The sequence below is a fragment of the Melospiza georgiana genome, chromosome 1 (assembly GCF_028018845.1).
Source record: "Melospiza georgiana isolate bMelGeo1 chromosome 1, bMelGeo1.pri, whole genome shotgun sequence".
Classification (NCBI taxonomy): domain Eukaryota; kingdom Metazoa; phylum Chordata; class Aves; order Passeriformes; family Passerellidae; genus Melospiza; species Melospiza georgiana.
The window spans coordinates 1,702,318-1,772,798 of NC_080430.1; the positions used below are offsets into that span (position 1 = coordinate 1,702,318).

The 70,481-nt window shown below is 45.8% G+C and overlaps 3 protein-coding genes across 5 annotated transcripts; 1 reads left to right on the forward strand and 2 right to left on the reverse strand.

Moving 5' to 3' along the window:
• Nucleotides 1-238: 238 nt before the first annotated feature.
• JMJD4 (jumonji domain containing 4) lies at nucleotides 239-15,361 on the reverse strand. Its single transcript, XM_058029003.1, has 7 exons — nucleotides 15,272-15,361; nucleotides 13,446-13,929; nucleotides 9,368-9,533; nucleotides 6,099-6,224; nucleotides 3,970-4,237; nucleotides 2,201-2,347; nucleotides 239-1,063 (listed from the first exon to the last, which is right to left on the reverse strand). The coding sequence occupies exons 2-7, from the start codon at nucleotides 13,702-13,704 to the stop codon at nucleotides 752-754; spliced, it is 1,278 nt and encodes a 425-aa protein (XP_057884986.1). The 5' UTR covers nucleotides 13,705-13,929; nucleotides 15,272-15,361; the 3' UTR covers nucleotides 239-751.
• A 102-nt stretch (nucleotides 15,362-15,463) lies between these two features.
• SNAP47 (synaptosome associated protein 47) lies at nucleotides 15,464-35,942 on the forward strand. 3 transcript variants are annotated; one of them, XR_009115051.1, is made up of 6 exons: nucleotides 15,464-15,512; nucleotides 22,511-23,063; nucleotides 25,375-25,859; nucleotides 31,885-31,985; nucleotides 33,422-34,638; nucleotides 34,693-35,942. XR_009115051.1 is itself a non-coding variant. In XM_058031656.1 (5 exons), exons 2-5 carry the CDS (start codon nucleotides 22,570-22,572, stop codon nucleotides 33,566-33,568), a joined length of 1,227 nt encoding a protein of 408 aa, XP_057887639.1. In that variant the 5' UTR covers nucleotides 15,464-15,512; nucleotides 22,511-22,569; the 3' UTR covers nucleotides 33,569-35,942. The 3 variants fall into 3 exon arrangements, 2 of the variants coding, with proteins under 2 accessions (XP_057887639.1, XP_057887640.1); XM_058031656.1 differs by having other exon boundaries at nucleotides 33,422-35,942; XM_058031657.1 differs by lacking the exon at nucleotides 15,464-15,512 and adding an exon at nucleotides 22,288-22,337 and having other exon boundaries at nucleotides 33,422-35,942.
• LOC131087940 (cell surface glycoprotein 1-like) lies at nucleotides 30,226-31,856 on the reverse strand. Its single transcript, XM_058031661.1, has 2 exons — nucleotides 31,713-31,856; nucleotides 30,226-31,477 (listed from the first exon to the last, which is right to left on the reverse strand). Exons 1-2 carry the CDS (start codon nucleotides 31,734-31,736, stop codon nucleotides 30,287-30,289), a joined length of 1,215 nt encoding a protein of 404 aa, XP_057887644.1. The 5' UTR covers nucleotides 31,737-31,856; the 3' UTR covers nucleotides 30,226-30,286.
• Nucleotides 35,943-70,481: the final 34,539 nt, after the last annotated feature.

A 70,481-nucleotide genomic window follows, 5' to 3' on the forward strand; every position in this document is an offset into this window, starting at 1 on the left:
ATTCCATGGAATTCACCAGCTGGAATTCCATAAAAAAGGATGGAAAAACTGAGCTGCATCTGGAAGAGGAGAGGTTTTAACAAAGCTGAGCTTAAGCACAGGGAATTTGCTTCATTCCACTTCCAGACTTGATCCAGAGGGAATTTTTGACCTGAGTGATGCTCAGAATCCTAAGGAAGTTTGGCATTTTCCTTTGTCTGGGACTGGTTTTTTCCTAATTCCTCCAAACCACCCAGAACTTTGGGAATGTTCTCCCTCCTTCCATCCTCCCTCCTCCTGCTGGGTAAAGCTCTTGTCCAAGTGCATTTCCTTCTCCAACCCTTTGGAAAAGCTCTTGGAACAGCAGGAATTCAGAGCAGGGCCATGTCTACGGCTGATTCCAGGTGCTGGCTCCTGCTCAGCTTCCATGGAATTCACCAGCTGGAATTCCATAAAAAAGGATGGAAAAGCTGAGCTGTACCTGGAAGAGGAGAGGTTTTAACAAAGCTGAGCTTCAGCACAGGGAATTTGCTTCATTCCACTTCCAGACTTGATCCACAGGGAATTTTTGCCCTGAGTGATGCTCAGAATCCTAAAAAATTTTGGATTTTCCTTTGGCTGGGATGGTTTTTTCCTTAATTCCTGCAAACCACTCAGAACCTTGGGAACGTTCTCCTTCCTACCATTCTTCCTCCTCCCACTGGAACAAACTCTTGTCCAAGTCCATTTCCTCCTCCAAACCCTTTGGAAAAGCTCTTGGAGCAGCAGGAATTCAGAGCAGGGCCGTGTCTATGGCCGACTCCAGGTGCTGGAGCAGAGCCTCTGGAGAAGGGCTCAGCGAGGTCAGGTCCAGCTTGCGGAAATCCTCGTTAGCGCTTAACGAGCTCAGCACCTTCGCCGTCCGCTTGAGGTCGAACACGGCGTGCAGCATCCCCAGGGTGGAAATGGCAGCCTTGGAATTGTTCTGGGATGAGGATTCCTCGTCCAGGCCCTTCTCCAGCACCGAGATCCGGTTCTCCGCGATGACTCTGAGGAAGTTGTAGAACTCCTTGTAGTCGATGCCCGTGCAGGATTTCATGATCAGCTAAAGGGGGAAACGGAGTGAGAGTGGGAATGACAGCAGGGAAAAAATCCCTAACATTGGATTAGACGAAGTTGGGAATTCTTTGGAATCATAAATAATTATGTTTAAGAATTTTTTTCATTGGAATTGCTTCTGGATCCAAAGACACCGAGTTGTTTTTCCCAAATATTCATTTCTGGAAGGAAATCAACCCAAGGAGAAGAAACAGCTTCCAGAAATAAAATGGAATTTTCCTCATCCATAAGGTTTTGGAAGGAATCCCACCCACCCTCTTCCTCATGGAATTTTGGTTGGATTGTGGAGTTTGGTCTTTTGGATTCTTTCCCAGCTCCAGGGATCCAGGGGCAGCCACAGCTTCTCTGGGAATTCTATCCCAGCCAGGAATTCCATCCCTAAATCCCCAATTTTCCAATGGGAAGCCATTCCCTGTGTCCTGTCATTCCAGGTTTATCCCAAATCCCTCTCCAGCTTTTCTGGAGCTGGACTGTTTTTCCCAAATATTAACTGTGGGGATTTTCCCAAATATTCATTTCTGGAAGGAAATCAACCCAAGGAGAGGGAACAGCTTCCAGAAATAAATTTGGAATTTGGTTCATCCAGAAGATTTTGGAAGGAATCCCACCCACCCTCTTCCTCATGGAATTTTGGTTGGATTGTGAAGTTTGATCTTCTGGATCCTTTCCCAGTTCCAGGGATCCAGGGGCAGCCACAGCTTCTCTCTGGAAATTCTATCCCAGCCAGGAATTCCTTCCCTAAATCCCCATTTTTCCAATGGGAAGCCATTCCCTGTGTCCTGTCATTCCAGGTTTATCCCAAATCCCTCTCCAGTTTTTCTGGGGCCCCTTTAGGCTCTGGAAGGGGCTCTGAGGATTTTCCCTTCTCCATGTGAACATTCCCAGCTCTCCTGATCCTGATTTTTTCCACCTTTTCCCAACCAACATTCCAACCTGGACACAGCCAACAACCAGAAGCAATTCCCAAACTTTTACAGGCAGCATTCCCAAACTTTTATAGGGAACATTTCCCAACAAAACAAAGCTGTGCCCCCAACTCCTACTTCCTTAAAACCCAGGGAAATTCTGCTGTGAGAACGCCAAGAATCCCGGAATTCCCGGGTGATCCAGGCCTGGGGGGTACCTGGCACTGGAGGTGCCAGTCGTCCATGGGATCCTTCCATTGGCTGATCTCCCTCTGGACGGCCGCCAGCTCATCCTGCAGGAAGCTCCACATGACGGCCACGTTGCAGCCGTTCACCCAGTTGTGGTTGATGGAGATGGTGTCCTCCTGAGGGGAAAAATTTGGGAAGATCCATGGATAATTAGTAATTAGTCACTGATTAGGTTGTTAGGGATGATAATATGGAATTCGCGGCTCCAAAAATCCTATTCCTGAGCAAGTTGTTATGTCCCTAATTCCCAAAGTGCTGCCACTGACCCAGCTGTGGTTGATGGAGATGGTGTCCTCCTGAGGGAAAAGTTTGGGATAATCCATGGATAATTACCAATTAGTCAATAAATAAGTTATTAGGGATGACAATACAGAATGTGCTGCTCTAAAAACCCGATTCCTTCTTTAGAAACCCAGAATGTCCCTAATTCCCAAAGTGCTGCCACTGACCCAGCTGTGGTTGATGGAAATTGTGTCTTCCTGAGGGAAAAAATTGGGATAATCCATGGATAATTAGTAATTAGACACTTATTGTTTAAGGATGATAATATGGGGTTTGCCACTCCAAAAACCTGCTTCCTTCTTTAGAAACCCAAAATTTCCATAATTCCAAAAATGCGGCCGCTGACCCAGCTGTGGTTGATAGAAATGGTGTCTTCCTGAGGGAAAAATTTGGGATAATCTATGGATAAAAAGTAATTAGATACTAATTAAGTGATTAGGGATGATAATATGGGATTTGCTGCTCCAAAAACCTGATTCCTTCTTTAGAAATCCAAAATGTCCCTAATTCCCAAAATGCTGCCACTGACCCAGCTGTGGTTGATGGAAATTGTGTCTTCCTGAGGTAAAAAATTGGGATAATCCATAGATAATTAGTAATTAGTCTCTAATTAAGTTATTAGGGATGATAATATGGAACGTGCCACTCCAAAAATTCCATTTTAAGGGATCTTAAGGATCATCCCATCCCATGGGCAGGGACACTTCCCATTATCCATGGTGCTGCAAGCTGGAATTTCTCCTTCCTGGGAAAGATTTCCATTGTTTCCTATTCCTTTATCCCGGGATCTTTCTCCTCCTCACCCCAATTCTATGCCATGGAATTCCTGGAATGGTTTGGGTAGGAAAGGACCTTAGGGATCATCCCATTCCCACCATCCCAGAGTGCTCCAAGCTGGAATTCCTCCTTTTTTCATCCTTTTCTCTTCCTTTCCCCTGGGATCTTCCTCCTCTTCCTCACCCCAATTCTCTGCCATGGAATTCCTGGAATGGTTTGGGTGGGAAAGGACGTTAGGGACCATCCCATTCCCACCATCCCAGGGTACTCCAAGCTGGAATTCCTCCTTCCTGGGAAGGATTTCCATTGTCTCCTCTTCCTTTTTCCAGGATCTTCCTCATCCTCCTCCTCTTCCTCTCCTTCTCACCCCAATTCTATTCCACGGAATTCCTGGAATGGTTTGGGTGGGAAAGGACGTTAGGGACCATCCCATTCCCTCCATCCCAGGGTACTCCAAGTCTCATCCAAGCTATCCTTGGACACTTCCAGGGATGAAGCTCCTCTGGGAAAACCATTCCAAACCTCCCAGCATCACCCAGGAGAACGGATCAACCTTTTCCCTGGAAATCCCAATTTCCATCCATCCATCCATCCATCCATCCATCCATCCATCCCAACGAAACCTTTGTGATCCCACTTCCCGCTCCCGGAGCGATTCCCAGTGGATCCACGCCCTCACCAGGTTGTGAACCTGGTGGTGCCACCCGCTGGGGATGAAGACGATCTCCCCGGCCTCCTGGAGAATCTCCAGAGGGGGCTGGCTCTGGCTGTAGCGCGGATAAATCCTCTTGTCCCGAAGATCCGGAGCCGTCACGTCGAAGGGGAGGTTGCCGTGGCGATCCTTCAGGAATTCCTCCTGTCCCGCGGGATACAGCAGCCATTTCTTCCTGCCACACACGTTGGCCGACCAGCTGTAGGAGCGGAAGACGTCGGCGTGGAACGGCGTCCTGGGAAAAAACAGGGATGGGCAGGAAGCAATCCCCAAAAATTCCAGCGTGGATTCGAGGCATTGAGAAGGTGAGGGGCTGATCCCAAAATTCCATGAGGAATTTCAGTTGGATTATGTGGTTTTGGTTATTGAAAGGCTGTTATATGGATGCTGATCCCAAAATTCTTCATGGAATATCAGTTGGATTATGGAGTTTTGGCTATTAAAACGCCACTGAATCCATTTCAATCCCAAAATTCCATGAGGAATTTCAGTTGGATTATGCGGTTTTGGTTATTGAAAGGCTGTTATATGGATGCTAATCCCAAAATTCCTCATGGAATTTTGGTTGGACGATGGGAGTTTTGGTTATTAATAGGGCATGACGTGGATACTGATCCCAAAATTGCTCATGGAATTTTGGTTGGATTATGGACTTTGGCTATTAAAAGGCCAATATATGGATATTGATCCCAAAATTGCTGATGTCATTTCAGTTGGATTATGGGGTTTTGACTATTAGAAGGCCATTATATGGATGCTGATCCCAAAATTTCTCATGAAATTTCAAATGGATTATGGAGTTTTGGCTATTAAAAGGCCACTGTATCCATACTGATCCCAAAATTCCTCATGGAATTTCAGTTGGATTATGGGGTTTTGGTTATTAAAAAGCTACTGCATCCATACCTTTCCCAAAATTCCTCATGGAAATTCGGCTGGATGATGGGAGTTTTGGTTATTAATACGGCATTACGTGGTTACTGATCCCAAAATTCCTCATGGAATTTCAGAAGAATTATGGAGTTTTGGCCATTAAAAGGCCATTATATGGATACTGATCCCAAAATTCCATAAGGAATTTCAGTTGGATTATGGAGTTTTGGCTATTAAAAAGCTACTGTATCCATACCTTTCCCAAAATTTCTCATGGAATTTTGGATGGATTATGGAGTTTTGGCTATTAAGGCTGTTATATGGACGCTGCTTCCAAAATTCTTAATGGAATTTTGATTGGGTTATGGAGTTTTGACCATGAAAAAATCACTGTATCCATACCAATCTCAAAATTCCTCATGGAATTTTGGTTGGATGATGGGAGTTTAGGTTATTAATAGGGCATTATGTGGTTACTGATCCCAAAATTCCTCATGGAAATTCGGCTGCATGATGGGAGTTTTGGTTATTAATAGGGCATTACGTGGTTACTGATCCCAAAGTTCCTCATGGAATTTCAGATGGATGATGGGAGTTTTGGCTATTAAAAATCACTGTATCCATACTGGTCCCAAAATTCCCCATGGAATTTTGGTTGGATAATGGAGTGTTTTAGATCTTCTCTACTTGATGGAGTTTTGGCTGTTAAGGCTATTATATGGATGCTGATCCCAATATTCCTCATGGAATTTCAGTAGGATGATGGGAGTTTTGGTTATTAAAAGGCCATTATATGGATACTGATGCCAAAATTCCTGATGGAATTCTGGCTGGATAACTGAGTATTTTATATCCTTTGTGCTTCTTTTTAATTTATCCTGAAAATCCCCTAAGGACGGGGAATTATGATAAAAAACACCCCAAATTCAGCTTTACAACCAACACTGGGCTGGAATTTTCACCTGGAATTTTCCCCTGGAAAACACTGGAGTTATCCCTGCACATTCCAAGTGGCTGATCCCAAGGGAATTTCTCCTCTAATCTCCCAGATCCTTTTTTTTTTTTTTTCTGTTTTTGTGGGCACAATTTGGGGTTTTCCCTTTTCCCTCCCACCGAGAGCCAACCAGGACACCGGGAAACCTGCCGGCTTATCCTGAGGGATAATGGGATCATTTCCTGGGATATTCAGCTGGAAAAGGAATTTTTTGGGATGAGAGCCTTACCAGGATCCCTTGGGTCCCATGTAGACGAACCTAAAATCATCCACAGCCACGGCATCCCAATATTCATTGAGCCAATCCGAGGAAAAATACACGGGAGTGGTGTAAACATCCTGCTCTGGAAAAGCTCTGGAAAACAAAAACACTTGGAAAAGCAGCCTGGGAAAACAGGATCCCCCAAATGCAGTGGGAAGAGCAAGGTGGATCCCTCAGGATGGAATTCCAGGGGTTTGGGGTGAAAAGGAGTTGAAGGAGCAGTTTATCCCAAATTTTCACTGTCCCAGATTGTTCCAAGCTGGTCTTGGGCACTTCCAGGGATTCAGGGGCAGCCACGGCTTCTGTGGGAATTCCATCCCAGCCCCTCCCCATTCCCACAGGGAAAATTCCTTCCCAAGGTTCTTTTCCAGCTGGAGAAGGAAAGGCAGAGCTGGGGGAAGGCAACTTGAAGGAATGGGAATGTTCCCAGAAAAGGCAATGGCTATGAAAGGATCCCAAATCCAACATGGCCATGGAATAATCCCAACCCAAATCCCACTCCAGGTCTGACTGTAGGAGCTGCTCCAGTCCTATTTTCCATAGGGAGAAAACATGGAATGGTTTGGGTGGGAAGGGACCCTAAGGATCATCCCATTCCATGGCCAAGGACAATTCCCACTGTCCCAGGCAGCTCCAGCCTGGCCTTGGACACTTCCATGGATCCAGGGGCAGCCACAGCTGCTCTGGGAATTCCATCCCAGCCCTTCCCCACCCGCCCAGCCAGCAATTCCTGCCCAAATTGAGTTTAAATGGATCTTGAGCTTGGAATAAAAGCTGGGAATGAGGCTGAGGGAATGACATCAGCCTGGAATATCGGGGATTTGAGGAATTTGGGGCTCTTTTTGGAGCTGGAGGCCAAGGCTTTGGAATCCCTCGGGGAATGTTGGAATATTTTCCCTCCGTGCTGATGCTGAGCTCGTCTGCTTTGCCTCAAAACCCCAAGTGGAACAATTCAAAATCATGGAATTTTTAGGGTTAGATGGGATCCTAAAGAACATCCAGTCCCAGCCCCATGGCGGGGACACTTCCCACTATTCCAGGGTGCTCCAAGTTGGTTTTGGGCAGTTCCAGGGATGGAGCAGCTTCTCTGGGAATTCCATCCCAACCAGGAATTCCTTCATAAATTAAGTGGGAAGCCATTCCCCGGGTCCTGTCATTCCATGCTTGTCCCAAATCCCTCTCCAGCTCTGCTGGACACCCTTTAGGCTCTGAAAGGGGCTCTGAGGGTTCCATGGATCCCTCCCTGCGCGAGGGCGTACGCGGCTCACAGTCCGGCCTAGCTAGAGGGGAAATGGCCGCCGCCTCCGCTGCACCTGAGGCCAGGCCCCCTTGGTGTCGTGGCCTCGGGCTGGGCTGGATCATGGACTGGATTATACACGCTGGATGAGATGGGGAAAGGGAGAGACCATTTGCTGGGGGTTAGCGTTGGTTTATTGAAGGATGGCAGGTACCAACTGTTACGAACAAAAATTCGGTTAATATTTTTTTTTATGAGAAAAAGTTTCAAAAAGGCAGCCAGACCACTGGCCCTGCCCAAGTTCTGTGTGTTTTGTTATTGTAGTCACGGGGGGGTCGTTGAGGCCAATCGCTCCTTTTGTATCAGCAGAGCCTTGCCCGAGGCTGAGTTGTACCTTTCTCATAGTGAAGACACCTGAGAAGGTGGGGGGGTTATGCAAAGTGACTCCAAGACCACACTACAGCATGGTCCCCCACTGTACTGAGAAGACCCCAAAAACAACGAGCCAAATAAGAGTTGAGAGACTGGAGTGATGTCTGGGTGTGAGGAGCAGGGCGCTGGGCCTGCAGAGATGCGGGAAACCTTCATCGTTCCTCACCCTGTCCTCGAGAGCCCCCGGGCCAGGTCTGGGAGGGAGCGAGACCCGGACCGAGGAACCATCTGGCGGGATCAGCAGGCCTTAAAGGCTCCTAAGGGGATCTGATCCCCAGCCCTGCCCCTGGTGGACAGAGCTGTGCCCATCCTCCTCCTCTGAGTCGCCTTGGGACAGACGACGGACGCTGCAGACCCGTCGAGCCGCCCAATCCTGAGCTGATCTCTTTTAATACAGGCATAAAAAAGGAGAAGAAGTCTCCTGGCCCCTGTTTATTTCACCAACGGAGGGAGGGCACCGCCCAGCAAAATGGCCTCGAGCAAGGGGAGAGGCGAGGGTTTAGAGGCAAGGGGCGGAGAAAGGAGGGAAACCCCTCTAGCAAATAGGAAAACATATAGGGAGATGCACAGCATCACTGACATGCAAACATGTCCAATAAAGACAAGGTTAGAGAGGAGCCCCGGGACCCCAGCCAGTTACACCCCCCAAAGGGAAGAAGGTTCTCGAAAGCTGGGAGGAGTGGGGGGTGATTGACTGAGGCAAGGGAGGAGGAAAAGCTTACTTCTATGGTAAAATAAGGGAGGGGAATTACATAACTTGAGCGATTGACAACTGAAGGGGGCAGGGGTGACCACAGTAACATAACTGTCAGGAGAGCTGTGGCGGGAAAACTGGGGAGGGAAGAACCATTTTACAAGGACAAAAGGGGAATGATACATAAAATGGGGGAACACAAGAGAAACTTAAAAACACACTACAACACCTCCCTTCTCCAGAGGAACGTTCCCGGTGCTGGATTGTTGGGAATGAGCCGATGTTGTGGTGTGCTGTAATGTCCTGTTTTAGACTTCCAGGTCATTCCCCCAGGTGTGCCTGTACCTCTCTCCCTTCCCCCTTGCCCCCATGCTGAGTGAGTCCTGTCAATCAGGCTGAACATTCCAGCAAGGCGTCGTGTGGTTGGTCAAGTTCAAAGGATGCCCCTGTGCCCAGAGGTCATTGGCCTGTCTGGGTGTCATCTTCCCCTGAGACCCTGCCCCTCTCACCTGGTTGGTGGCTCACCTGTACCTCCCCTCCCCCTGGCCCTGAGCTAAAAAGGTGATCAGACCATGCGGCCGAGGTTCTGTTGGAGCAGTTGCTCACGTTCAGACCTCTGTAACCATGGAATAAACCTCTGGACATTAAACCCTCCAGCAGAATCCTTCCTTTTTCTCTTCACCATCTCCTGAGGTAAACGGGGTTCCTAACAAGCCTGGACTTGTTCAGTGCCCAGCTGCAATCTACAGCAAGCCAAGGTGTCTCTGGGGTGATACACCGCAGTTGCTGCCTTTGGCCCGGCAGCGAGGGTCAGACCGGCCCAGGCACAATCTAACTGGGAATACTGGGATTCCTATTCCAGTGAGCCCTGACCTGCTCAGGTGCCAGTCCTTGAGGTAGAGGCAGCCCCTTGGGGAGCGGTGGCCATTCCTGATGTATTCCTGCCAATACTGCACGTATTCCTTGAAGGGCAGCTGCTCCTTGGGGTTGGAGTTGTACTCCTTGACGTCGCAGTTGGCAACGGGCACCACGGCTTCTCCTGCAATTGCAAATCCATCGGGGATTTTCCGCGGGAATGAGGAGGATTCATCGAATCATCTCCACCTCAATCTCAGCCCCACGGAATTCCCGGCTTCAAATATTCCAATGGAACCATCCCAATGTTCCAGAACCATCATAACAGGGGAACATGATCCAGGAATTACAAATCCTTGGGGATGAGGAGGATCCATCAAATCACCTCCCTAAAGTTCATCCCCATGGAATTCTGGGCTTCAGATATTCCAATGGAACCATCCCAATGTTCCAGAACCATCATAACAGGGAAAACATGATCCAGGAATTACAAATCCCTCGGGAATTCTCCGCAGGAAAGAAGAGGATTCATCAAATCACTTCCCCCTCAAGCTCATTCCTGCAGAATTCCAAGCTTTAAATATTCCAAAGGAACCGTCCCAATCCCAGAACCATCATTCCAGTGAAACACCATCCAGGAATTACAAATCCTTGGGGATGAGGAGGATCCATCAAATCACCTCCCTAAAGTTCATCCCCATGGAATTCTGGGCTTCAAATATTCCAGAGGACCCATCCCAATGTTCCAGAACCATCATTCCAAGGGAACCTGATCCAGGAATTACAAATCCCTTGGGAATGAGGAGGATCATCACCTCACCATCAAATCACCTCCCTAAAGTTCATCCCCATGGAATTCTGGACTTCAAATATTCCAGAGGAACCATCCCAATATCCCAGAACCATCATTCCAAGAAGAGATGATCCAGGAATTACAAATCCCTTGGGAATGAGGAGGATCATCACCTCACCATCAAATCACCTCCCTAAAGTTCATCCCTGTAGAATTCTGGCCTTCAGATATTCCAAAGGAATCATCCCAATCCCAGAACCATCACTCCAAGCTAACAAAATCCCTCAGGAATTTTCCTTGAGAATGAGGAGGAGTCATCAAATCACTTCCCTCAAACTCATTCCTGCAGAATTCCAGGCCTCAAATATTCCAAAGGAACCATCCCAATGTTCCAGAACCATCATTCCAGGGGAACATGATCCAGGAATTACAAATCCCTTGGGAATGAGGAGGACCCATCAAATCACCTCCCTAAAGTTCATCCCCATGGAATTCTGGGCTTCAGCTATTCCAAAGGAACCATCCCAATCCCAGAACCATCATTCCAAGGGGACATGATCCAGGAATTACAAATCCCTTGGGAATGAGGAGGACCCACCAAATCATCTCCCTAAAGTTCATCCCTGTGGAATTCTGGACTTCAAATATTCCAATGGAACCATCCCAATCCCAGAACCATCATTCCAAGGGGACATGATCCAGGAATTACAAATTCCTCGGGAAAGAGGAGGAACATCACCACACCATCAAATCACCTCCCTAAAGTTCATCCCCATGGAATTCTGGGCTTCAGATATTCCAAAGGAATCATCCCAATCCCAGAACCATCACTCCAAGCTAACAAAATCCAGAAATTACAAATCCCTCAGGAGTTTTCCTCGGGAATGAGGAGGACCCATCAAATCACTTCCCTCAAACTCATTCCTGCAGAATTCCAGGCCTCAAATATTCCAAAGGAACCATCCCAATGTTCCAGAACCATCATTCCAGGGGAACATGATCCAGGAATTACAAATCCCTTGGGAATGAGGAGGATCCATCAAATCACCTCCCTAAAGTTCATCCCCATGGAATTCTGGGCTTCAAATATTCCAAAGGAACCATCCCAATCCCAGAACCATCATTCCAGTGAAACACCATCCAGGAATTACAAATCCTTGGGAATGAGGAGGACCCATCAAATCACCTCCCTAAAGTTCATCCCCATGGAATTCTGGGCTTCAAATATTCCAGAGGAACCATCCCAATGTTCCAGAACCATCATAACAGGGGAACATGATCCAGAAATTACAAATCCATCAGGAATTTTCTCAGGGAATGAGGAGGACTTGTAAAATCACCTCCCTAAAGTTCATCCCTTTGGAATTTTGGGCCTCAAATATTCCAGAAGAATATTCTATAGCACAGAACCATCGTTCCAAACTAACAAAATCCAGAAATTGCAAATCCCTCAGGAATTTTCCTCAGGAATAAGGAGGATCCATCAATCATCTCCAACTCAATCTCATCCCCATGGAATTCCAGGCTTCCAATATTCCAGAGGACCCATCCCAATGTTCCAGAACCATCATTCCAAGGGAACCTGATCCAGAAATTACAAATCCCTTGGGAATGAGGAGGATCCATCAAATCACCTCCCTAAAGCTCATCCCTGTGGAATTCTGGGCAGGGGATGAAATATTCCAGAGGAATATTCTATATCCCAGAACCATCATTCCAGGGAAATACAATCCTGGAATTAAAAATCCCTCAGGAATTTTTCTCAGGATTGAGGAGGACCCATCAAATCATCTCCACCTCAATCTCATCCCCACGGAATTCCAGGCTTCAAATATTCCAAAGGAACCATTCCAGGGAAACACCACCCAAATCCAGAGTTGGTTTATTTGAAGTGACCTGGATTTTCCTGCTCTTTATTCCACAAAATTTCCTGGTTTTTCTTTGCTGTGACGTGAATTTTCCAGTTTTTTCTTTAAAGGGAATTTCCCCTTAGGTGCATTAGGAGGGAGGGATTGATTAAGACTGGAATAATTTAGGATTTGGAATAATTAAATTCTCCAAGATTTTGAATTTATTTAAATAATAAATTATAAACAAAATGGGGAAATACATTTCAGTTTGGAATCTGCAAACCAGAACGTGAAGAAATGGGAAAAAACCATGGATTCATTTTGGGCAAAAGCTTGGGAATTGGGGTTTTTTTAGTGCTTTTATCCTGAAAATTCAATCCAAAAAAGCTGAATTCTTTAGGATTTTGAAAAAACCCCAGGACTTACCAAACTTCTGCTCAAAGTTGGGTTTCCCATGGAAAAAAAAAATCCATGGATTAATTTAGGATAAAAACTTGGAATTTAGGGTTTTTTAGTGTTTTTATCCCTAAAATTCAATCCCATAAAGCTGAATCCTTTAGGATTTGGAATAATTAAATTCTCCAAGAGTTTAAATCTATTTCAGTATAAATTAAAAAATAATTGGGAATGGATATGTGGAGAAAATCCATTTATTAGTTTTGGAAAATCTTGGCATTTTCTGTTTTTTCAGTGCTTTTATCCCTAAAATTCAGTCCTAAAATACTGAATTCTTTAGGATTGGGAAAAAAATCCCAGGACTTACCCAATTTCTGCAAAAGATACTTGAAGTTGGGTTTCCCATGGAAAAAAATCCATGGATTAATTTAGGCTAAAAACTTGGAATTTAGGGTTTTTTTAGTGTTTTTATCCCTAAAATTCAATCCTATAAAGCTGAATCCTTTAGGATTTGGAATAATTAAATTCTCCAAGAGTTTAAATCTATTTAAATATAAATTAAAAAATAATTGGGAATGGATATGTGGAGAAAATCTACATTATTAGTTTAGGAAAATCTTGGCATTTTCTGTTTTTTCAGTGCTTTTATCCCTAAAATTCAGTCCTAAAATACTGAATTCTTTAGGATTGGGAAAAAAATCCCAGGACTTACCCAATTTCTGCAAAAGATACTTGAAGTTGGGTTTCCCATGGAAAAAAATCCATGGATTAATTTAGGATAAAAACTTGGAATTTTGGGGTTTTTTTAGTGTTTTTATCCCTAAAATTCAATCCTATAAAGCTGAGTCCTTCAGGAATTGGAATAGTTAAATTCTCAATTTTTAAATTCATTTAAATATAAATAAAAATAAAATTTGGGAGTGAATAAATGGAAAAAAACCCTATGTATTAGTTCAGGAAAATCTTGGATTTTTGGATTTTTTAGTGCTTTCATCCCTAAAATTCAGTCCTAAAATACTGAATTCTTTAGGATTGGAAAAAAGACCCCAGGACTTACCAAACTTCTGCAGGAGATGCTCAAAGTTGGGTTTCCCATCCCACGTCACCCAATTTTTCCTGCTGCCCCAATCCTCAGTGAACTTGGCTGAGAAAATGCAGGGGTGGTTGGGAATGAGATAATCCCGGAAAAAATCGGAATAAGTGAAGGAATCAACTTTGTCAATAAAATCCACGTGGCCCCCGGGGAGAGCACCCGGAGAAGAATTCCCAAAATCCCGGAAAAAAGCGGTGGAACAGGCAAAGGTTGCTCTGTCCATGCAGGCTGCAAAAAATTCCTGGCCGAGCCAAGGAATTTGGAGAAATAACCCCAAGAAAAAGCCCTGCTAAAAATGGGATTTGAGGATTTAAAAGTGTGGGGAATCATGGGGAGATTGAGGGGGAATGAGTGTTGGGATAATTTGGGTTTTGCATTGTTTTTGGGATAGCTGGGAAATGGATGTTTTTGATGGATGTTTCTTCCTCTTGTCAGAGCTGGTTCTGTCCTAAAAAAGCAAGAAAAGAAAATTTCAGTGGGATATTCCCAAGGAATTGATGAATTGAAGAGGTGGAGGGAAAGAAATTTCTGAAATATTTGGGAATGCTCTGGGATCTTCCCTTTGTTTCCAGGTCTGGCACCTCCCACTTCCCACAGAGCTTCCCCCAAGGATTTGGAGCAAGGATAAAAATAGGGAAAAATGTAAAAGAAACCAAAAAAAAGAGGGAAGAGAAAGTCTGAGCACAGAGGGAATAAAGCAAAGAGGGTGCAGAGATGGGATTTGGGAAACATTGAGGGAAAAGGGGATTTAGGGATCTCCATGAGGAAATTCTTCCCTCACAGAGATCTAAAGGAATATTGAGATTAAGGAATGTCCATGAGGGAATTTTCCCTGAGAAATCTCCAAGGAAGTATTGGAATGATGGGACATCCATGAAGGAATTGCTCCCTCCCAGAGCTCCAAGGGACATGGCAGTGGAATTAAAGGATTTCCATGAGGGAATTCTCCCCTCATGGAGCTCGAAGGGGATATTTGGAATGAAGGGAAATCCATGAGGGAATTTCTCCCTCAGAGATTTCCATGGGAATAACAGGACTAAGGAACATCCATGAGGAAATTTCCCCCTCACACATCTCCAAGGGAATGTCAGAATTATGGGACATCCATGAGGGAATTCCCCCCTCACAGATCTCCAAGAAAATACAAGAATTAAGGGAAATCCATGAGAGAATTCATCCCTCAGGGCACTCCAAGGAAACACTGGGATATCACAGTGGGAATAAAGGATTTCCATGTGGGAATTCCTCCCTTAGAAATCTCCAAGAGAACATCGGGATTAAGTGAAATTCATGAGGGAATTTTCCTTCACAGAGCTCCAAGAGAATATCGAAATGAAGGGAAATCCATGAGGGCATTCCTCGTTTACAGAGCTCCAAGGGACCACTGGGATTAAGGAACATCCATGAGGGAATTCCCCCCTTACAGAGCTCCAAGGGAATATGGGAATTATGGGACATAATGAGAGGAATTCCTCCCTCACACATCTCCGAGGGAATATCAGAATTAAGGGACATCCATGAGGGAATTCCTTCCTCAGGGAACACTCGCTAAGGGAACACCGGGATTAGGGAACCTCCATGAGGGAATTCCCCTCTCAGAGATCTCCATGGGAACATCGGGATTAGGGAACCTCCATGAGGGAATCCCCCCCACGGCCATCCCCAGAGTTAGGGGGAGGACCCGGACACCACAGGGCGTAGCACACGCCATCCCCGCCTCGCCCTCCCGTCCAGCCCGCACCGTCGCTGCCCGCAGGAACCGGGAGTACCCCGAGGGGAGCCACACTCACCCCCGCTCCCCTCGGGGCAGCCCCGCGGCGCGAATGGCGGCGTCGGCAGCGACAATGAAAGCCTATGGCGGGCGCCGCCGGAACCTCTGCGTCGGGCGGGTGGGGGCCGGGGGGGAGGTCAAAAGCGGAGCGCAGCGGCGCGGGGCTCAGCCAATAGGAACGCTCAGATGCGCGAGGCTCAGCCAATGAGAGCGCGCGGAAGGCGCAGGCGCGGAGCGGGGCCGGTGCCGCACTGAGGGAGGTGCGTGGGGAGCTGGGGGGGCTCGGACGGGCCCGGGGGGCTCCAGATGGGGCGGGAGGGGCTGGACGGGGAGCTTGGGGCTGGAAATGGGGCTGGGGGGTCACAAATTGAGGCTTGGGGGGGCTCCGGACAGGGAATGGGGGGGGGCTATGATCCATGGCCGCGGTGCTGTCGGACTGGGACCGGGGGGGTCCGGATGGGGCTGGAGGGACTGAAAATGGCGCCGGAGGGGCTGGTGGTGGGGTTTGAGATTGGGAATGGGGCTTGGGGGTCACAATTGGGGCTTGGGGGGGTCCGGACAGGGAATGCGGGGCTCCGATCCGTGGCCGCGGTGGTGTCGGACGGGGACAGGGAGGTCCGGATGGGGCTGGGGGGGTCTCCAAATGGGGCGGGAGGGGCTGGACGTGGAACTTGGGCCTGGAAATGGGGCTGGGGGGGACACAAATTGGGGCTTGGGGGGTCTCCGATCCATGGCCGCGGTGGTGCCGGACCGGGACAGGGAGGTCTGGATGGGGCTGAAGGGATTGGAAATGGCGCCGGAGGGGCTCCAAATGGGACGGGAGGGGTCGAGGTGGAGTTTGGCGTTGAAAATAGGACTGGGGCGACAAAAATTGAGGGTTGGGGGGACTCTGATCCATGGTCGGTGTTGTCTCGGACCGGGCCCGGGAAGGCTCGAAGTGGGGCGGGGGGAGCTCGAGGTGGAGCTTGGGAATGGGGGTTGGAAATGGGGCTGGGGGCTCACAAATTTGGGCTTAGGGGAGCTCCGAACAGGGAGTGAGGGGGCCGGGGGGGGTCCGGATGCGGCTGAAGGAGCTCGAAGTGAAGCGGGAGGGGGTGGAGGTGGAGTTTGAGGTGGAAAAGGTCCCAAATTTGGGCTTAGGGGGGCTCCGGACCATGGCCGCGGTGGTGCCGGACCGTGAGTGGGGGATGTGGATGGGGCGGGAGAAGCTCGAGATGGAGTTTGGGGTTGGAAATGGGGTGTGGGGGTCACAAATTGGGGCTTGGCAGGGCTGCGGACAGGGATTGGGGGCTCTGATCCGTGGCCGCGGTGGTGTCGGACTGAGGATGTCCGGCTGGGCCTGGGGAGACTCGAAATGCGGCCGGAGGGGCTGGAGATGGAGACGGATTGGAAATGGGGCTGGGGGAGTCACAGCCTGGGGGGGGCTCCACTCCGTGGTCGCGTGGTTTTGGACCAGGAATGTCTGGATGGGGCTGGAGGGACTCGAGGTGGAGTTTGGGGCTGGAGGGGTTCCGATCCACGCTCGGTGTGGTCTCGGACCGGGACCGGGAGTGTCCGGCTGGGCCTGGGGAGACTCAAAATGCGGCGGGAGGGGCTGGAGGTGGAGTTTGGGATTGGAAATGGGGCTGAGGCGTCACAAATTTGGGCTTGGGGGGCTCCGGATGGGCCCGGGGAGACTCGAGGTGGAGCTTGGGGCTGGAAATGGGACTGAGGCGTCAGAAGTTGGGGTCTGGGGGGAAAACTCTGATCTATGGTCGGTGTGGTCTCGGACCGGGACCGGGGAGCCTGGATGTGGCGGGAGGGACTGGAATTGGCACGGAAGGGGCTCCGAATGGAGCGGGAAGGGCTCGAGGTGGAGTTTGGGGTTGGGGATGGGGCTGGGGGGGGCTCAGATCCATGCTCGGTGTGTTGGACCGGGCCTGGCGGATTTTGTGTGGAGATTTGGGGCGCGCTCAAACCGGGGCTGGGGCGGGTTTTGTGTGGGGACTTGGGGCGGGTTTGGTGTCGGTGCTTGGGGCGGGTTTTGTGTGGGGACTTGGGGCGCGTTTGGTGTCGGTGCTTGGGGCGGGTTTGGTGTGGAGATTTGGGGCGCGCTCAAACCGGGGCTGGGGCGGTTTTTGTGTGGGCACTTGGGGCAGTTTTTATGTCGGAACTTGGGGCGGGTTTTGTGTCAGGGCTTGGCGTGGGCTCGAACGGGGCTGGGGCGGTTCCACACCGGGAACCGGGACTTGGAGAGGGGCCCGGGAATGGAGGGGCTCGGGATGGGGCTGGGGAGGCTCCGTGAGGTGGATCCTGGGCTGAGCTGGCACCGAGGGAAGGCTCGAGAGGAGTCGGGATTTGGAGGGGGGATTGATGGACAGGGAAGGGAGCTGGGTGAGGGGATTGGGGGAGATCAGTAAATTCCCGGGTAACTGTAGGAGTGAAGGGGGGTACGACAGTGGGGATGGACAGAGACAGGAGATCTCTGGAGCTCAGTCTTGGAATTTGGGGTTTATTGCACAGGGCCTGGGTGCAGGGCCCTGCTGGGATTTGGGGTTTATTGCACCGGGCCTGGGTGCAGGGCCCTGCTGGGATTTGGGGTTTATTGCACAGGGCCTGGGTGCAGGGCCCTGCTGGGATTTGGGGTTTATTGCACCGGGCCTGGGTGCAGGGCCCTGCTGGGATTTGGGGTTTATTGCACAGGGCCTGGGTGCAGGGCCCTGCTGGGATTTGGGGTTTATTGCACAGGGCCTGGGTGCAGGGCCCTGCTGGGATTTGGGGTTTATTGCAAAGGGCCTGGGTGCAGGGCCCTGCTGGGATTTGGGGTTTATTGCACAGGGCCTGGGTGCAGGGCCCTGCTGGGGGCTGCCAGCCACAGCTCAGAGCAGGACTGAGAGAAGAGAGGGGGAGAGAGGATGAGAGAGTGAGATTTCTATTACAATACAATAAATCTTCTTCTGTGTTGAATATTCTAATTCTCACCAATCTAATACAAGCTATAAATCCTACAGCATTTCCATACAGCCTGTAAGAATCATTACATTGCTGTGCTAAGGTATTTTCTTTGAGCCAGGTCTAATGAGCTCCAGGAGGTCTATAACACACCCAAGGTAGCTCAGCTACCTTTGGAGGCATAAAAAATAAAAATCAGGATGGCTTCTGTTGCAGTGTTGGAAACAAAATGTTTAATAAACGCAAAATAATAAACAGAGAAAACCTGAGCCAGGTGCAAGAGGCTGTTGTGTGATGGTGCTCACAGGGGTCTGAGGGTGAGGGAAGAGACGAGGATCTGACTCCATGTTTCAGAAGGCTGATTTATTATTTTATGATATATATTACATTAAAACTATACTAAAAGAATAGAAGAAAGATTTCATCAGAAGGCTGGTTAAGAATAGAACAGCAAAGAATGATAACAAAGGTTTGTGGCTCGGCTCTCTGTCCGAGCCAGCTGACTGTGATTTGCCATTAATTAGAAACAACCCCATGAGCCCAATCCCAGATGCAGCTGTTGCATTCCACAGCAGCAGATAACCATTGTTTACATTTTGTTCCTGAGGCCTCCCAGCTTCTGAGGAGGAAAAATCCTAAGGAAAGGATTTCTCATAAAACAGGTCTGTGACACATTCCTACATCACCATACTGTGTTACATTTCAAACCCTACAAACTCCTCTTTGGGCCCCTTCTGCCAAGCTGCAGGGTCTGCTCTGCCCCTTGGGCCTGTCTGCAAGCAGAGGGTGTTGTTCCATCAAAGGGGGATCACCTTCCATGGCCACACCATTGTTTTCCAGTTGTTCAGTAACTGAGGGATCTCAAAGCTTTCATTCCAATCTCACTTACAGTTTCCATATTCTCAACATCTTTTGCCAGACAATCATACTGATAATTTTCCTGTTTCATCCTCCCCAGCAGATCTAAACCTGGGAAATGCTGAGCTTCAAATCCTGAGAGCCACAATCAGTAAATGAATTTATAAATCATATCCAGCCACTCTTTTTATAATTGAGACTCAATTCCAGGATTAATAAATCCACAAATTCCAAATTTAGGATTTTCCAAGCTGTGAAGTATCCAGGCCTGACCTCACTCCTTCATTCCCAAGCCTCACTTCTGTTTCCTCACCCCAAGCTGGAATTCCTCCCTCCTGCCAAGGATTCCCATCCCATTCCCAGGAGTTTTCCTCTTCCCCACCCCAATGGAGCAGAGAATTCCAAAGGTTTGGGTTGGGAGGGACCTCAAGGATGATCCCATGAATGGATCCTCCACCATCCCAGGTGGGTCCAAGCTGACCTTGGACACTTCCACCCCGTGGAATTCTCAGCAGAGGGTTTGTTCCATCCAAAGGGGATCACCTTCCATGGCCACACCATTGTTTGCCTGTTGTTCAGTAACTGAGGCATCTCAAACCTTGATTTCATTTCAATCTCACTCACAGTTTCCATATTCTCAACATCTTTTCCCAGACAATCACGTTGATAATTTTTCTGTTTCATGCTCCCCAGCAGATAACGCTGAGCTGTATGAGAGCTGGGCTGGGAACCCTGAGGGAGCTGGGAATGCTCACCCTGAGGAAAAGGAGGAGCAGGGGAACTTTTGGGGTCTGGCTCTGCTCCCAGGGAACAGGGACAGGAGCAGAGGGAGGTTTTGGTTGGATATTGGGAAAATTCCCTCATGTGATTGCCTGGCAAAAGATTTTGAGAATATGGAAACTGTGAGTGAGATTGAAATGAAATCAAGGTTTGAGATGCCTCAGTTAGTGAACAACTGGCAAACAATGGTGTGGCCATTGCAGGTGATCCCCTTTGGATGGAACAAACCCTCTGCTGAGAATTCCACAGGGTGCAAGTGTCCAAGGTCAGCTTGGACCCATCTTGGGATGGTGGAGGATCCATTAATGGGATCATCCTTGAGGTCCCTCCCAACCCAAACCTTTGGAATTCTCTGCTCCGTTGGGGTGGGGAAGAGGAAAACTCCTGGGAATGGGATGGGAATCCTGGGCAGGAGGGAGGAATTCCAGCTTGGGGTGAGGAAACAGAAGTGAGGCTTGGGAATGAAGGAGTGAGGTCAGGCCTGGATACTTCACAGCTTGGAAAATCCTAAATTTGGAATTTGTGGATTTATTAATCCTGGAATTGAGTCTCAATTATAAAAAGAGCGACTGGGTATGATTTATAAACTCATTTACTGATTGTGGCTCTCAGGAGTTTGAAGCTCAGCATTTCCCAGGTTTAGATCTGGGATTAAACCACCCTGTGGAATTCTTGGCTGTTCAGAATGAGAGAATAAAAATAACCAATAAAATGTACAGGAATTTTCTGGCCATCATTCCCAAAAAAAAGCCTGGGAATGAAATGTTGATGGGAACATCACCAGGGATGGGGGGACAGCTCCTCCCCCTAATTAACTAATGAGTAACGCTCCTGGTTAATTGGGTGATCTCAGCAAAGGTGAATCAGCTCCTTTTTATGGAAATAACCACTGGGTGATGTTCAGGGAAAGAATTCCTGCAGAATCCCCGTGACCCTGCTGGATCCCAAATCCTCCTCTCCCTGCTGCTGCTCCAGGCCTGGCTGGGTGTGGAATGCCAGGATCTGTGGCCAAAAATTCAATTATTTCCTAAAAAAGTGTGGATAGCAGGAAAAGACAGATCTGGGAACAAGTTGTGAGGGAATATTTTGGAAGAAGCTGAAGGAATTTCTTGTGGAATCCCTCAGGAGTCTCCTGGATGAAGGATTGTGACATTCCCATTTCCAAACCTGTGGCATTCCCAAGTTTCCAGACCTATTCCTGATTTCACAAAGAATTCAGGAGCAATTTGGGTTTTTATTTTTTATTTTTCTGCCAATCCTGACCTTTTCATGGATGTTAAATCCACATCTCCCTGCTGCTGCTCCAGGCCTTGCTGGGCATGGAATGCCAGGATTTGGGGGCAGATGTGGCCAAAATTCCAATTATTTTCTAAAAAAAGTGTGGATAATAGGAAAAGACAGATCTGGGAACAAGTTGTGAGGGAATATTTTGGGAAGAAGTTGAAGGAATTTCTTGAGGAATCCCTCAGGAGTCTCTTGGATGAAGGACTGTGAATTCCCAAGTTTCCAGACCTATTCCTGATTTTACAAAGAATTCAGAAGCATCTTGGGGTTTTTATGTTTTATTTTTCTGCCAATCCTGACCTTTTCATGGATGTCAAATCCACATCTCCCTGCTGCTGATCCAGGCCTTGCTGTGGATGGAATTTCAGGATTTTGTGGCAAAAAAATCTGATTATATCCTAAAAAAAGAGTGTGGATAATGGGAGAGTCTCCACAGGGAAAGACAGATCTGGGAAGAAGTTGTGAGGGAACATTTTGGAAGAAGTTGAAGGAATTTCTTGTGGAATCCCTCAGGAGTCTCCTGGATGAAGGATTGTGGCATTCCAAAGAGCTGGGATTTAGAAATATGGATGAGCTGGAATTTCTGGATATCCTGGATTTTCCTCAGTGCATGTTGTGGGGGAAGCCGAGATAAGATGGAAAGGGGAATATTCGAGGATATGAATGGAATTCTTGGGGAAATGCATGGCCAGTGATGTTGATGGGCTTTTCCTGAGGAAATTGGAATTTTGGGATATCTGGGATTTTCCTCAGTGCCTGTTGGTCTGTGGGAAGCTGAGATGAGCTGGGAATGGGAATATTCCAGGATATGGATGGAATTATTGGGAAAATGGGGTGACCAGTGATGTTGAAAGCTCTTTCCAGAGGAAATCTGGAATTTTGGGATGTCCTGGATTTCCCTTAGTACTTGTTGGTCTGTGGGAAGCTGAGGATGAGCTGGGAATGAGAATATTCCAGAATATAGATAGAATTATTGGGAACATGGGGTGATCAGTGATGTTGACAAGCCTTTCCAAAGGAAATCTTGAATTTTGGGATATTTGGGATTTTCCTCTGTGCCTCTTGATCAATGGGAAGCTGAGGATGAGCTTGGATGGGAATTTTCCAGGATATGAATGGAGTTCTTGGGAAAATGCATGGCCAGTGATGCTGATGGGCTTTTCCTGAGAAAATCTTGAATTTTGGGATATCTGGGATTTTCCTCAGTACCTGTTGCTCTGTGGTAAACCAAGGTAAGAGGAATGGGAATATTCCAGGATGTGAATGGGATTCTTGGGAAAATGCATGATGGGCTTTTCCAGAGTGAATATTCCTGTGGTTAGAAATGCTTCCCAAATTCCTTGCATACTTAGGATTAATTCCTGTGTGTTTATTCAGGATTCCTGCTTTTCCCCCTGGGTTTCAGTGTCTCCGGCTGGGTTGGAGAGCGTTTCCCTGGGAGAGGCGGCCGGGCAGAGCGAGCTGATGAACGAGGACATCCGGATCCATTCCTGGCCTTGCTCCTACTACCTGGACACCAGCAAGCAATGGATCCCTGGCAAGCTCTCCCTGACTGCCACTTCCATCAGATTCAGGGCTGACAAAACGGGAGAGCTCCTGGTGGATTTCCATCTTTCCGGCATCAGCGAGATCAAGAAGGAATCTTCCCATTTGATCTTCAGCTCCCTCACCGTCCTGGAGAAAGGCACCAAGCACTGGTTCAGCTCGCTGCATCCCAACAGGAATGTGGTGTTCAACATCCTGGAGCATTTCTGGAGGGAGCAGCTGGTGTCCAGCCAGGAGGGGGGAGCGGGAGCGGCCTTGGAGTCCAGCAAGGGCAGGGAATTGACGGGGATGTTGGAGGGATCCCAGAAACGCCTGGAGGACACGGCCAGGGTGCTGCACGCCCAGGGGGAGCAGTTCGACAACATCATGAGGGGACTGCACAAGATCGAGGGGGACATGGATGTGGCTGACAGGTTTGGAATGGGAGCGTTCCCACAGCTGGGAATGGGCTGGTGGGCCTGGGATTCCTGGGGGAGGGCTTTGGGAAATAATGAAACTGTGGATTTTTCATTGGAAGGATGGAGCAGCTCCATGAGGAGAGACTGAGGAAGTTGGGAATGCTCAGCTGGAGAAGGGAAAAATCCAGGGCAGCTCAGAGCAACTTCCAGGGCCTGAAGGGCTCCAGGAGAGCTGGAGAGGGACTGGGGACAGGGAATGGCTCCCAGTGCCAGAGGGCAGGGATGGATGGGAGATTGGGAATTGGGAATTCCTGGCTGGGATGGGATTCCCAGAGCAGCTGTGGCTGCCCCTGGATCCCTGGCAGTGCCCAAGGCCAGGCTGGAGCACCCTGGGGCAGTGGGAATTCCCTGCCCATGGAATGGGATCACCCTTAGGATCCCTTCCAGTCCAAGCCTTTGTGCCCATGGGCTCAGGGAGTGTTGGGAATTCAGCTCTGGGAATTCAGGAGTGCCCCAATCTCCTTCCTCCTGCCCGTGCCCTGCTCCATAGGAATAAAACTGGGATAGGAGCAGGGTTTGCAGTGCCCATCCCTGCTGCCATTCCTGGGAAATCCTGAGCTGTGCTGCTTCCTTCCCGCCTGTTCCTTCCCGCCATTTTTCCCTCATGATCTTTTCCCCCGCTGTTTTTGTTTCCCTCTGTTTCTTCCCTTCCCTTCCCTTCCCTTCCCTTCCCTTCCCTTCCCTTCCCTTCCCTTCCCTTCCCTTCCCTTCCCTTCCCTTCCCTTCCCTTCCCTTCCCTTCCCTTCCCTTCCCTTCCCTTCCCTTCCCTTCCCTTCCCTTCCCTTCCCTTCCCTTCCCTTCCCTTCCCTTCCCTTCCCTTCCCTTCCCTTCCCTTCCCTTCCCACCCCACCCCACCCCACCCCACCCCACCCCACCCCACCCCACCCCACCCCACCCCACCCCACCCCATCCCATCTTCCTGCTCTTTTTTTTCTTTCCCACCCTTTTTCCCTCACCATTTTTTCCCTCACCATTTTTTCCCTCACTGTTTTTGTTTCTCTCTGTTTATTCCTTTCCTGCTCTTCTCCCTCACCATTTTGTCCCTCATGATTTTCCCCCACCATTTTTGTTTCCCTCCCTTTTTTCCTCTCCCGCCCTTTTTCCCTTTCCCACCCTCTTTTCTTCCCTCCCTTTTCCCCCACAGCTTCCCTGGAAATCCTTTGCCTTGATGTTCTAGGAATATCCACAAGCCTTTAAAACACTTCAGATTGAATGGGAAAGAAGCCAAAATTGGGAATTTTGGGTGAGCTTGTGACAGGATTGGAATATCCAATATTCCAACACCCAGGAAAAGCAGGAATTGTCAGGAGTGGGAGCAGCCAGGGCTCCTGGGAATATTTGTGCCAAGTATTTCCTTATCTTGGAACCCTGTGGATAAAATTCCAGCAGGAGTGAGGGGAATGCAGCTCTGGAGCACCAGGAGAGGAGTGGGAAAGGACTCAGAGTGTGGGAAGGGACTTGGAATTCCACAGATTCAAGGGTGGCTGAACATTACCCAGCTTGGAGCTGCAGCAGGGAATTCCAGCGGGGAATTCTCAGTTTTATTGAATTTATAGAGCAGGGAATTCCTGGGAGTATCCCAAGGTTTTAATGGACTTAAAACAGGGAATGAAAATGGGATTAAATTGAGATTTTAAGGATGATTATTGTCAGTTTTCCTTTGAAAAAAAGGAGAATGTTTTCCTTATCCTTGGAGCAGGAGCTGAAGCTGAACAGTTCCAGCTCTGGCTCCCTTCCCTGTTTGCTGGGAATGTTTTCCTTATGGAGCTGCTCCAACACTGATGGGAAGGTGGGGTCTGGACACTTCTGGGAAGTTTCTGCTGGATTTTGGAGCATAAAGCTGGAATTTTTATTGTTTTATCTGGGAATTTGGGTGTGGAGCAAAGGAAGAGGCATCAGGCTGAGGGGGTGAAGAAAAAGGAGCAGGAAAAGCCTTGGAAGTGGTAATGGATGGGTAGGAGTGGGAATATTGAGGAGCAGACACATGGAAATGGGTCTGGAAAAATCCACTTCCATTCCTTCCTTCCCAGCTGGGATTCTGGGAGTTTTTCCAGTGGATTGTTTGGATTGTGAGGAGAAGGTGGGGTCCCAGCTGGAAGGGAATCCAATATTCAATTGAATTCCAATGTTCAGTTTCCTGCATCCTGGGAAATTGTGGATGCGTTTGAGGAGGGATTAAGGAATTTCCGTGTCTGTGGGGATTTTCTTGGAACTGCTGGAATATCCAGAGCTTTTCCCTCTCCCGACCCTCCCTTCCCTCTTCCAGGCTGCTAACAGAGCTGGAATCTCCCTCCTGGTGGCCCTTCAGCACCAAACTCTGGAAATCCCCTGTGGAAGCAAAGCCCAAGGAAACCCCCGCAGCTCCAGATCCCAAAAGCCAGGAGGGAATCCTGCTGCGAATCCCGGTGATCATCACGCACAGGACAGACTCCAGCGCCAAACCCGGCAAACTCACGGTGCTCCCCTCGGGCCTGGAGATCCAGGATTGCAATTCCCAGCTCCTGCACCGCTTCGAGGCGCGGGACGTGGACGACATCTGGGTGCACACTCCCTACGAGATCAGCGTGCGGCAGCGCTTCATCGGCAAACCCGACACCTCCTTCCGGCTCCTGGCCGCGCGCATGCCCGAGGCCATCCCCATCCTGGAGATGCAGTTCAGCAAGAAAATCCAGTTCTTGGAGGATGCTCTCGGCTTTGCCGGAGCCAGGAAGTCCCCTCAGGCGGATCTGGGGACGTCCATGTGGCAGGCAGGTGGGTGCCAGGGGGTTCCAGGCTCCAGAGGTTTTCCAAGGAGTATTCCAGAGGCCGTGGTGAGTGAGTCCGTGATAAACCCAAGGAATAAACTCCAGGGGGCTTCAGAGCCTTTGGCATTGCTGCTTTTCCTGGAGGTAATTCCCAGCTTAACACCCAATAATTAGTATCCAGTACTCAATAACTAATATCCAGTATCCAGTGTGTAATATCCAGTATCCAGTGTTTAATATCCCAAATCCAGTGTTTAATATCCCAAATCCAGTGTTTAATATCCAATATCCCATATCCAGTATCCAGTGTTCAATATCCAATATCCCATATCCAGTATCCAGTGTTCAATATCGAATATCCCATATCCAGTATCCAGTGTTCAATATCCAATATCCCATATCCCGTATCCAGTGTTTAATATCCAATATCCCATATCCAGTATCCAGTGTTCAATATCCAATATCCCATATCCAGCATCCAGTGTTTAATATCCAATATCCCATATCCAGTATCCAGTGTTCAATATCCAATATCCCATATCCAGCATCCAGTGTTCAATATCCAATATCCCATATCCAGTATCCAGTGTTTAATATCAAGTGGATTTATGAGCATCCATCTGGGGATGCCAGGGGGTTCCGGGCTCCAAAGGTTTTTCCAAGGAGCATTCCAGAGGCCATGGTGAGTGAGTCCATGGTAAATCCAAGGGATAAACTCCAGGTGGCTTCAGAGCCTTTGGCACTGCTGCTGCTTTTCCTGGAGTTAATTCCCAGCTAGAAGGGAATAGCCAATAATTAATACCCAATAATTAATACCCAATAATTACTATCCAGTACTCAATAACTAATATCCAGTATCCAGTGTGTAATATCCAGTATCCAGTGTTTAATATCCCAAATCCAGTGTTTAATATCCAATATCCCATATCCAGCATCCAGTGTTCAATATCCAATATCCCATATCCAGTATCCAGTGTTTAATATCCAATATCCCATATCCAGTATCCAGTGTTTAATATCAAGTGGATTTATGAGCATCCATCTGGGGATGCCAGGGGGTTCCGGGCTCCAAAGGTTTTTCCAAGGAGCATTCCAGAGGCCATGGTGAGTGAGTCCATGGTAAATCCAAGGGATAAACTCCAGGTGGCTTCAGAGCCTTTGGCACTGCTGCTGCTTTTCCTGGAGTTAATTCCCAGCTAGAAGGGAATAGCCAATATTCCATAGCCAATAATTAATACCCAATAATTACTATCCAATACTCAATAACTAATATCCAGTATCCAGTGTGTAATATCCAGTATCCAGGGTTTAATATCCCATATCCAGTGTTTAATATCCAATATCCCATATCCAGTATCCAGTGTTTAATATCCAATATCCCATATCCAGTATCCAGTGTTTAATATCCAATATCCCATATCCAGTATCCAGTGTTCAATATCCAATATCCCATATCCAGTATCCAGTGTTCAATATCCAATATCCCATATCCAGTATCCAGTGTTTAATATCAAGTGGATTTGGGAGCATCCATCTGGGGGTGCCAGGGGGTTCCATGCTCCAAAGGTTTTTCCAAGGAATATTCCAGAGGCCATGGTGAGTGAGTCCATGGTAAATCCAAGGGATAAACTCCAGGTGGCTTCAGAGCCTTTGGCACTGCTGCTGCTTTTTCTGGAGTTAATTCCCAGCTAGAAGGGAATATCCAATATTCAGTAGCCAATAATTAACACCCAAGAATTGCTATCCAATACCCAATAATTACTATCCAATAAATAATAACGAGTATTTAATATCCAATATCCCATGTCAAGTAGTCAGTATTCAATATCCAATAGCCAGTATCCAATGTTCCATATCCAATATCCCATATCCAACATCTGATATTCAATACTCAGTATCCCATATCCAGTATTCCATATCCAATATCCAGTATTTAATATCCAATACCCAATAATTAATATCCAATAGCCAGTATCCCGTATCCCATATCCAATAATTACTCTCCAATATCCCATATCCAACATCCAATATTCAATATTCCGTATCCCATATTTAATATCCCATATCCAATATTTCATATCTGGTATTCAGTATTTAATAATGAATATTCCATGTTCTATAGCCAATGTTTAATAACCAGTATTTCATATCCAATATCCAGTATTTAATACCCAATAATTAATATCCAATTATTAATACCCAATATTTAATATCCAATATCCCATATCAAATATCCCGTATCCCATGTCCAATATCCCATATCAAATATACCATATCTGGTATTCAGTATTTAATAATGGATATTCCATGTTCTATACCCAGTGTTTAATATCCCATATCCAATATCCAGTGTTTAATAGCTAATTCTCAATAATTAATATCCAGTCACTAATACCCAGTATTTATTAGCCAATATCTCATATCCAGTAGTAAATATCCAATATTCAGTGTGTAATATCCAATATTCCATAGTCAATGTTTAATATCCCATGTCTGATATTTAATATATCACATCCCATATCCAATATCCCATATAAAATATCCCATATCAAATGTCCCATATCCAGTATCCCATATAAAATATCCCATATCTAGTATCCCAAGTCCAATATCCCATATCCAATTTCCAATATCCAGTATTCCATAGCCAATATTTAATATCCAATATCCCATATCCAATATTTATATTAAACCTTTAATTCCCCTAAATCCTTTCCCCAATTTTCCAGGAATCTTGAGTTAGAACATGGGATAAACCTGATTTTCCCATAGTAACTCCAGGATTTTGATATTAGACATGTCCAGGTATGGGAATTCCAGAAATTTTGGAGTAATTTTAAGAAAACTTTGGAGCCCGAAAATTCCCAACAAGAAATTTGACATTTTTTACTATTAATCCTAAAATTCCAGGATGGTTTTTTAGCCCAGCCTTGGAATTTTCAACAGCTTGGAATTTATTCTTCCAACATCCCTGAATCCTTTTTTTTTTCCTAATTTTTAATCCTAAAAGAGCAAAGAAAAGATGGATCCAGAACCAAAAACAACTGAAAAATTGGGATAAATTCATAAATCCACCAATTTCTGCTTGGAATCCCAGCAGGGAAGGGGAATATCCTGGTTTTGAGGAATATTCCAGCTTGGAAAAGCTGCTGGATTTTTAAGGAAGTAAATTTTGGCCTCTAGAATTTCCTGTTATCCCAAAAAATTCCTCGTTCCTGAGGGAATTCCAGGAAATAATTGGATCTCCAGCCCTTTTCCAGAGGTTTTCCTGCTGTTTTCCAGCTGGATTTTGTTCTCCTTCCCTGGTTAATGTAGAAAACTTTGGGAAGCAGAAGGGAGCTGATAGAAATCCTGATTTTTCCAGTTTGTTTTGTGTTTTCCTTGGATTTGTCACCGTTCCCATTCTGTCACAAGGTGGCGCTCACGGACTGTGTGAGAGCCTTTGGGATTTTTCCATAGAAAACTGATTTTTTTTCCTTTTTTTTTTTTTCTTATTTTTTTCCCTTTTTCTCAAATCAGGAGGGGAAAAAAATAGTTTTTTCTGTTCCCCCGGTCTGTTTTCCAATAGGAAATTAATCCAAAGATTTTTGGCATAAATCACCGTACAGGGCATGGAAATCTTTGGGGAAATTCTGTATTTTCCCTCAAAACTGCCACAAACCCACCTGGATCTTTTGTTTACACCAACCGTGGCCTCAGTTTATGCCTAAATTTATAGAAATTCCAAAAAAAGTCCACTTTGGCTTCATTCCATGTGGAAAAGGAATTTAGGGAATTATTTTTATTTAATACTTACTGGCTAATTTTATTTTAAAAATATTAATCATTAATTAATTTGTTATTATTGAAATAGTGATGATGATGATAATAACAATAACAATAACATCTATTATTATTATTATTATTATTATTATTATTATTATTATTACTTTCTCAATTTTTTTAACCTGCTTTGCAATTTTTTCCAGTGGGTTTTTTTTGGATAAACATTGAAATTTTAGAACAGTTTTAATCCAATTTTATCCCAAAGAATGGCTGAGAATTCCCATGAATCTTCACATTCCAAATGATCCTGTTTTCCAGAGGCTCCCTAAATAAGAAATAAAATTTTAAAAAATAATTATTTAAAAAAGAAAAGAACATAAAAGAACATAAATAACATAAAAATAAATAAAGATAAAGTAACAAAACATAAATAAAAAAGGCTCCCTAAATAAGAAATGAAATTTAAAAAATAATTATTTAAAAAAGAAAATAACATAAAATAACATAAATAACATAAAAATAAAATGAAGATAAAATAACAAACCATAAATAAAATGAAGTAAAATTAAATGAAGAAAAAATAAAAGAGAAAAAATGAAGAGAAAATTTTAAAAAAGGAGAAAACTAAAGAGAAATTGTAGGGAATGCACTTTGAATATTCCCAGAAAATCAGAATTTAATGGGAAAAATTGGATCCTGGGCATTCCCAGATTCCCATGGAGCAAAGCACAGCCCAAGCACTTTGATCCCAGAATTCCAGAACGATCCCGAAGGATTCCACGAGCAGCAGTTCCGTTCTCCCACGCTCCCCTTGGGCATTCCCAGGGATTCCCCAACTCTGGCAATTCCTGAAGCTCCCCCTCCTTTCCAGGCAGGAATTTTTCCCTGATGTGGAATTTCTGCACCGATACAAGCTGGGGATGGTGTGGCTGGACAGTGCTCAGGTGGAAAGGGACCTGGGGGTGCTGGTGACAGTCGATTGAATGTGAGCCAGCAGTGTGCCCAGGTGGCCAAGAGGGCCAATGCCATCCTGGCCAGTATCAGGAATGGAGTGGCCAGCAGGAGCAGGGAGGTCATTCTGCCCCTGTACTCGGCACTGGTGAGGGCACACCTGGAGTATTGCATCCAGTTCTGGGCCCTCAGTTTAGGAGGGACGTTGAGATGCTTGAGCGTGTCCAGAGGAGGGCAACGAGGCTGGTGAGGGGCTTGGAACACAAGCCATGTGAAGAGAGACTGAGGGAGCTGGGGTTGTTCAGCCTGGAGAAAAGGAGACTCAGGGGCGACCTCATCGCTCTCTACAACTTCCTGAAGGTTGGCTGTGCTGAGCTGGGGTCGGTCTCTCCTGAAGGGTGGCCATGGTGAGCTGGGGTCAGTCTCTCCTGAAGGGTGGCCATGGTGAGCTGGGGTCAGTCTCTCCTGAAGGGTGGCCATGGTGAGCTGGGGTCGGTCTCTCCTGAAGGGTGGCCATGGTGAGCTGGGGTCGGTCTCTCCTGAAGGGTGGCCATGCTGAGCTGGGGTCGGTCTCTCCTGAAGGGTGGCCATGGTGAGCTGGGGTCGGTCTCTCCTGAAGGGTGCCTGTGCTGAGCTGGGGTCGGTCTCTCCTGAAGGGTGGCCATGGTGAGCTGGGGTCGGTCTCTCCTGAAGGGTGGCTGTGCTGAGCTGGGGTCGGTCTCTCCTGAAGGGTGGCTGTGCTGAGCTGGGGTCGGTCTCTCCTGAAGGGTGCCTGTGCTGAGCTGGGGTCGGGCTCTCCTGAAGGGTGGCCATGGTGAGCTGGGGTCGGTCTCTCCTGAAGGGTGGCCATGGTGAGCTGGGGTCGGTCTCTCCTGAAGGGTGGCTGTGCTGAGCTGGGGTCGGTCTCTCCTGAAGGGTGCCTGTGCTGAGCTGGGGTCAGTCTCTCCTGAAGGGGTGGCCATGGTGAGCTGGGGTCAGTCTCTCCTGAAGGGTGCCTGTGCTGAGCTGGGGGTCGGTCTCTTTCTCCGGGTGACAGCAGATAGAACAAGAGGACGCAGTCTCAAGCTGCGTCAAGTGAGATGTAAGTTAGAATTAAGAAGGAAATATTTGACAGAAAGAGTGGTCAGATACTGGAATCATTTACCCAGTGAGGTGGTGGAGTCACCATCCCTTGAAGAGTTCAAAAAAAGACTGGATGTGGCACTTGCTGCCATGATCTCGTTGAACAGTTGGAACATGGGCTGGACTTGATGATCTTATAGGTCTCTTCCAGCCTTGAACTTCTGTGATTCTGTGATTCTGTGATTCTCTGGCAGCCACAGGATTCCTGGGGGCCGCGGCGAGTCCCGAAGGGCCGGACAAGGAGCAGGTGCAGCTGCAGAAAGTGTCCCAGGAGGAGGCCAAGGAGCTCCGGCAGGTGAGAATGGGGATGGAATTTGCCAGAATTAATTCCCAGGTTGGGAGAGACCTTCAAGGGCATCGAGTCCAACCCAGCCCCAACAGCTCAACTCAACCCTGGCACCCAGTGCCACATCCAGGCTTTGTTAAACACACCCAGGGATGGGGACTGCACCACCTCCCCGGGCAGCCATTGCAGAACTTTATCACTATGTTATTCTGGTTTTTTAATCATTATTTTAAAATTATATTTATTTTTAAAATTATTTGATTTGATTGTAATTTATGTTTATTTTACTTATATTATTTGTGTTATGTTATTATATTTGTTAAATGTTTTAAATTTTTTATTTTTATTACTTTTAAATTATATTTATTTGATTTTCATTTTTTATTTTCTTTCATTTATAAATTATTAAATTATTAAATGATGTAAAGATTATTTATTATTTATTTAATCTTTATTAATTTGAATTCATTCATTATTCACTTAGTATTTATTTAAATATTTTTATTATTTATTTTTTTAAATTCTTGGATTATTTTAGTTTTTAAAATTTAATTATTTGAATTTTTATTCCTTCTTTTACACTTAATTTCTTTGATTTTATTTCATTTTAATTGATTTCATTTTATTTCTTTCTAATTGGAAAAATATCCTGCCAGAGGGCAGGGCTGGATGGGATATTGGGAATTGGGAATTCCTGGCTGGGATGGAATTCCCCGAGCAGCTGTGGCTGCCCCTGGATCCCTGAAGTGTCCAAGTCCAGGTTGGATCCATGTGGGATGGTGGGAGGTGTCCCTGCGTGGAACTGGATCAGCCTTAAGGTCCTTTCCCACCCAAATTCTGGGATATCAGTCCATGAATTATCCCATTGCTGCTAAGCCCCCAATTTTTGGGATTCTGGGATATCAGTGCATGAATATCCCATTGCTCCCAAGCCCCCAAATTCTGGGATTGTGTGATGTCAGTCCATGAATTATCCCATTTCTCCCAGCCCCCAAATTCTGGGATTCTGCGATGCCATCCATGAATTATCCCATTGCTCCCAAGCCCCAAATTGTGGGATTGTGGGATATCAGTCCATGAATTTTTTTATTACTCCCAGGCCCCCAAATTTTTGGATGTCAGTCCATGAATATCTCATTGCTCTGAAGCCCCAAATTCTGGGATTCTGGGATATCAGTCCATTAATTATCCCATTGCTCCCAAACCCCCAGATTCTGGAATGTCAGTCCATGAATATCCCATTGCTCCCAAGCCCCAAATTCTGGGTGTCAGTCCATGAATTATCCCATTGCTCCCAAGCCCCAAATTCTGGGATTCTGGGATATCAGTCCATGAATATCCCATTGCTCCCAAGTCCCCAAATTCTGGGATTCTGGGATGTCATCCATGAATTTTCCCATTTTTCCGGGGCCCTCACCACGAGCTCTCCGCATTTCCCTCCGCAGATCCTGAAGAAGCTGAAGGGCCTGGCGCTGGAGACGGAGGCGGAGCTGGAGCGGCAGGACGAGGCGCTGGATTCCATCGGCAGCTCCGTGGATCGCGCCACGCTCACCATCGAGCGGCAGAACCGCAGGATGAGGAAGCTGACGTAGCTTCCCGCCGGAGCAGGAGGGTGGGGGAGCCGGGATGTTCAGGACTGGATTTTCCAGAGACGCTTTGGGAAGGGTTTGGGATGAGGTTTGGAAAATGGCGCTGCTGGGGGTGAGCTCCTGAGAGGATTGAAGCGGTTTCCTGGACTTGGATGGTGGTTGGATCTTGGATGAGGTTTGGATTTTGGATGATATTGGATCTTGGATGCAATTGGATCTTGGATGATGGTTGGATCTTGGATGAGGTTTGGGTCTTGGACAGTGTTTGAACATTGAATCACAGTTGGACCTTGGACAGTGTTTGGATTTTGGATGATGGTTGGATCTTGGACCATAGTTGGATCTTGAATGGTTGGATCTTAGATGAAGGTTGGACCTTGGATAATGTTTGGATCTTGGATGAAGTTTGCATGTTGGAGGATGGTTGGATCTTGCATAATGATTGGATCTTGGATGGCTGGATCTTGCACTGTGGTTGGATCTTGGATAATGCTTGGATCTTGGATGGTTGGATCTTGGACCATGATTGGATCTTAGATGATTGGATCTTAGATGAAGGTTGGACCTGGGATAATGTTTGGATCTTGGATAAGGTTTGGATCTTGGACAGTGTTTGGATTTTGGATGATGGTTGGATCTTGGATGGTTGGATCTTAGATGAGGGTTGGATCTTGGATGAAGTTTGGATCTTGGACAGTTTTTGGACCTTGGATCACATTTGGATCTTGGATCACGTTTAGATCTTGTATGAGAGTTGGATCTTGGACAGTGTTTGGATATTGGATGATGGTTGGATCTTGGATGGCAGTTGGATCTTGGATGAGATTTGGATGATGGATGGATCTTGGATGGCTGGATCTGAGATGAGGACCTTGGATCACATTTGGACCTTGGATGAGGTTTGGATCTTGGATGGTTGGATTGTGGATAATGATTGGATTTTGGACCACGGTTGGATCTTAGATGGTTGGATCTTGGATAACCTTTGGATCTTGGATGAGGTTTGCATGTTGGATGGTGGTTGGATCTTGGATCGTGGTTGGATTGTGCATGATGGTGGGATCTTGGATGAGGTTTGGATCTGGGAGAGTGTTTGGATTTTGGATGATGGTTGGACCCTGGATGAGGTTTGGATCTTGGATGAGGTTTGGAAGCTTTTTTTGGGGGGAAAGATCCAAATTTCCATTCGGGATGAAACAGAACTTGTGGGTTCTCCACTGCCAAACCCTGTAAATAGGAAGGGATGTGACAAAAGTGACTTAATTCATTAATTAATTCATCAATTAATTACTGTGCTTTTTCATTTTGCTGCTTTCCAGCCCATGAATTCCCTCTCCAGCTCTTTCCCTAAAAGCCTTTGGAGCTGATCCTGATTTTTAAATTTATTTGCACTCAGCGGTGATGAAACATTTCAAGCCTTTTCCAGAATTCCTAAAACAAAAAAAAGGGAATATTTTCAATTAAAGTCTGAAGTTTACACTTGGCTCTGTTGAGAGCAGAGATTCCCCTCGGAAATTTTTGATATTCTGTAGGAAAAATTCCCATTTCATCAATCCCTGCCTTCTCCAGCTCTTTTACCTCCAAGGAGCTGCCGTTAAATATTTATTTTTAAATTATTTTTTTATTTTAATTTAAGTATTTTTGGTGTCGCTTTCAAACCCGACACTTCCAGTGCAATATTTTTGAACAGTGAAGCTTCAAATCCTTGGATTCCGTGGGAATTTTTCCCTTTTTTTTTTTTTTTTTCCTGTGGGAATTTTTCCCATTTTTTTGGAATCCAGCCTAATTTTGGGAGAAAAAGACACCGAACCATGTTGAGGGTGTTGTTTGCAAGGTTTGTATTTCTTCAGCTTAGTTAGGACTGGAGTAAAATTTATTCCAAGTTTTTCCTGGCATGCACTTTATTGGAAAATCCGGTGATAATTCCATATCCATCAATGTTTTCCTGGGAATAAAATCCTCCTGGAGTTTCTCCTGATGTTTCCCAACCCTCAATCGCTGCTGGTTTACCGTGAGAGGAGAAGGAACATCCTGCACCTCATTTTTCCATGGATTTCCAAGTGGATTTCGCACCAAATCCGTGTTTGGTGAGGCTGGGATGGGATCTGGGAGTGGGGTGAGTCCAACCCAGAATTCCCAAAAGGAAATCTTGAGGATTTGAGCGGTTTTGGGGTGTTCTTTGTGCCATATTTTTTATTGTCGTGTGGTTTTAGCACCGACTCCGTATTTTGTGGGTTGTGTTGAGTCCAACATATCCCAAAAAACGTGGAATATTCCTTGGGAAACCCATCCTGGAGCTGTACATTGGCTGAATTCCATGTGCCAGAAGGATTTTCCACCTGTAATTCCTTCTTAATTAAATCTCTTGGAATTGTGATTTTTCTCTCCTGTCTTCACTTGGCTGGGAATTGGCAGGAAAAATCCATCCTTGTTTTCCTGGGATCTCATGGACTCTGTGGGGTTGGGCTTTGGGATGGCATTATTTGGGATTGAAAACATGGAAAATATTCCCTGCTGGAAGGTGGCTCTGGATGAGCTTCAAGCTTCCAACCAAACCATTTTGGAATTCCGTGATCTTCTGGGAAGAGTGGCTGATATTGCAGAGGGGCCTCAAAATCCTGGAAAAGTGGGCTGGTGGGATCCTCATGGATTTAAGAAGAAGAAATTCTGCCCTGTGGAGGAGCAATCCCGGGAATTGGGACATGCTGGGAACACCCAGCTGGAAAACAGGAGCTGGAGGTGCTGCTGGATGGAATTCCCAAATGGATTGGGGGTACAAGGGGTTTTTTAGGGTCATCCAGCTCCATCCCCAGGGACAATTCCCACTACCCCAGGTTGCTCCAAGCCCTTTTTTTTCCATGAGAAGTGGATTGGAATGGGATGATCCTTAAGATCCCTTCCATCCCAAACCATTCTGGGATTCTCTGGGATTCTTTGTGCCCTATTCCTGACTACTTTTGTGAGCTCTAGATCCCAAACTCTGGAATTTCAAGCTGGTGTGGGATTTCACGTAAAGGAATCCCAGAATTTGAGGGATTTGAGGGATTCCAAACGGGAATTCCATATCTCGGGTGCCAAATGTGGGAACAGGACCCAGAATGGAGGTTCCAGAGATTATCCTAGTTTGCTCCAAGCCCCTTTTTCCATGAGAGGTGGATTGGAATGAGGTGATCCTTAAGATCCCTTTCATCCCAAACCATTTTGGGATTTTTTGTGCTGCATTCCCAACTCCTGTTGCTGGCTGTGGATCCCAAAGTCTTTGGAACACCAGTTTGAAATTCCATAGGGGAATCCCAAAACATGAGAGATTTGAGGGATTCCAAGCAGGAATTCCAAATCTCGGGTGCCAAATGTGGGAACAGGACCCGGAATGGAGGTTCCAGAGATTATCCTAGTTTGCTCCAAGCCCCTTTTTCCATGAGAAGTGGATTGGAATGGGATGATCCTTAAGATCCCTTCCATCCCAAACTATTCTGGGATTCTGGGATTTTCTGGGATTCTTTGTGCTGTATTCCCGACTCCTTTTCCAGGCTCTAGATCCCAAACCATTCTGGGATTTTCTGGGATTCTTTGTGCCCTATTCCCGACTCCTTTTGCTGGCTGTAGATGCCAAACTCTTTGGAATCCCACACCAGCTTGAAACTCCATTGGGGAATCCCAAAATTTGTGGGATTTGAGAGATTCCCAATGGGAATTCCATGTCCTAGGTGCCAAATCTGGGAACAGGACCCGGAATGGAGGTTCTGGAAACCTCAGGGATGGCTCCCTCTGGAACAACCTCCAAATTCTCCATGGATCTCAGAGGAGATTCCTGGATTTGGGAATTCTTCCTTCCCCACATCCTCTCCAGAGCCCTCCCAGCTCCCGGAGGTGAGTCAGGCCTGGAAAACGCTTCCCAAAAAGAGAGGAAAAACACCTTGGGAGCCGCCCCTGTTGTATCCTCAGCGTGAAAGCCTCGATCCCGATGCCAGCTGCTCTCCGTGGCCTTAGGGCTGCCTGGTTTTCCACACTTTTTTTTTTTTTTAATGGATTTTGCTGCTTCCAAGCACAGCAAATTCCCAGAGTGAGAAAAATCCCGTTCCGGCCTGGGTTTGGCTGCTCTCGGGCGGTTTGGCCTCGTTTTTGTGCTTTATTGCAGCAAATGCCCACGGGATGTTTTTTGGGAGAGCCATTAGGGATGGAGGGATGAAGGGGGGCCAGGAAAAAAAAAAAAAATTGGAAAAAACTCCTGAAATGCATCTTTTTCTACATTTCCATAAAAAAAAAAAAAAAAAAAAACGTTGGGAAGACTTGAGCTCATAAACACCCCTGGAGAACGGGGTGAGGTTTTTCCCCCCTCTCTCCTTGGTTGTAACCATGGTTGGGTTTGGTTTTTTTTTAAATCCATGGAAATAATGGGGGGAAAAAAAATCGTGTTCCAATTTACAAGGAAATACCTTGGGCCAAATTCCTTTAAAAAAACTGAGAAGAAAAGAAAAAAGGGAAAGGAAAGGGAAAGGGAAGGGAAGGAAAAGGGAAAGGGAAAGGGAAAGGAGAGGAGAGGAGAGGAGAGGAGAGGAGAGGAGAGGAGAGGAGAGGAGAGGAGAGGAGAGGAGAGGAGAGGAGAGGAGAGGAAAGGAAAGGAAAGGAAAGGAAAGGAAAGGAAAGGAAAGGAAAGGAAAGGAAAGGAAAGGAAAGGAAAGGAAAGGAAAGGAAAGGAAAGGAAAGGGGAAAGGAAAGGGGAAAGGAAAGGAAAGGAAAGGAAAGGAAAGGAAAGGAAAGGAAAGGAAAGGAAAGGAAAGGAAAGGAAAGGAAAGGAAAGGAAAGGAAAGGAAAGGAAAGGAAAGGAAAGGAAAGGAAAGGAAAGGAAAGGAAAAGGAAAGGAAAGGAAAAAGAGAGGAACAAAGAAGGCCGGTGGGAATTGTGGATGGATAAGGCTGGATCAGCTGGATGGGGGAGATGGGAGTGGGAGCATGGATTTGGAATTCAAATGTTCTCCTGTTTGTGGGGATAAGGGAATTCCAGGATGGATTGGGTGGGAAGGGACCTTATGGATGATCCCACCCCATTCCATGGGCAGGGACGCCTCCCACTGTCCCCGTCTGCTCCAACCTGGCCTTGGACATTCCAGGGATCCAGGGCAGCCACAGCTGCTCTGGGAATTCCATCCCAGCCAGGAATTCCCAATTCCCAATCTCCCATCCATCCCTGCCCTCTGGCACTGGGAGCCATTCCCTGTGTCCTGTCCCTCCATCCTTGTCCCCAGTCCCTCCCCAGCTCTCCTGGAGCCCCTCCAGGCCCTGCCAGGGGCTCTGAGCTCTCCCTGGAGCTTCTCCTCTCCAGATGAACATTCCCAGCTCTCCCTGCCTGGCTCCAGCCTTTGGAGCATCCCTGTGGGATTTGATGGCTGAAGCTCTGTGAGATGGATCCCACCAGGAACATCCCACCTGTGATCCCGAGGACAGCTTGGACAGGGCTTGGAGCAGCCTGGGACAGTGGGAGGTGTCCCTGCCCATGGATCATCCTCAAGGTCCCTTCCAACCCAGACCATCCTGGGATTCCCTCATTCCATGATAAGGAACTTTTTTGTTCTCCACAAAATCTCCAGTAATCCCATTTTATAAACTGGGAAGGCTTTTTGGGAAATCCCATATCCCCAGACTCTGTCCTGAGGGAAAATATATTGTTGTGAAGTGGTGCAGCTTTGAATTGGGTTCATTTCCATCATTTTTTGGTTTTGATGATGTGTCAATGTGAGGGATCGATTTTGGGCTTCATCCAAACTCTGGATAAACAGCTCCACTTCCGGAGAGTCACAGCTCCAAATTCCCTCTTTTCTGGAGCCACCTGGATGTGCCAATTTTGCTGGTTTTGTGTTTCGTGGCCCCAAAAGCTGGGAAATATCAGAGGAAAGGGGAGATCTGGATGATGGAGCAGCCGTTTCCCTTCATGGCTCCGGCTTGGAATCTGGATGGAACATTCTGGAGCTGCAGAAGTGGAATTTGGTCCAGGGTTCTTCAGGAATTGAGAGGTTGTAAATTAGAAAAGCTCATCTTTGAGCTTCTCAATCCCAATTTTCCATTGCTCTTCACATTTTTGAAATGTGAGCCTGGGAGGAAAGCGCTCTGATCTTGGCGTGGAAGTCCCTGGAATTATTGTGGGTAGATAAAAAACCTGTCAGAAAACCCATGGCTGCAGCCGTGTGGAAGAGTGTTTCATCTTCAGCATCTCAACGTCTTTTTAAAGCCAAGATTTAAAACTCTGTCCTGAGGGAAAGTATTTTGTGAAGTGGTGCAGCTTTGAATTGGGTTCATTTCCATCATTTTTGGTGGTTTTGATGATGTGTCAATGTGAGGGATCAATTTTAGGTTTTATCCAAATTCTGGATAAACAGCTCCACTTCCAGAGAGTCACAGCTCCAAATTCCCTCTTTTCTGGAGCCACCTGGATGTGCCAATTCTGCTGGTTCTGGGTTTTGTGGTCCTAAAAGCTGGGAATTGCAAAGGAAGGGGGAGACTTGGATGGTGGAGGAGCCGTTTCCCCTCATGGCTCCGGTTTGGAATCTGGATGGAACATTCTGGAGCCGTGGAAGTGCTGGGATCCCATCCCTGACAATCCCAAACCACCCCTGAGTCTCCTGAAGTCCAGCCTGGAGGAATCAGGACAGAAAACCCAAATGCAGGGGCAGCACTTGGACTTCCACGATCCTGATCCCTTCCAATTCAAATTCCAGAATTTTATTACGAAATTCCCTGAGGGCTGTAGAAAATGAGAGAACAGGGGTGACTTGAAATTCTTCTGGGGTTTTTTTTCTGAGGCCTGGATCAGCTTTTCCAGATGATTTTTGGTGGCTTTGTCAGATGGATCAGGGACAAACCTGTTCCCGAGGCCTGGAATTCCCGTGGCATTTCCTGGGACAAATCTGGGAATCTCCAGCTTCAGCACTGGGTAAGAAATTCTCAGTTTTGGTTTTCAGGGCTGGTGCCTTTGGAAAGCATGGAAAACCTCACTTCTGGCATGATTAAATTTGGAATTTTTGGTGGCTTTGTCAGCTGGATCGGGGACCAACCTGTTCCTGAGGCTTGGAATTCCCGTGGCCTCTCCTGGGACAAATCTGGGAATCTCCAACTTCAGCACTGGGTAAGAACTTGTCAGTTTAGGTTTTCAGGGCTGGTGCCTGTACAACACCCAGAAACCCTCACTTTTGGCATGATAAAATTCGGAGTTTTCTGTGGCCTTGTCAGCTGGATCAGGAACCAACCTGTTTCTGATTTTCAGAATTCCTAAAGCATCTCCTGAAACACCTGGAACCCTTCAACACGGGATAAGAACATGTGATTTTAGGATATCAGAGCTGGTACCTTTGGAGAACTTGGAAAACCTCATTTTTGTTATGATTAAATTTGGAATTTTTGGTGGCTCTGTCAGCTGGATCAGGGACCAACCTGTTCCTGAGGCTTGGAATTCTTGTGGCATTTTCTGGGACAAATCTGGAAATCTCCAGCTTCAGCACTGGGTAAGAATATGGGAATTTTGTTTTTCAGTGCTGGTGCCTCTGGAAAATGTGGAAAACATCTGAATTTTTTGTGGCCGTGTCAGCTGGATCAGGGGCCAACCTGTCCCTGATGCTCAGAATCCCTGTGGCATCTCCTGATACACCTGGAACCCTTCAGCTGTGGATCAGAACATGAGAATTTAGGATTTCAGGGCTGGTGCCTCTGGAGAACATGGGAAACCTCAAATATTTGCATTTTTTGTGGCCTTGTCAGCTGTATCAGGAACCAACCTGTTCCTGATGTTCAGAATTCCTGTGGCATCTGACACACCTGGGACTCTCCAGCGCGGTACAAGAACATGAGAATTTAGGTTTTCAGGCCTGGTGCCTCTGGAGAACCTCGCTCCTGGCACGATTAAATTTGGAATTTTTGGTGGCTTTTCCAGCTGGATCAGGGACCAACCTGTTCCCGATGCTTGGAGTTCTTGCGGCATTTCCTGGGACAAACCTGGGACTCTCCAGCACAGGATAAGAGCATTTGAATTTAGGTTTCAGGGCTGGTGCCTTGGTAAAACCTGGAAAACCTCAGGGAAAAACTTGACCCTGGCATGATTCCCAGCTCTGTTGTCACCCGAAGCTCAGGTGGGAGGGCAGAGCTGCTCCCGGCAGGAAGCAGAGGGGTAGAAAAGAGCAGGGAAGAGCGTTTGATCCTTCCCCTTTGTGGGATCTCAGCACCTCAGGACAGAGGTGCAGAGTAGCCGAGAACACCCTTGGGGGGCTCGGGAGTCCTGGAATGTCACCAGAAGTGTCTGGTGGCTGGACTTTGATCCTGCACGGGAGACGACACCTGTATGAGGATGGGAGGATTTCACTGGGTGAATGGTGAAGGGATGGGTTAATTAGAGTGTGAAACACAGGGTTTAGGATTTCTGTACAGGGGGGTCTAAAGAAGTAAGATGGAGGAATTGGGGCATGTCCTGTCCTTCTTCTTCTTCTTCTTGGCCTCCATCTTCTGTGGTGATGGTGGCACTTTGGGCTTGGTTATTACTAGAAGTGCACTGGTTAATAAGGGTAGAAGGTATTGGGGAAAAATGATAAATATTGTATATGTGACTTCGGGTATAAAGATAAGTGGCCGCCCCGGGGGCTCTCAATGTGCTCATGGCTGGCTGCTGTGCAGATCTCTGTTGGGCTGAAGAGAAAATCTTTTAGATAAACAACTAATAAACACCGAGACCGAGAAAAGATCAGAAGTCTCTCCTCGTCCTTTGAAGCGCTGGGCTGTCCAAGGCCACCCCGGGCCTTTCCAGGCCACCTAAACAGCCGAGAAACCGACACCCCTTATCTCCTGTTCTCCCCCCTGCTCTTATCTCCAGGCCCTGTTCGTTTTTTCAGGATGGCTCCTTCCCTCTGTGGTTTTTCCTGATGGAAAATGGGAGCGCTGGGATGAGCTGTGGGCAGAGGGGAAGCAGCCAGGGGAGATTGTCTGGAGTTTGTGAAGGTTTATCAACGCTCCTCGTTACCCGTGTGGGATGTGATTGATTGAGGGCCCTATCCCACCCCTGGGGACACTTTTCCTTTGGATTGAAAGGATCAGGAGGAGGTGGCAGCTCCCTGGATCAGGGCCAGGAGCAGCCAGGGCAAGGTGAGGGCAACTTTGGACTTTTGGCTCAGGTTTGGAAGGTTGGAGGTGAGGAAAATCCTGGATCACAGGGAAATTATCAGCTACCAGCTGCTGGAGCTGTTGGGAAAGGGGAAAATCCACACTGGGGCACATCCCACCATGCCAGGTGATCCAAGTGTCCAACCTGGCCTTGGGCACTGCCAGGGATCCAGGGGCAGCCGCAGCTGCTCTGGGAATTTAATGAATTTCATCCTTGCCCTTCACAACCCTCACAAAGAACAATACCTTCCCAATATCCCGTCTAAATTTCCACTCTTTGGAGTTTGAAGCCATTCCCTGTGGCCTGTCCCTCCATCCCTTGTCCAAAGTCTCTCTCGATCCTTCCTGCAGCTTCCCCAGGTCCTGGAAGGTCTCTATGAGATCACCCCAAATCTTCTCCTCTCCGGGTGAACATTCCCAGCTCTCCCAGCAGAGCTGCTCCATCCCTGGGATCATCCCTGGTGGTTTTTTATCGAGGCAGACCTGACTTCAGGAACACCCTTCCCAATTTTTTGGGAAGCCTCTGGGCTCTCTGCAGCAGCTCCAGCTCCTTCCCGTGCTGGATCCAGGGCTGGGGCAGCTCTGCAGGTGGGGCCTCACCTGAGCTCAGGGACAGAATTTCCCCCTTCCTTGGATCTCCTGGGCACCTTTCTTTTGGATCCTCATTTTTCCCACAAAACTATCACCTTAAACCCTCCTAGGATCATGTTTAATATCAGGTTTTATGTTTTTTTAATTTCTCTCTAGTTTAGGATTTTCAGGCTTTGTGCTTTCCAGTGTTTCTCCATGGAGAGCAGCGTGGGCACCTTGAATTTTTCTGCCAGGATCTGGGATCCGCATCTCTGTGGGATTTCAACAATTCCATCCTGGTAGCACCGAGACCCTCCAGCTCCTTCAGGCTCATCCCATGAAGGGGAATTAGGAATGAAGGGGTGGATTCAGGAATGCCGAGGAAATGGGAAAAACAAAAAAAAGCCAAAACAAAACCACCAAAGAGAGAGGAGATTTTGAACTTGGAAAAGGATTTTTTTTTTGCTGCCACATTGGAGTTTTAGTGGTATTTATCCACTCACAAATCTCATCCTTGGAATCAACCCGAGCAAATTTCACTCCTCGAGCAGAGGGACCACGTCCCAGGTGCTGCCTGAGCTCCCCCTCCTTTTGGGCTCCCAGGAAAATGCAGATTCCGACAAGAAAACAGGAGGAAAACTCTGCCAATTCCCAGCTCCTCCAGTGCCAGGGAGTTTGGCACTAAGCAGCTTTTTGCTGCCTGGTGTCTGGCGGTGCTGGGTCTTATTTTCGACAAACCCCGTTAAAGGATTACGAGGGCCTTGTTAAAATAATGCCCTTGGAGCTTATTCCTTGTTGGAAGGAAAACAAGGATAAACAGAAAGGGCTCTCTCATCCCCAGGGTTATTGCTTGGAGTGCTCTGAAAGGAGAAAAAAGGAGGAAAAACTGGCAGGAATTAGGGAATATATAAACACACGCACACTTGTCTGGGAATATAAAGTGAGTTTTGTTTCATTTCTGCTTTACAGCCCTCGGAAAAAAAATAATTAACAGCTCCCCCCCCCGCTAATTAATCTAATTAATACTGATGTTTGGCCATTGCATGAAAAGTTTTACCTTGGAGAAATAATCAATTAAAAGGGAAAAGGGAGAGGAAGCCATTCCGAAGGGGAGTTGCTATATTTACCTTTATAATGGAGTTTAATAAATGGGAATTAGAAATTCGGGGGTTTTTTTTGCCTCGGCTGGAGCGACTACAACAAAATGGGAAATTTTAACTGGCGTTTGCCACAAAGTGCTCACGTTTTCCAAATAAAACCTGGAAAGGCTGGGTGGCTCCATGGAGAACTCTGGGGGCAGGGGGCCTTTCCCTCAAGGCTTTGGTTTCATCCAGAGGGGGAAAACAGCAAACAGGGAAGATCCCAATGGTGCTGATCCCTGAGGTCCCCTGTGCCTCCAGGAGATCAGATCCACCCTGTCCCTCTGCAGGTGGAGGAATGGGGGATCTGGAGCCAGTGGGAACTGAGCAGGAACCTCTGGGACGTCACCCCAAAGAGCAGCTCAGGAGATTGGATGATGAGTGGGAAATGGCGCTCCTGGTGGGATGGGGAATATCACAGAATCCCAGAATTCCAGGCTGGTGTTGGAATATCACAGAACCCCAGAATTCCAGACTGGTGTTGGAATATCACAGAACCCCAGAATTCCAGGCTGGTGTTGGAATATCACAAAACCCCACAATTCCAGGCTGGTGTTGGAATATTACAGAATCCCAGAATTCCAGACTGGTGTTGGAATATCACAGAACCCCACAATTCCAGGCTGGTGTTGGAATATCACAGAACCCCAGAATTCCAGGCTGGTGTTGGAATATCACAAAACCCCAGAATTCTAGACTGGTGTTGGAATATTACAGAATTCCAGGCTGGTGTTGGAATATCACAGAATCCCAGAATTCTAGACTGGTGTTGGAAGGGTCCTTAGGGATCCCCTTGCCCTGTCCCAGGCTGCTCCAAGCCCTGTCCAACCTGGCCTTGGGCTGGTGACAGCTGCTTGAAACTCATCCATTTGGAAAAGATTCCTGCTGTCCTAGGAATAAAACCAAGCTGATCCCTGTTTCTTGTTATGTTCACGATGACAGGGGCTCGTGAGCTTCAAATGCTTTTTTTCTGATTCTGGCCCAACTTTTGAGTCATTTTTCTTGGGTTTCATTGGTGGATGCTCAGCTGCAGGAAATCCGAGGTCTTGAGTGGGATGGGTGGGTTTATAGATGGAATGGTTGGGGTTGGAAGGGAATTTAGGGATCATCCCAGTCCCACTCTGCCATGGCAGGGACACCTTCCACTGTGCTCCAAGCCCCCATGTCCAGCCTGGCCTTGGGCACTGCCAGGGATCCAGGGGCAGCCACAGCTGCTCTGGGAATTCCATCCCAGCCAGGAATTCCCAATTCCCAATCTCCCACCCATCCCTGCCCTCTGGCACTGGGAGCCATTCCCTGTGTCCTGTCCCTCCATCCTTGTCCCCAGTCCCTCTCCAGCCTCGGAGAAGGAGTGGGGAGCCCCCAGGATGAGTGACTGGAATTTCATGTCCCAGGTGAGTCCCTGGCGTGGATTTCTGTCCCAAATCCATGTCTGACCATGGAGTGGCCACACTGGCCCAGCCCAAAGTCCCTCTTTGCCTCCCTGCTGGTTCCTGGAGGTGGGAATGGGACAGGGCGGGTGTCCATTGCTCCTCTCCCAAGTTATCCATGTCCAGAGGTGATGGAGCTGGAGATCCATCTGCTTTTGGAATCCTTCTGGTTTCAGGCATCCACGGATTCCCTGGCAAGGAATTTGTGCTGGATACTCCAGTTGTGATTTAATTTGAGCCTCTCTGGCTCTTCCGCTGAAACCAGGAATGACCAATCCCTTTTCCCTTTATCATTTCCTCTCCATCATCTCCCATCAATCCATCCTCAATATTTTTAATCATTCCCCATATTCCCTTTTTTTCTTTTTTTTTTAATCTTTGCCTCTATCCCAAAGGATTTTTCCATCTTTATTGTGGTTTTCAGGCCTTGTTTGGCTTTTGGAGCTGCCGTGACCAGAAAAGTTTGGCAGCAATATCCTGACAGGAAAGGGGATGTTTTCCTCATCCCATTCCAACGTCGGCATCACACGCTCACACCTGCACTGGCCCCTATTCCCAAAAATTCCAGCCTGCTTTAATCAGATTAATGGAGCAGGCAGAAAGCCCCACCCTTTAATTAAATTTAATTAAATGAAAATGTTACATCCCAATCAAGCCCATTGTTTTCTTTGCTTGTGCACAAGCCCGAATCCCCTGGAGGCAGGAGCAACAAATTCCCAAAGATTTTCCAGGAATGCTTTGTGGAGGTGATTGTTGACCGAGGGGAGAGCGGTGCCATGGATTGTTCTCACAGTTTACTGGGAGCTGGAGCTGAGTGTCCGGAACATTCCTTGGCACAAACAATTTGCTAAAATTGGTGCAGCCATCCAGACTTTTGGCTGAGGGTGGGAAAGATCCGGCGTCTCCTCGGATCCATCATTTGATGAGTGCGAGCAGCACAACGGTTCTTGGATTAAAATTCCTTGTGGATACCTCAGGGAGCCTTTGGTGAGGGGAGAAAGGCTGGTTATGTCCCAAACCAGCAATATTCGAGATTTCATCTGCTTGTAAAGTCAGGGGCAGCCAGAGGAGGCTTTAATCTGCTCAGGGAATCCTGGAATGGTTTGGGTTCGGAGAGACCTTAAATCCCATCCATTCCCAAACCTCCTGCCTTGGGCAGAGGCACCTTCCACTGTCCCAGGGGGATCCAACCTGGCCTTGGGCACTTCAGGGATCCAGGGGCAGCCACAGCTGCTCTGGGCACCTCTTCCAGGACCTCACCTCTCTCCCAGCCAGGAATTCTTTCCCAAAATCCCATCTAAACATTCCCTCTTCCAGCTCAAAGCCATTCCCCGTGTCCTGTCCCTCCATGCCTTGTCCCCAGCCCCTCTCCAGCTCTCCTGGAGCCCCTTTAGGCCTTGGAAGGGCTCTGAGCTCTCCCTGGAGACTTCTCTTCTTCAGGATGAACATTCCCAGCTTTCTCAGGAATTCCCCACGCCCTTCCCAGCTCCATTCCCTTCCCTGGACACGCTGGTGGGAACTGGAGCTCCTGCTCCTTCCCATCTCTCCCATCCCTTCATTCCCTCAAGGAGAAGAACCATGCTGTGTTTGCTGGAATCTCCAATTCCACTTCTCCATGTCCTGGAATTCCGTTGGTTCATCCCTCTCTTCAGAACTCTTAAGATTGTCTTTAAAACCATCAGAATTTTTAGCAACAAAATTCCAAGATTTTGGATTTTGGCGGCAGAATTCCCAAAATTTCTTTGGTGGTTGCACCAGCTGGGAACACACTTCTGACTCCCAAAGAAATCTGAGGTTTTCCTTGGATTCTGAGAGTTGGAATTTTCCCAGAAAAAGAACAAAGCAAAACATAAATACTCCAAACCTTTTTTTTTTTTTTTTTTTTTTTTTTTTAAGAGGGGGAAATTCTGTTTATTTTGTGTTCTCTTTGTTGTCCCTGCTCTGTTTGGAACCCCGAGTGTTTGAAGTGCTCCAGCCCTCGCTTATCTGGGAATGTGTGGTCCCAGGGGTTTCTGTGGGAATGCTGATGCTCTCACATGTGCTTGTGGAACGAAGGTAAAGGGAAAATCAAATTTGTAAAAATTTGGTTGATAAATTCTGCTGTCTGAAAAGGATTTTGTGATGGGGAATATCACAAAATCCCAGAATTCCAGGTTGGTGCTGGAATATCACAGAATCCCAGAATTTCAGCAGAACCTTCCCCCCCGTGCCACCCACATGTCCGCTTAAACGAAAACTTTTAGTCTCATTTTCCCCTTTTTTGTCTCCTTTTCATCTGGAAAATTTGAAGGAAATTTTCTTTCTGCTCTTGTCCTATTTTTGCTAATTTATTATTATTATTATTATTATTATTATTATTAGTAGTAGTAGTAGTAGTAGTAGTAGTAGTAGTTCTTTAAATCAGGTTAAACTTCAGGAGTTTTTATGGAGGAAGGCCTGACTTCAGGAGCATCCTTCTCAATTTTTTGTTCTAAGGAAGCCAAAGCGAAATGTGCTTGAGAAAGGTGTGGATTGGATTTAGTCCCTGATGGCTGGGAGAGGGTGGTGAGGCTCTGGAAGGGATTCCCCAGGGAACGGGGACATTCCCAAGGCTTCCAGAGCTACAGGAACATTTGGGCAACGCCCTCAGGGTGGGATTGTTGGGGTGTCTGTGCAGGGCCAGGACTGGCACTGGATGATCCCTGTCCAGCTCAGGAAATCCCATGGTTCCATGATTCCATGACAATCGTGATCCCGTTCCATATCTAAATCCCAATTCCTGGGCACAGCCACCCTGAGCCTCCCGTCAAGGGGAAGTTTGGATCTCTGGGAATATTCTCATGGAAAGGGTTGTCCAGCCCTGGCAGTGGTGGAACCCCATTCCTGGAAGGATTGAAAATCCGCGTGGATGTGGCACTTTGTGGGGACTTTGTGGTGGCCTTGGCAGTGCTGGATGATTAGACCCAAAAAAGCAAAAAAGGCTTTTCCAACTTCAACAATTCCATGATTTTTTATCGTGTTTAGGCCTGACACCTTCATTCCATCAGCCATTCTCATGGCATTACAATATTTTTAGGGAAACTCACCAATCTTTTGGATGAATGCCAGGAATATTCAGAAATATTCTTTCCAGAAGAAAGTTTTTTTTTTGTTTTAGTTTGGTTGTTTTTTGTTTTTTTCTTTTTCTTTTTGTTTTAATATTCCCAGAATATTTCCATGATCAGGAATTGTGAAGCTCCAAAGTGATTTTGTGAAGTTTTTGTTGTTTCCAAGCTCCCTCAGATTGCAGGATAAATAGATAATTTTATTTTCATGGTTCTCCCTTGCTGGCTCCCATTGGAATTGTTTTGCTTCCTGCAAAGCTCAAGGCTCTTTCCCTCAGAGTTTTAATCCTCTTTTATAAAGTTTTGGATGCTTTCACATTCCAGGAGTCACACCATTATTTCCTCCTTGGAGAACAAGCCACACTTTCCCTTTCTGGACCCTGCCAGCGCCAACATTGGAATCTTTCACGCTGAGAAAGCAGCCAGGATTTGGGATTTGGAGAAAGGAGCATCAGGTACTGCAAGGATGAGATTTTTGAGTGAATAAATTACACTAAAATTCCAATGTGGCAGCAAAAAAATTCCTTTTCCAAGTTCAAAATATCTTCTCTCCTTTAGGGTTTTTTTTTTCCCGTTTCCTGGGCATTCCTGAATCCACCTCTGCATTCCTAATTCCACACAAACCAACCCTGTTCAAACCTCGTTAAACTTCTGCCTTAACAAGGAGGGCTTGGGGAGAGTGGGGAGTGTCCGTGAGCAATTCCTGACTCCTGGTTCCTTCCTACTTTTCATCCCTGAGCAGTTTAACTTAATTTTATGGAAACATTAATTAATATTAGGGAAAACAAACCATATTTTAATTAATATTCGTGACCCACCCCCTCCCAGAGAAGATGAGCAGCCCTCATTTGAAGTCAGGGAGGTTGAGGCTGGATCACCACAGACCTGGAATGGGAATCATTGCACGTGGAGGTCATTCCAGACGTGGATTTCACACCTGGATCATCACAAACCTGGAATAGGAATCATTGCTCATGGGCACCATCTCGGCCAAGGATTTCCTGCCTGGATCAGCACGAACCTGGAATGGGAATCATTGCACATCCCAGCCAAGGATTTCCTACCTGGATGGCCAAGACCTGGAAGGAAATCATTGCTCATGGAAGTCATTCCAGACATGGATTTCCCACCTGGATCACCACAGACCTGGAATGGGAATCATTGCACGTGGAGGTCATTCCAGACATGGATTTCCTGCCTGGATCACCACAGACCTGGAATCATTGCACATGGAGACCATCTCAGCCAAGGATTTCACATCTGGATCACCACAGACCTGGAATGGGAATCATTGCACATGAAGATCATTCCAGACATGGATTTCACACCTGGATCACCACAGACCTGGAATGGGAATCATTGCACATGAAGATCATTCCAGACATGGATTTCACATCTGGATCACCACAGACCTGGAATGGGAATCATTGCACATGAAGATCATTCCAGACATGGATTTCCTACCCAGGTTGCCACAGACCTGGAATGGGAATCATTGCACATCCCAGCCAAGGATTTCCTACCTGGATGGCTAAGACCTGGAAGGAAATCATTGCTCATGGAAGTCATTCCAGACGTGGATTTCCCACCTGGATCACCACAAACTTGGAATGGAAATCATTGCACATGGAGGTGATTCCAGACATGGATTTCCTGCCTGGATCACCACAGACCTGGAATGGGAATCATTGAACATGGAGGTCACTCCAGCCTTGGATTTCCTGCCTGAATCACCACAGACTTGGAGTAATTGCACATGGAGACCATCTCAGCCAAGGATTTCACACCTGGATCACCACAGACTTGGAATGGGAATCACTGCACATGGAGATCATTCCAGACATGGATTTCACACCTGGATCACCATAGACTTGGACTGGGAATCATTGCACATGGAGATCATTCCAGACTTGGCTTTTCTACCTGGATCACCACAGACTTGGATTGGGAATCATTGCACATGAAGATCATTCCAGACATGGATTTCCTGCCTGGATCACCACAGACTTGGATTGGGAATCATTGCACATGAAGATCATTCCAGACATGGATTTCCTGCCTGGATCACCACAGATCTGGAATGGGAATCATTGCACATCCCAGGCAAGGATTTCCTACCTGGATGGCCAAGACCTGGAAGGAAATCATTGCTCATGGAGATCATTCCAGACATGGACTTGACACCTGGATCACCACAGACCAGGAAGGAGGTCACTGCATGGAGAAGTCATTCCAGCCAAGGGTTTCACACCTGGATTACCACAGATCTGGAATGGGAATCATTGCACGTGGAGGTAATTCCAGACATGGATTTCACACCTGGATCACCACAGACCTGGAAGGAATCATTGCTCATGGAGGTCATTCCAGTCATGGATTTGACACCTGGATCTTCACATACCTGGAAGGGAATCACTGCATGGAGAGGTCATTCCAGACTTAGACTTGACACCTGGGTCACCCCAGGCCAGCCCAGTGCTGTGGTTCCTCATGAACATCCCATCTCCTCTCTGGAGCACTTGGAATATCCAGAAAGGAAAGGAGACAGCTGTGGATGTTCAAGTTCAGGGATTGGAGATATGGAGTTCCAGGCTCTTCTCTGGGAGGTGCAAATCCCTGGAATGCTGTGCCATCCCTCAAGGTTCCCACCAGCTCTCTTCAGACCAGAATGTGACTTTTCAGCTCCCTCATTCCTGCACATGATTCCCATTTCAGGAGGCTCAGGTCTTCCCGGATGGGATGAATCCCCCTCCTGTTCCCTTGATGTCCTGGATTGCAGGGATGCTGGCTGGATCCCCTTGGCATTCCCGGGAATACAGAGATTTACAGCTCCCATTGCCTTCCAGAGGAGTTAAGGACTCTGCTCCTCATCAGAACCTGCTCCCAGTTTATGGCTGTGGCCCTCCAGCCCCACTAATGATCCCAGAAAATCTTTGGGATTGTTCCCAGTCACCTGGACTCGCTGGGAGTCATGCAGGGAGTCTGGGGAACAAAAATATTTTCTTGCATCTGGCTTTAATTACCTTTGGTTTTAATTAATTAACTTCTGGGAGTTTCATCTCAATAATGTGGAAAAAGCAGCTTTTCATGGAGGTTTGTTTTCCATGCAGGGAAAAATTGCATTCCATTTATCCCATCCCATCAGCTGCGGCCTCTGAGGGGCTTTGTCCAACGGCACTGGAATTCCCAGTGCTCCTGGAGGGATCACGGGGATGATCCTGGGCAGTTCCCTGTCCTCTTATTCCCCTTGCATCCACTGCAAAGTTCCCCTCCTCTCTCTGATGTTTGATTCCAGTGGGTGATAATTCCTCATTGGGCCAAAAATTCCAGCTGGATTTAAGGATCTCAGCGGATTTGAGAGCTGGAGGGAGCAGATGGAATTAGGAATCTCCAGGGAGATTTGTGGTCTTCCCGTGCTTAAAGCAGCCTTGTAAAAAAGAGGGAGAGGGATTTTTTTACACAGGCAGGTGGTGATAGGAAAAATGGGAAAGGTTTTAAATCAAAAAGGGAAGATTTAGATTGGAAGTTAGGAGGAAACTCCTCCTTGTGAGGCCCTGGAGAAGCCATGGCTGCCCGTGGATACCCCTGGAAATGTCCAAGGCCAGGTTGGACAAGGCTTGGAGCAGCCTGGGACAGTGGGAGGTGCTGGGGTTGGAATGAGATGATCCTTAAGGTTCCTTCCAACCTGGGATTTGGTAATTCTGGGAGAAGGAGTGAAATCCCTGAGTCAGGGAATGTTCTGGACGTGCCACTCGCACTTGACCCGTGGCAAAGACACCGAAAATAAAACGGTGGGGAAATAAAACCCAGAGAGAAGGAAAAGCTTTCCCACACCCTATGGAAGCAGGACATGGAGAGCACCACCAGAGGAATGCCACAGGATTCAGGGAATGGGATTTTCCCTATCCAGGAACAAGAGCCATTCCATCACTAAATATGAGAGGATTGAAAGGTTTTAGGATTGAGGGAATCTTCATCCATGAGCAGCCTGGGAGAAGACTTAGGAGGTCACAGATTTTTCCGTAGTGTCTGGAAGAGCTGGCACTGCTCCCAGTTGGAGAGGGAGCACATTCCCAGAGCAGATATTTGTCCCCAGCATCAAATCTGTGCTCTTAAAATCCATGAGGTGTGAAATCATCCAAGTCATGACTGGGAATTTATGCAGCACTTGGAATTTTCTCCTCATTGTATTGGAGAGCAAAAATCTGGAGGTTCTGGAGGGTCAGGGGACACTTTGATTCCCAAATATCTTTCAGGCACTTGGGAATGTTGAGTTGAGGATTTGAAGGGTCTTTTCCAAACTCAATTACCCTAAAATTCCATTATTTTGGTGGTCAATCCTACAAAGGCAAATCCACAAAGAAGCTGAGTCTTTCCTAAAATCCCTGCTTGGGCATCCTCCACAGGACAACTCTCCAGGCCAGGAATTCACCAATGGATTTTGAAATCCCTAAATATCTGCCCAATAATCCTGGAGCTGGATATAAACTCCAAATCCTGCTCCTGCTCAGCCTGATCCATGGGAATGTTCCGGAGGGGCTGGACAGGACAATTCCCAGTCATTGGTGTGGCCAAGGACCCGACCCCACACAAATCCCACAGCATCTCCCAGCTCTATCCCAGATCCAGCTGCCCTGGAGACTGGAACAGGAATGGGAGAAAATCCCATGGGACATGTGGGATTATGCCAAATAACACCAGGAAAAAGGTTGGAATATTAGGGAATAAGCAGGAGGGAGAAGCTGGAGGGTGATGCAGAATTGGATGATTTGAGGGGACATCACCGAGCTTAAAAATCCAGGAACATGAGGGAGAATATGAAATTAGCTGGTGGAAGCCAACAAGGAAAAGCATCCTTAGGAAAATATCTCCAGAAAATTCCTTGGGAAGGTTTCATGGCCAATGCAGAGGGTTTGCTGCCCGAAATTCCTGGGGGAAATTTCAGGGCACAGAAGCCATTTCCAGATTCCCCGAGCAGCTGTGGGTTGGTTTCCCAGAAGGGGTCAGTCTTTCCCAAGGATTTGTGGGGAATTACCCAACTCTTCCAGAGGGAAACACAGAGCTTGGATGGATAAAAACTGGGAATAGCAGGAGCAGCTGCAGCCTCAGGTGAAACCGAACTCATTGCAAGTGGGAACTCACCCGGATAATTTGACAAATTATTGACTCCATATTCCTGGGATGTGGGAATTAACCTTGGAGTGAGAGGGGATGAGATGGGAACTGTGCTTGGAAATCCCAGAATATGGGAATTAGCCTTGGAGTGAGCAGGGGATGAGATGGGAATGTTGTGCTCAGGAATTCCAAAATGTGGGACTTAGCACTACCTTGGAGTGAGACGTAGGGGTGAGATGGGGATATTGTGCTCAGGAATCCCAGGATCTGGGAATTAGCTCTGCCTTGGAGTGAGAGAGAGGGATGGGGTGGGGATATGGTGCTCAGGAACTCCAGAAGGTAAGAGTTGGCTCTGCCTTGGAGCAAACGGGGATGAGATGGGAATATTGTGCTCAGAAATAATAAAATGTGGGAATTAGCTCTGCCTTGGAGCGAGAGAGGAGGATGGAATGGGAATATTGTGCTCTAGAGTCATAAAATATGGGAATTAGCTCTGCCTTGGAGAAAACAGGGGGATGAGATGGGGATATTGTGCTCAGGAATCCCTGGATTTGGGAACTATCACTGCCTTGGAGTGAGAGAGTTTGATGGGATGGGAATATTGTGCTCTGGAATTCCGAGATGTGGCAATTAGCACTACCTTGAAATGAGAAAGGGGGGTGAGATGGGAATATTGTGCTCAGAAAAGTGCTCAACATTCCCACTTTTCCCCCAGATCTCCTCTCAGGTGCTGTACCAGGAAAATCTTTTTCCCTGCTCTGAACTTATGGAAAAGTCCAACTCTGGCAGCAGAGATGGATCTTAGGAAAATCTCCTGGAGCTGTGGGCGCTCCAGAGCAGCTGTGGAATTATTAAATCTGAATTATGCCTCAAAGCCAGGGAAAAGTGGGAGCATCCTGGTTCTCCAGCTGTAAAAACACCGGGACCTTCCACCTGCACCAGCAGCACTTTTCCCTCTCCCATTCCTGGGTTTCTGTCCCAAATCCCATAGGGATCCATCCCTCGGGATTTATATTTTTGCAGCCTGTGGATGCTGGGATCAATTTTAAAAGCTGATTCCGGGGTGATTCCCAAAATTTGGGGAGACCCTGGAACCTTCACTCTGTAATTCCATCCCTCCTCTTTTCCACTGGTGTCTCATCCAAATTTGAGCTTGAAATCCCTGGAAAGCCACCCTGAGGAAAGGCCCTGGTGATTCTGGTGGGTGGAATTACTGGAAAATGGGCATGAAATCCATGTGGAAATCCTTGGATTGCTGCAGTGAGGGAGAAGATCCCAAAAGAAGAACCTAAAAAAAAGATCCAAGGTAAGAAATCAAAGAAGGGAAAAGAGGAAAATGGGGACACAGGTGACATCCAAGGAATATTTCAGTTGGTCACAGCAAGGATAAACTTTTTTCCTGGTGAAATGAGCTATAAATCATTGGATAAATAACAATTAAAAGCCATTTTAAAAATGATATTTCCTGTTTAAAGCCCGGGATGAAATATTTCACCTCATAAAAGCCAATGCTTCCTCCTGGATCTCCAAAATCCGTTGGCTCTGGATTGGGCACAGGATACAGCCCAGATTTCCACCTGGAGGCGTTCCCAGGCCAGGATCCCACCTCATTCCTTGTATGGATTGGTGTCGCTGGAAAACCCAACCCCAGCTTGTCAGAATCCTCCAAATCAGGGCAAAATGTTCCCTTGGGATAGTTACAAACAGCCAGGAGGGAAATATTTCCTTTAACTTCATTTTCTGTCAAGGAAAAAACACCTTTCAAATTCTGTTTGCTCTTTCCTGGTATTGAGACAAATTTCAGTCACAAGGACAATTCCTTGGATTTCAAAAAAAATTATGGGAGTTTCTGGGAATTCCATGAAGAAATCTCAGTGATTTTTGGCTCTGGTTTGGCCATTTTCTTGTTCCATTTCTCTGTGTGTATCAGACGATATAAATAAATATAGTTCAGAATATTCCTAAGGATGTTTTTCCATAATATTCCCAAATATATTTTCCATAATATTCCTAAACATATTTTCCATAATATTCCTAAATATATTTTCCCTTATATTCCAAAGTATATTTTCCATAATATCCCTAAATATATTTTCCATAATATTCCTAAGTATATTTTCCATAATATTCCTAAGTATATTTTCCATTATATTCCCAAATATATTTTCCATTATATTCCTAAGTATATTTTCCATAATATTCCTAAGCATATTTTCCATAATATTCCTAAATATATTTTCCATAATATTCCTAAATATATTTTCCATAATATTCCTAAGCATATTTTACAAAATATTCCTAAATATATTTTCCATCATATTCCTAAGTATATTTTCCAAAATATTCCTAAATATATTTTCCATTATATTCCTAAGTATATTTTCCATTATATTCCTAGGTATATTTTCCATAATATTCCTGAGTATATTTTCCATTATATTCCTAAGTATATTTTCCATAATATTCCTAAGCATATTTTCCATAATATTCCTAAATATATTTTCCATAATATTCCTAAATATATTTTCCATAATATTCCTAAGCATATTTTACAAAATATTCCTAAATATATTTTCCATTATATTCCTAAGTATATTTTCCAAAATATTCCTAAATATATTTTCCATTATATTCCTAAGTATATTTTCCATAATATTCCTAAGCATATTTTCCATAATATTCCTAAATATATTTTCCCTTATATTCCTAAGTATATTTTCCCTTATATTCCTAAGTATATTTTCCATTATATTCCTAAGCATATTTTCCATAATATTCCTAAGCATATTTTCCATTATATTCCTAAGTATATTTTCCATAATATTCCCAAATATATTTTCCATTATATTCCTAAGTATATTTTCCATAATATTCCTAAATATATTTTCCATTATATTCCTAAATATATTTTCCATTATATTCCTAAATATATTTTCCCTTATATTCCAAAGTATATTTTCCATCATATTCCCAAATATATTTTCCATTATATTCCTAAGTATATTTTCCCTAGGTACAACTGTCAGGATCAGAATTCCAGCATGAAATGGATGAGAATTGCAGCATGAAATGGATTGGATTGAGTACAGACATCTACATTTTCCTAATAATCTGTTTCCTTCCATGTCAATGGAGCCTCAGGGTGAGTAGGATCCCATCCATCCTAAAACTGAATGATTTAGGAATGAGCCCCTCCATCCTAAAATCCAGTCCTGAGGTTGGAGAAGACTCCAAGATCATTGAATCCTTTGTTGTCCATCAAATCCAGGAGAAGGTGCTCGGGTGGATTTCTGGAGTTTTTCTCAAACTGTTGCTTTTCATAAAGAGTTTGGTTTTCTGGTCAAGTTAAACCAAAGGGTTTTTTTCCCCTTCCAGAATCTTCTCCATATCGACCACTGTTCCCAGGTTTTGGGATAAGGAGGAGGATTTGGAAGGGACCTTCAAGCTCATCCCATTCCACCCCTGCCATGGCAGGGCCACCTCCCACTGTCCCAGGCTGCTCCAGCCTGGCCTTGGGCACTGCCAGGGATCCAGGGGCAGCCACAGCTGCTCTGGGAATTCCATCCCAGCCAGGAATTCCCAATTCCCAATCTCCCACCCATCCCTGCCCTCTGGCACTGGGAGCCATTCCCTGTGTCCTGTCCCTCCATCCTTGTCCCCAGTCCCTCTCCAGCTCTCCTGGAGCCCCTCCAGGCCCTGCCAGGGGCTCTGAGCTCTCCCTGGAGCCTTTTCCAGGTTGAACAATCCCAAATTTCCCAGCCTTTCACACATATTCCCATTCTCTTTCCGTTCTCCTTCCCAGACTTTGTGCTGAATCCCTCCCACAGGAGCTGGTGCCTCTCCCCTTTGGATGCAACTTGGAAAGAGGAATTTTAACTCCTTTTTTCCTCTCTCATCCCCAGTTTGCAATTTTCACTTCCCAGCACCAAGACCAAGCCACTCTTTCCTTTTTCTCCTCCTTCCTGAAGAAAAGAATTAATTAGGAATTTAACCACCATCAGTCACTCCCCTTTCCCCTTTCCCCCTTTCCCCCCATCCCAACTCCTGGAATATAAATCATTTGCTGTGGTCTGCAGCTCAGCTGGAAAAACCAACCAGCCGGGTCTATAATGTCACCAGCATCTCATTTAGGGGATTTATGGGGTCTGGCCTTAAGCACTTGCTGCTTTACAGCCTGTGAGTTCGCTCCTGCAGGAATTCCCTCTGGATTCCACCTCCTTATCCTGGACTCCGGCTGATCTCAGGAATTTTCAAAAGATAAATCCCCATCCTTTGGAAAATGGGATCTTGGCTTTGTTTCCATCCCTGACTGGCCCAAAAGAGGATCACAGCACATTCCTGCAGCTGGGAAGGGCTTGGAATTGGGGTGTGCTGGGTGTGGGAGCAAATGGAATAATCATCCAAGGTGGACTTGTTGAGGTTCACACACTGAGTGGGAAGAATGTGGCTGCCCCTTCCTTTGGGGTCCCTCTGAGTTTTCTGATTTTCCTTCAGTTTTCTTATTTTCCTTCGAGTCTTTCCCAGTGCCTGGAATTGTCAGGGAGAAGGGAATCACCATGGTGTCACTCCCTGCAGAGAACAAGGGAAGGATGAGGTGAGGTTCAGGTTGGATTCCATGATCCTGGAAGTCTTTTCCAGTTGATCCTATGATCCTGTGATTCTGCGATTTCCTCAAATTTCTTAGCCACCTCCTCCATGTTCTCATCCATCTTCTGTCACAGGTTGGATTTCATGATCCTGGAAGTCTTTTCCAGCTGAAATGATCCTGTAATTCTGTGATCTCCTCAAATGATTTTCTCCAGGGAAATTCCTTTGCTCCATGGATCTCTGGGATGGAGAAGTTACAGCAGTGTCCATCCACTGGGATTGTCCTGGAAGCTCACTGGGAACACCCACCCATGATCCAGGATAGGAGACCCCTTCCTGGTGAACTCTTTTGGGATTTCTGATCAGAATTTTGGGGTTCTGCCCCTCATCCGCCGCACGTCCCAAATCTGATCCCACATCCTTGGCTTCCCTTTGAAAACATTCCCGAAATCTGGAGCTCAATTACAGGGCTGTAAATCCCCCACTGAGAGTTCTGCTCCTGAAAACCAGAGCGACTCCATCTCCTGACACCACCACCTCCCCTCTTGGAATGAATCCTGTGGAATACAAACAGTGGGAAGCCAAGGAATTGGGGGATGTAAAACAGTGGGATTTTGGGATTTTTGTTGTGTAACACCGAGGTGTGACGGGGGCCAATCGGGAGCTGATCCAGCCCCACTTCCAGCCCCTTCCTGAATCTCATTCCCTTCAAGCGTTTCCCCCGCACACAATCCAGCAAGGGAAGAGTTCCACGCTTTGGAATTTTCCATGGAAAAAGGGAAATCAAAGAAACTGAGAACGTGGAGGGTGAGATTTAATTAATGCTGGTTTTAGTGGAATGTGTCCCTGCCTATTCAACGGGATGATCCTGAAGTCTTTTCCAGCCCAAGCCACCCTGGAATTCTGTTCACACAAATTTATTTCTAAGCTTAATTTAAAATGAATTAAAAATTAGGCTTTCAATTAAATTTGACCTAATTTAAATTACATCAAAAATTTAATTTAGTTTAAAATTGTTTAAAAATTAGGTTTTTGAGCACAGGAAATGCTTCAGCTCACTTCCAGCTGGGCTCTAGATCTTCACTTCCAGTGGTATGGAAAGCCAACTGGAATATCAGTATAACCCCTGGATCTTTGTCTTCATAAATCCTGGGGGTGATTCAGCTACAAAAGTTCACCAAGTAATTGAAAATATTAATGATAAGATTCATATTCCCAATTTCATCCATTAAAATGTCCATGTTTGGAAGAACCTTTGTTTTTAACTTCCTTTCCTATTTTTAAAGCAATCTGCAGAACCTGATTTGTCCCACAAGTGATGATTTATACAAAAAAAATGAAACATTTTGAAGAATTGTTTTTTTGGGGGAGTGTGTTTTGGTGCTTTTTTTGTGTTTTTTGTGGGTTTGGTTTGGACTATGACTGTAAAAGAGGAGCAGGGATCAGAGAAGGAGAACAAAAAGCAAAAAATGGACGGGATATTTCCAATTGATTTTGCTTTGGTGAAATATTGAGTGATTAAATATTAAATAATTGAACATAAGGAATGGGGATTTATCCCAATGTCTCCCAAGTTTCCTTTCCAGCTGATAAACACCAGAGCTACAGGAATATGGATGTGCTGACTGGAATTTTTCCTGGGAGATCTCTAATCCAACCTTCTACTCGGAGCAGGGAGAGGTAAAGGAAGGTTGTAATTTTGGGTCAATCTGGAATCTGGGTTTGGATCAATCAAGACCAATCAATTTGAATCTGGGTCAATCAAGATCCAGAACAAAAGCTGAGTTGGATGGGGCTTGGAGCAATCTGGGATAGTGGAAAGCATCCCTGCCCATGGAATGAGATGATCTTGAAGGTCCCTTCCACCCCAAACCAGTCCGTGATCCTATAAAAACATTCCCGTTGTGTATTTCTCTGATTATTAGTTAAAAGTAGATGTTTTTAATGATTATTTTCCCTCTTACAGAAAGCAGGTGCATTCCCAGCTCCAAACCCCAGAATCCCAACCCCCAATTTCCCGTTGGGAGCCAGTTTTGATGGAACATTTTCCCAAAACTCTGGGGCAGAACAGAATTTGTTAATCAAGAAATAAATAATGAAGAGAAGAGTAAGACTGACTGGCAGCAGGCAAAGAGAGGCAACACCTGCCCATCTCTGCTCCCAAATTCCTGTGCTGGCCTTTCCCAGGGTTTTTCTCTTTCCCTTTCATGTCTGTGGGAAGGGCAGGGCAGGATTAGGGATCCCTCTGTCTCTGCTTGGTGCCTGGCTGAAGGCTGATAACGCTCCCTGCTGACAGCAGAGCGATGATTAGCAGGGATATAAAGGAGGGAAGTGTCCTGGAAGGAATTTTTTCCATGCCTGGGCCACTGATGGCCTCAAAGCCTCCATTGTTGCCGGCGGCCAGGTGAACAATTTGTGCCTCTGAAGGAGGGAGATACGGATCTCCACGTCCCTCTGGAGAGCCATCCCAGCCTCCGGGACTCCTCCGACCTGCTGGAATGGCTTCAGAGGGTGTAGGATGTCAAAAGGGACGTGGAGCCTCCTGGAATTTCCTCAGCTCCGCCTCCACGCCACGTTCAGCTCCGCAGGTGTTGGGTAAAGGCACCACCGAGCTCTGACTTGCAGGGATGTTCCCTAAAAATCCCTCCAGGTAGAAGTTTCTTTGGGAAATTCTTCATTGTGAGGGTTTTTTCTTTATTTGTCTACTCCAGGTGAGAGTTTTGGGGATGTAATTCCCTGGATAATTATCCAGGTATGTCCTGACTTGAGCAGAAAGTATCCAAGGCCAAACTGGACAACCAGAATTCCAGAAAAATTCCCACCTTGGACAGGTTCCACCTTTCATCAGGATGAGAATCTCCTTGGGGGCCCTACAGGCTTGGAATGATTTAACAAAAGATTCCCCCAGATTTATGGGGCTGTTCCAGGGAAGTTTTAGGTTGGATTTAGGAAAAGATTTCTCATCCAGAGGGTGCTGGGCACCAGGAATGTTTGGACACCACTCCCAGGGATGCTCAGGGTGGGATTGTTGGGGTGCCTGTGCAGGATCAGAAGCTGCCCTGGATGATCCTTGAGGCTCACTCAGGATATTCCATAATTCCATTATTATTTCTAATGCAGAACATGCGAGTCAAGTGGAATTCCCAACTCTCTTGGTTCCAGCTGTGTTCCTGTCCTGAGGATAGGAATGAGTTGATCTTCAAGATCCCTTCCAACCCAAACCATTCCAGGATTCCATATTTCTTCCCCAAATCCTACAGGAATTTGGAGATGCTGTTCCCTGTGTGTTTGGAGGCTTTGGGAACAGAGCTCAGCAGAGCTTCTGCTGGGCTCAGTTTATTTTCACCCATTAAGATTCAATCCTTTCTATTTTAAAAAGAAGTTAATGGAATGTTTGGTGACCAGGAGCGGCACCTTTATGGGGTTTTGGAGGAGTTGCCATTGCCCTTCCAAAGCAGGCAAACTTGAAAAAAAAGGAAGAAGGGGGAGGGAAAGAGGTAGAAAGAGAAAAAGGACCCATTAAAGCGAGTTTTAAACCCAGAAAAAACAGATCGAATGTCGGATTTCATTCCACTTCAGAAAGTGGAGGAGGATGTGGTTTGTCTTTGTTTTAATCCCAGCTTGGAAAAGCGGGATGTGAACTCCTGTGGGACATCACTGAGGGATCAGCAAACCCTTCTGCCACTGCCCGAAGGCTCCCTGAGCTGTGTGAGTTGTTTTTATTCCTCGGGGAGGATTTATGGCCGGTGATTCACGGAGTGGAGCCGTGTTTATTTTCCTTTTCCGACGATATTCCGCGCTGCCCGTGTTCCAGGAAATGTGACATAGCTGTTATTGCTAGGAACAAGCTGCTGCCGGTGCTTTGCATCCACAACTGCCCTCGGAAGGAAGGGATTCCTGGCACTGCTCCTCACCCTGAAGAGTTTCGTCCTTTCCGATATTCCTTGTTTGTTTTTTTTCTAGATTTGTAAATCCAACAAGGAGATAATGAGGAATTTCCACCTGGGAAGGGAACTTCTTCTTGGGATTCCTGGCACTGCTCCTCACCCTGGGGAGTTTTTTCCTTTCTGATATTCCTTGTTTGTTTTTTTTTTTTTCCAGATTTGCAAATCCAACCAGGAGATAATGAGGAATTTTCACTTGGGAAGGGAATTTCTTCTTGGGATTCCTGGCACTGCTTCTCACTTTTCCTTTCCGATATTCCTTGTTTGTTTTTTTTTCCAGATTTGTAAATCCAACCAGGAGATAATGAGGAATTTTCACTTGGGAGGGGGGTTTGGGGTGGGTGTGTGCATGTGTGATGCAGCCAGTCTTCAGACCTCCCAAAATGGTTTTGCTGTGCAGGCTCTGCATCTGGTTCTGAATGGATCTGGATGGGACATTACCAAGCTCCTTGCAGGCTTGACTTTGGGCTCTTATAGAAAGAGGAAAAATTCAACAACATTGACTGAAACTGAGACCTCTGCTTCATATATTGAATTGTTGTTTGGTTAAGTTGCTTCTAGCTCTACTTTTAAGGAGTTCAGAGTGTTCTTCTACCAGGCATCCATGAATAAAATTGCCTTTGACTCCCCTGATAATCCTCCAGGTCTTAAAGATGGTAAAGATTATTTGATAGCAGGTGTGGAGCTCCCAGCATTCCGGCTTGGAGAAGTCTACATGAGCAGTGACACAGACTGAGATCTCTGGAACTCTGGAATAGTTTAGCACATTCCTGGTGTTTGCATTCTGCAGGATCCAGAGGGATTTGCATCCATTTATGGCCATGTTCTCCATCCTCAGTGGGGGAAACATGGGAACACCTCGTCCACAGCCATGGGACAATCCTGCCCGTGCAAGGGGGTCCAGTCCAAGGTCATGGAATCACGGAATGAGTTGGGATGGAAGGGAATGTAATCATCCCATGAGCAGGAAGAGCTTCCACTATCCCAGGTTGCTCCAACCTGGCCTTGGACAATTCCCAGGATGGGGCAGCCACAGCTTCTCTGGGAATTCCATCCCAGCACCTCCTCACCCTCCCAGCCAGGAATTCCATCCCAAAATCCTATCCAAACCTCCTTTCTGTCAGTTTGAATCCATTCCCCTTTGTCCTGTCCCTCCATCCCTTGGGAATATTCCCTCTCCATCTTTCCTTTCACCTCCTTCAGGTCTTGGGAAAACACAGCAAGGTCTCCCCAAAGCTATAAAAAATGCACAGGAGATCCAAGTTTTTCAACATTGTTGCCCAAAATCCAATGGTTTTAGGGAAAACTTTGCCTGAAGAGGGGAATTATATAAATATTTGTACTTGGAATGTCCAATTTTCCAGCAGATAACGAGGGGAATTTTATTTGTATGTTGGTGGAACAGCACTGGAAGGAGGTTGGATGGGCTTGGAGCAACCTGATCTCCATGGAGATGTCCCTGCCCATGGCCAGCTGGATGATCCTGAAGGTCCCTTCCGACCCAAACCATTCCAGGATTCCATGGAGATCAGGTTGTGATGTCACAGTTCCGCCAGAACTCTGAAGATGAAAATCATGGAAACGGTTGGAATATTGAACATGAGCCACGACCAAAGACAGGCAGTGGGAAGTAGGATCATTCCTTATTCCAACAGACATGGAGAATGTTTTCCTGAGGTTTTTCCCCCTCCCAGCTCTCATCCAAACCCTGGAGACCAGGAATTTGCTGAGCACCCTCTGGTTTTGCTGGTTTTGGCCAACATCGAGCAGCCCCCATCGGCTCTGTCTGCATCTCAAGGAAATTATAAGTGGTTAACAAAGAAAATCTGAATTATTCCAAATGTGGGATATTTTGGCAGCCTTTGAATCCCAAAAAATCTAATTCCCACTCCTTTATTACTTCATTTTAGGGAACAAACCCTCGTAACAAAGATTGCTTGGAAGCACCAGCAAAATTGAGGCTTTTAATAAAAGAAATTTAAAAAGGAAAAAAACAAAATTAAAAGAGTAATTGCAAGTTTCTTTTGGGTTCAGTTTTCCTACTGGAAATTTGGAAAAGGTTATGGAAATAAACATTTCTTCTTGCTGTGTCTAAACATTTTTATTCCAAGGAATAAATGCATTCCCTGGATTAGGAAAACAAAAATACGAGGGAAAAACAGCTTTGCTTTCAAAGGTGGAATTAGAAACCAGTTCAAGCAGATCCACCTGGATCCCTGGAATATCTGGAGCAGGAATAATTCCCACTCCCAGACCTTGGAGTGGGAATTCAGCCTATAAATGGGAAATATTTTGTGTCCCACCAGGCAGAGTTTTATTCCCATTGATTTTAAATCCTCCATCACTGCCCTGGGCTGGAAAATCCTTTCCATGAAGGAATTGTTCCCAAAATCCAACTTAATCTTGAAGGAATTGTTCCCAAAATCCAACTTCATCTCCTCTGGAACCACTTGAGGTTCTCATCCTGTCCCTTTTTCCTTGGGAGAAGATCCCAAATCCCACCTGGATCCCTGCTCCTCTCAGGGAATTTTGGAGAGTGAGAAGGTTCCCAATGATCCACCTGAAAATCCTGTCCTGACCAGGATGGCTGGAGATGAAATTTCCGGGAAAAATTGGGATTTAAGGAAAAAATCCCCCTCTCGTGGATGAGAAAATGAACGCACAAAGTGAGTCCTGCATCTCTCTGCTCTCCCCTTCGGGAATATTTTTCTGCTTCCCGGATTTTTCTTATTCCCTTCAAATATTTCCTGTCCCAAATTCCTTCTCCACTTCCAACCTGACCCATCCTGGGTCTCTCTGTGTGAGATGGGGATCCCAATTTCTGCCCAAAACAAGAAAAAAATGGGGATTAAACCCAGGTTTTCTGCAATTTATGGAATATTTTAAACCTGGATTATCCAATAGCAATGACACAGTTCCTGCTAATTCTGCTCTGGGAGAAATTCAGAGTTAATTACAATTAAAAAGATGAGATTGTGTAAAATACGTTCATCCTGCAGCTGAAATCGAAGGATTTGTCAGGTCTTGGCACCACTGGAATTAAAAATAAAAACTAAATATTGTTAAATGATCAAATCAAAACTACAATTAAAAAATAGTCAAAATAAAAAAAATGGGAAAGTGGTTAAAAAAAATTAAAATTGTAAAACTAAAACTAAAAAATGGTTAAATGGTAAAAATAGAACCAAAAAGTTGCAAAAATAAAATTTAAAAGTGGAAAAATTGTAGAAATAAAAATGGGATTTGGAGAACATACTGTTGTGACAGGGTTATAAAAAAATGAATGTACAACACACGAAATAAACACGGAATTCTTGGGGTTGGAGGTTGGATAGCACGGATGGATTTAATGGCATGGCTGGAATTTTCACCATTTTACCTTTTTAAAATTTAATATTCATTTTTACAATTAAAATACAATTTTTTATTTTTATTTTTTACCATTTAACCATTTTTTTAGTTTTGGTTTTACCATCTCTCCATTTTTAATTTTTATTTTGACCATTTTTTTATTTGTAGTTTTAGTTTTACCATTTAACAATTTTTAGATTTTATTTTCACTATTTTTACCATTTTTACCATTCTTTGAATTTTTATGATTTTACCATGTTTACTTGTATTTTTACCATTTAACAATTTTTTGTTGTTCTTACTATTTTTTCTATTTTTACCATGTTGCCATTTTAAGTTTTTACCATTTTCCCTTTTAATTTATATTATTTTTTAATTTTACAATTTAATATTTTTTTACTTTTTTAGGGTTTTTTTTTACAATCTAAGAAGTTTTTATTTTTGTTTCTACCATTTTTTATTTTAGTGTTATAATTTAACCATTTTTTAGTTTTAGTTTTACCATTTTACCATTTATAATTTTGATTTTTACCCCTTTTCCATTTTTGTGTTTTATTTTGACTACTTTTTATTTGTAGTGTTAGTTTTAACATTTAAGAACTTTTGGCTTTTATTTTTACCATTTTTATTGTTACCATTTTTAATTTTATTATTACAATTTTACCATTTTTACTTGTACAATTCTTTATTTTAATTTTCACTATCTAACAACTCTTTGGCTTTGTTTTTCCCAGTTTTTTTCTTACCATTTTACCATTTTGTTATTATTTTACATTTTTACTTCTATTTTTACAATTATTTTTTACCATTTAACAATTTTTTTTGTTTTTACCTTTTTTTTTACCATGTCACCATTTTAATTTGTACCATTTCTCCATTTTTACTTTTTACCATTTTTCCAATTTTTATTTTTAGTTTTACATCCAAGATTTAAATTCCTCAGGGATGAGGATCCCACCCCGGGGCTGGACGGCCCAAAAATGACTCAGAAAATGATATTAATTAATTCGCTGTGCAGAAATTAATTAACATAACAAACCCATTTAAAAGGCTCAGAGAAATTCCAAAACTTTGCCTCACCTTCCCTCACAGTTTTTCAGGGTTTTACACTTTGTAGAACAGTGACAAAATTCTTGTAAGTTTTTAATTGTAAGATCATGTAGAATTGTAGAATTTTTAATTATATTTATGTATAATAGAATTTTTAATTAGAATTATGTTTAATAATTTTAATATTTTGCAATAATGGTATAGAATCATTTTTAATGTAGGTAGAATGCAGCTCTGTAGAGCTCAGAGGAAGTGAGTGGCTGGAATCCTTTTTATTAATAGTTTATATTTAAATAATTTATAGGAGTTAATTTTATTTATAATTCAACTAATGAAGCTAATATCACTGCTTATTTTTGTAATTATTTTTATGAGGAAAAAATGTAATTTTTTATGGTAAATCTTATATTTTATGGTTTGGGTTGGAAGGGATTTAGGGATCGTTCAGTCCCAAATCTCCAGCCATGGGCAGGGACATCTTCCACCATCCCAGGGTGCTCCAAGCTCCTCCAACCTTGGCCTTGGACATCCCAGGGATGAGGCAGCCCCAGCTTCTCCTGGAAATCCACTCCAACCCTCACAAAAAAATCAGGAATTCCTTCCTAGCAGGCTGGAAAACTGGAAATTCAAATATCGATGGAGCTCTGTTGTAAGAAATCGTAATGACCAATGTAATTGGTCATTAAGTTGCCTCCTAAATTTCCTTACGATGCTCTCAATTATATTTAATTTAAGAACAAAAATCAGCTGCTGCATCTGGAGGATTCGGGCAGGTTGGTTTTTGGATAAAAATTTTGGGACAAAAATAAATTCCACTAAAAACTGTGGATATCTGCAGCCCAATGCCAGAGTTTGGTCCTTCGTTTACGTCAGTGTAGAAAACACAGAGAGATTTTGGGATGCCGTTGGTTTGACGCCATCCATCAGCTCCAGGAACAGCATCCTCTATCCCTCAAATCCCAAGGCTTGTTGGGATGGAATTCCCTTGGATTTTGGGGTAGTTCTGGATGATTCTCTGGGAATTCAGTCTGGAATGGAGCCCTGAGGAGTTTGTGTCTTTTAAGTTCCAACATGGGTGGAACTTAAATGACACAAACTCCTCTGGACTCCATTCCAGACTGAATTCCCTCCCTGGAAAGCGAATCCTTGGGCTGAAAGCTGCAAAATCTTTCAATTTCCAGCCTTGGAGCATGGATTGACAGCTTGAGTGGAATCCCTCAATTCCTCAAATTCCAAACATTTCCGAGGCATCACAAACCCTTCATTTACCTCAGTGTAGAAAACAAAGAGAGATTTTGGGATGCCGTTGGTTTGATGCCATCCATCAGTTCCAGGAACCGCACCCTGGATTCCTCACATCCCAAGGCTGCTTGGGATGGATTCCCTTGGATTTTGGGGCACATCTGGATGATTCTCTGGGATGGTCCCATCCATGTTGGAACCTAAACGACACAAACTCCTCAGGGCTCTATTCCAGACTGAATTCCCTTCCTGGAAAAGTAATCCTTGGGGTGAAAGCTGCAAAATCTTTCAATTTCCAGCCTTGGAGCCTGGATTGACAGCTTGAGTGGAATCCCTCAATTCCTCAAATTCCAAACATTTCCGAGGCATCACAAACCCTTCATTTACCTCAGTGTAGAAAACAAAGAGAGATTTTGGGATGCCGTTGGTTTGATGCCATCCATCAGCTCCAGGAACCGCACCCTGGATTCCTCACATCCCAAGGCTGGTTGGGATGGGATTCCCTTGGATTCTGGGGAAGCTCTGGATGATTCTCTGGGATGCTCCTGTCTACATCTCAGCTTAAACAACACAAACTCCTCTGGGCTCCATTCCAGACTGAATTCCCTCTCTGGTAGAGGAATCCTTGGGATCAAAGCTTCCAAATCCTTCAATTTCCAGCCTCGGAGCGTGGATTGACAGCTGGAGTGGAATCCCATTTGAGGTGGAGTTCCCAGGTGTCCTAGGATGAGGGAAGAGATGAGGATCTGACTCCATGTTTCAGAAGGCTGATTTATTATTTTAAGATATATATTATATTAAAACCACACTAAAATAATAAAAGAAAGGATTTCATCAGAAGGCTTGCAAGGAATAGAAATGGAATGAAAATAAAATCTTGTGACTGACCAGAGAGTCTGAGCCAGCTGACTGTGATTGGCCATTAATTAAAAACAACCACAGGAGACCAATCCCAGATGCACCTGTTGCATTCCACAGCAGCAGATAATCAATGTTTGCATTTAATTTCTGAGGCATCTCAGCTTCTCAGGAGGAAAATCCTGGCAAAGGGATTTTTCAGAAAACATCATGGCCTCACCCATTCCTCATGTTTCTGGAGCATCACAAACCCTGTGTGGCATCACTGCATTAATTATTCACAGCGTTAATTATCACTGGCTCAGGCTGGACTTCCCAAACTTCCAAAGGATCTACAGCACAGCAGATTTGTCATTCCAGCTTGAAGCAAGCCTTTTTCCTGGCTGGATGGCTGGAATTCCTTCCAGGAGCCGTAAAGCTCCACGTGTGGCTCGGAGTTGTTTTAATGAGGATTCCCCTCAGGGCTGTCCAGACAGCAAATCCCATCAGCCCTGGAAATTCAACTCCTGACCTGAGGCTCCAAATCCATCCTGAGCCTCATAAAATCCACCTGGAGGCTTTGGATGGAGAGGGAATTGTGGAGATTGTGGAATGCACAGGTAGGAAAGTCCCTGTTTTATTTCCCAGCGCTGATTTGTCTCTGATTTCTCCTCACGAGTCCCAGGGTGGAGTTAAACCCGCTCTCGTTCTGTGAGCTGCCAGGGCTTTGTGCCCCATAAATTTCCAGACAAACCACTCATTTTAACTCTTTTTTTTTGGTCTTTCCTTCAGTCCTCTTGGAGTTGCTGGAGGGCAGATGTGGGGTTGATGAATAAATAAAAATTCAGTGGGGATATGGGAAAGACGGGCTTCCACTCAAAGCCTAAAAATCTGGGAATAAGCAAATGAATCCTAATTGATTTGGGGGGCAGGTGATGTCTGAGCCTGAATCCCAGGATGGATTGGGTTGGAGGGGATTTAGGGATCATCAAATTCCACCTCTGCCATGGGCAGGGACACCTCCCACCATCCCAGAGTGACCCAGCCTGGCCTTGGGCACTTCCATGGATCCAGGGGCGGCCACAGCTGCTCTGGGAATTCCATCCCAGCCCCTCCCTGCCCTCCCAGCTGGAATTCTTTCCCAAAATCCCATCTATTCCTACCCTCTGGCATTTTCAAGCCATTCCCCATCATGACAAATTATTCTGCACTTGTTTATCCCCCCACGCCCTCAAAAACATGAGGATGATTCCAGTCACTCCTGATTTTCTGTGGGATACAGAATGAGTAAATATTTTTCAGTCAGATCCAGTGAATATTTTGCAATCAGATTTCCATAAAATCCACACGCAGAGAAAATAATCCTAATATTGGAATAGAGCTGGTGGTGAAGTTTCCTTTTGGCTGGGGAGAACTGGTTTCATCAATTTT

Bases quoted from the DNA above. Each gene is read 5' to 3' on its own strand.
- JMJD4 (XM_058029003.1), bottom strand. From the start codon at position 13,704: ATGGACAGAGCAACCTTTGCCTGTTCCACCGCTTTTTTCCGGGATTTT. The intron at 6,225-9,367 runs GTCAGGGCTCAC...TTTGTTTTCCAG, and splicing joins AAGGACTGGCACCTGAGCAG to AGCTTTTCCAGAGCAGGATG. The intron at 4,238-6,098 runs GTAAGGCTCTCA...GTTTTTTCCCAG, and splicing joins ATGGGACCCAAGGGATCCTG to GACGCCGTTCCACGCCGACG.
- SNAP47 (XM_058031656.1), top strand. From the start codon at position 22,570: ATGAACGAGGACATCCGGATCCATTCCTGGCCTTGCTCCTACTACCTG. The intron at 23,064-25,374 runs GTTTGGAATGGG...TCCCTCTTCCAG, and splicing joins GACATGGATGTGGCTGACAG to GCTGCTAACAGAGCTGGAAT. The intron at 31,986-33,421 runs GTGAGAATGGGG...TTCCCTCCGCAG, and splicing joins AGGCCAAGGAGCTCCGGCAG to ATCCTGAAGAAGCTGAAGGG.
- LOC131087940 (XM_058031661.1), bottom strand. From the start codon at position 31,736: ATGGTGACTCCACCACCTCACTGG. The intron at 31,478-31,712 runs GTAAATGATTCC...GGCACCCTTCAG, and splicing joins TGACTCCACCACCTCACTGG to GAGAGACCGACCCCAGCTCA.